Raw genomic sequence first — 72,089 nt, forward strand, 5'->3', positions numbered from 1 at the left:
AAAAAATTTGCTCCCATACCCTCTTCCTCCATACCCCCCCCCCCCAGAAATCCAATGGTTCTCCCCCTATCTGTTGCAGAGCCCGTGGCTAGCGCTGGTTGAGGAGAGATATTGTGGAGGCGACCATGCTTGCTGTGACGTCACCCAGTGCGTCTTGGCGGGAATACGAACAGATCCCCTGCCAGGTCGAACAGAAAATCGTCTTGTTCATCTGCTTTTTACCAGATGGGCCAATGTGCCTGTTCAGTGGGAATTGGCAAGTCTTACAAAGTGTCTTTTGGCGGACGGACATATTAATTGGAGATAAAAGATACGACTAAAACGGGCACGGAAAACCGCAGTCCCTTGGTGGGCTATTCAGCTCTGGGACTATTTGCCCCATAGACGAGTGTACAGAAGCGAGAGTGTTTCTCGCTTCTGAACACTCGTCTATGGGGCGAATAGTCCCAGAGCTGAATAGCCCACCAAGAGACTGTGCGGAAAGCCAGTCAAACGGATGCATGATTAGGGAAATGTCCCATGAGAGTAGACTGAGGGCGCTAATACGAAAACGGTGCACTGCAGAGAAAACCTGCTACGACGTGCTGCAATTACACAAATTTAGTAAACGAAATTGAATACAATGACATAAACGATTATGCCCTGGCAGGGTAAACCAGGATTGGAAAAGTGTGCATCATTGCTGTATTTTTGTAAATTTCACAAATACATGTTTAAATGTTACAATATTTAAGTTTTCTACTTTGTGGGAGGGGGCCGGCGGTTGGTCAAAACTTCTGTGTTAAAGAGGTAGGGGTCACTCAAATTTATCACTGATGAAAATAGTAAACTTAGAATGCATGCCAAAATAAAACATAATTTTAGATAAGAACTCTACTTAACACAGTTACAAGGTGAGAAAAGAAAATTACTCACCAAACTTCGATTAGCAATCATGATCTAGCAATTGAAAAAGGGAGACACACTGTTCCTAAAACCCCAATTACTGAAAGACACTGCAATCAGTGTAATACCAACAGTATTGAAGATGAAACCACTTTTTATTAGTTTATCAGAAATACAAAATCCAAAGAAAGAACTTTTTTCAGTAAATTCAATTTCCCACACGATACAACTGACAATCAGCTTATTTCTCTACTAACAAAACAGGATCGATCTTTTAATAAACAACTTGCAGATTATATTTTTACTTTATATAAACAAAGAAATACCTAGTTGTATTACTTTATCTTTATTGGAGAAAAAAATGAACCTTTTTTTTGTATCACACTTTTGTTGCCACAAATGTGATGTAAATCATATATTTACTAGCAAGCAATGAAATATTATTATTATAATTTATTATGATTGGCAGGGGTTACTCGAATTTCTGAATTTCCCTGAAATTCCTCCAATCCCCCCGTGCCGTAAATCATGACGGCTCCCTTTATTTGTCGGCACTTTTCGACTTTTTTTGAGTCGTCAAACTTGACATTCTCTGTCTCTCACACGGTAAGGCAATATCTGCAAAATCACACGTTAGCGGTACACCACGAATTATTGTTCTCAGCAGCAGAATGGGACTGCCACCTCGAGTATGGCCTGTTAGTCCAGTCAATTTAGGGTTTAACCTAGGACTAATTGCAACAGAAATTATTTCTTCACCATGACCTTTAGAAAGGTCTCACTAATGACATATTAAAAGTATAGGAAAATATAAGGGGTGCAAATTGGTTAAATTTGCATATATTCAAATTAGCTATATATCGCCTTTAAAATGACTGCTATACTCACATTTTGGGCATGTAAACTGAATTCAAGTGACTTTTTTCATTGCAACACAATTTAGTAAGGTTCAACAAGTTATTTTCTAAATGTCTTGAACAATAAAGATTATGCAAATTAAGTAATTTGCATATATTCGCAGTTTTTCCACTATTTCAGACAAAATGAATGTTTAAGCTCATATTAATTTTTTTTTTCTCTATGAAATTGTTAAGGTTTTGCAAGAATTACCTAAAACAAATGAGGTTGACCTAATTTGCATGCTAATTATTTTAATACAAAAGGCCTAATTTGCATAATTGACACAAACGGTCTTCTGAATACAATAAGCCTACAATAGCTTCCATTGACATTTTCTGGTTATTCAGAAATGCAATGAATAAAGAGAAGAGTTTCAGAGCATTACTGTTTAAATAAAAGGAATCAGAATTCTTTCTTTGGATATTCTTCTTTCTTTTACGACGATAAGGTTATTCATAAAAAATCATTGGACGTGTTCAAGTTTTTGACATCAATTGTCATTTTCAGTCATTTTCTCCTACAACATGTTCGATTGCAGTAAAATTTTTGAAGGAATATTTTATGCTTTTGGTCACTATCTTCAATGACGATGGAAATATTCAGTTACTAATAAATGGTTCACCACACTTAACAGTTGTGCCTGTGAATCATCTTTCTCATTATTGAACTGTTATTAGTATAAATACGAACATCATTTGAATCACCATGATGGTTGTGGTGATGGCAATTATTATGATGGTCATTATCATATCAAATTTCTTTCTCTTCCTCTCTGTTACATCTTCCTCTAGGTGGTTCATTTGTTTACTGCCAGAATCCTTTCGTTAACAACAGAAAGTCTAGATTTTGCTTTCTCTGGGGTTATTCATGCTGCTGCAGTTCATGGTAGAACCCATAAGTATGGGGAAGGGCAACTCAATGAAAAGATGTGAAGCATAGGATGATATAATTGTACTGCGTATCATATCAGATCTTAGATGTGCAAGTATCACTCATGGGGCTGTTATGTAATGGACTTCCAATTTGCAGATTATTAGACTTTTGTATTATTACCAATAAGATCGATCACTCAAGGAATTGAGAGTCTGGCCAATCTGAGGTGAGACTTCCATAAGGTTCAAAATACAGGATAACCAACTTTATGATAATTTGATGTCAAAATTTGATATCCTAATTGATAAACTCGTTAACGGCAGCTTCTGTGATGCAAATCCCTTCACATTTTGGTTTTCTTGTTTCACGGTCATGAAAATTTGAAAGAGCAGCTAGACCATGTCACATTATGAAAAGTATCTAGATTTGCCTTTACCAGTGATTTAGATTATCATGATTCAGTCAACAGATTTTTTTTCAGTTTTTCCTCAAATGCTATGGCTGTGTACTGTAAGATTAAACAGGAAATCTCTCTTCAGTCCATTATATGACTTTATATTAATTTTCAATTGTTGTCTTCAAGAAGTTTCAAAATTTTGAGAAATGCAGTGTCCTTTGATTAATGTCTTTCAGCTGATAAAGGAACAGCTTTCCTTATCCATATTTCATGATAATTGGCAGTATAGTATAACAATTGTACCTCTATATCATCATGATCATTATAATTTATTTATCATTATTATCATAAATTTCTGTACGTGGCATTAACAGGCAAGTTGCACACAGTCAAAAGTATATCTGATTTACCAGTGACCACATAACCTGGTCTTTAATTACATTTTACCAACACTTTATCTATATTAGTAATACTGGTAAGGGTGAAAATAGAAGAAATTGTTAGAGCTGAAACACAAATTTTCTTCAGCCTCGCTTAGTACAAAGTGTTGGTTATTTGGCCAAGCATTTTGGTATGCATTAAGAAAATCCAAATCTTCCAGTAAGTTCCCAATGTTATTGACATTATGCAAATTCTCTAGATAATTGAAATGAACTATACGAATCAATCATTGTTTATTTTTACAGGGCTTTTCATTCTGTAGGCCCTATTAGTATATAATCATTACAATGAGTTAAAATACACAGAAAATAAATAACCATGTCAATTTCTTTGTACTGAGCAAAATGTTCATTCAAGTTATAAAATGGACATCTTTCGATAGGAAGAATTTAAAGTATTAAATAACTTAAACAAGTAAAGTCTCTTAATGTAACTTCTCATTTTACTGATAACATAATTAATTAAAATAAGTTGACGTCAATTTGAAAAATTAAAGAAAATTATTTTAATGGTCATCATATAGGATTTATGCACATGAGGAATCGCTCAAAATTAGGTAAAATATATTTAGCAATGTTAGTAAAAACTTCCAATCTCTCTTTACAATATTGTACATTTCAAGTTTCAATTATTACATTTAATACAGTGTAGGCATTCCTATAAAATCTTTTAAAATTAGCCCTCTGCACAATGTAGATTGTATTAGACTTTGAATATACTTTCTTGGACCTTTTAAGTATTTAAGGTGAAGAAATAATTCATGTTCCAATTAGAAAAAGGAAGTGACATGGTTGACTTATTGGACAAATGCAAATAAGAATTGTTTTTATCGCTACAAGATATATTTGAAACATTCCCTGAACTAAAAACAAAAAAAATGATGTTACCTAGTCATTACAATGTCAGCTTATCTCTTAAATTACTTTCGTAAATAGATTATCAGCACCAGGTTTGCATAGCATCTATGACCCATTTAGCATTTGGGTAAATTAGCTGTCTTATGCACAACTTCATTAAATGCACAATGCACTTTTCGAGATCCCTGGGATCGCCTTTGTTCTAGTCTGTAAGAGAATGATTGAGGTGTAATAGCCTTTTGTTTTCCATTGAAATTGTAATCTGGTGGGTAAATTTTCTGATGAGGAAATCTGGTGGCAACACAGGCCTTTAAACTTGCGATATGTAACATAACCCTACTAAAATTTAGTTCTAATGATATCCGTTGTTTTTAACATTATATATAGTCATTTATACTATAGGTCAAAAAAGGGAAAAGTAAAGTGGTAGGAGGGGCACATTGCAGTTATGTAAAATGAGGAATCTTAAATGATTTTATGCATTGCCTACAAACACAAAAAGTACATTAAATAATCAAATTGCTTGAATTAAATATCAATTTGCTGAATATATTTTTAAGAAATCTATTAACAGCAACGATTTTGTTCCCTTTTCTAAGTTTTATATTTATTCAAATTATGCACTGTCTCCCCTCTTAATAGTCATTTTGTTTGTCATTCTATACATTCAATACAGATTGGAAACAAAAACTACTTTTTGTGTAGATTAAATATAATTTTTAAGTGAAATGCAGTGGCAGCCATACTTAATTTAGCTAAATTAGGAATATTTCTCGGGCGATAAAATGTATTCAAAATATTGCCTAGCCAAAAATTAAGATAAATGCATACATTACTTGAAGATAATGCATTACTTGAAGATAATGTCGCATTTTTCTCAATTCAATATGCATATTTCTTTTATCAGTGAATGTATTGCTCCCATTATTCGTTTATATCTATACAAATTAGGTAATGTTATACCTCTTAGATTGTATTGGACTTTTAGTATGTCATTCTAGGACCTCTCTAAAATACACAAAGAAAATTAATTCTATTGCTGTCAGAAGTAGCTTAAATAGTTATTAATTAGGGACATACAAAGAAAAGCGAAGTGTTGTGGCGGCCATATTGGATTTATGCAAATGAGGAATATTTCTATGACGACAAAATATTTTAATCAACATTGCCTGAACCAAAAACAAGGCAAATAAGCCCAAAACCCGCATATATCATGTTTAGCCGAATATTTTTAGTAGCAACATTCTATTAGCACCTAGTTTGTAACCATAATCTTTTTACATATATGCAAATTAGGCATTGTTTACATTTCTAGATTGTACCAGGCTTTTAGTATGTCATTGTAGGACTTCTCTGAAATACACAGTGGATAAATAATTCTATTGCTGTCAGAAGTAGCATAATAATAGTTATTAATTGGGAAAAATACAAAGAAAAGTGAAGGTTGTGGCGGCCATATTGGATTTATGCAAATTAGGAATATTTCTATGACGACTAGATATTTCCATCAACATTACCTAAACCAAAAACAAGGCAAATAAGCCAAAAACCTGCATAACATATCATGTTTAGCCAATTATTTTTAGCAGAAACATTCTATCAGCACTAAGTTTGTACCCATAATCTTTTTACATCTATGCAAATTAGGCACTCTTTACAATTCTATATTGTACTAGGCTTTTAGTATGTTATTCTAGGACTTGTCTATATTACAATGTGAAAAAATTATTCTATTGCTGTCAGTAGTAGCTTAAAAATAGTTATTAATTCGAGAAAAACTAAGAAAAGTGAAGTGTTTTGGCGGCCATATTGGATTTATGCAAATGAGGAATATTTCTATGACGACAAAATATTTTCAACAACATTGCCTAGACCAAAAAGGAGGCAAATAAGCCAAAAAAAAACTGTATAAAAATCATGTTTAGGCACATATTTTAAGTAGAAACCATCTATCAGCGACAATTTTATACCCGTGAGCCCCCTTTACATTTATGCAAATTAGGCACTGTTGCACCCCTTAGATTTTATTATACTTTTAGTATGTTATTTCTAGGACCTTTCCTAAATGCATGGTGAATAAATAATTTCTGTTGCAATTAGTCCTAGGTTGACCCCTTTTTTGGCTTAGATTGACTGGACTATGTGGTCGTATGTCTTTCCCAACCGAGGGCGCTGTTTCAAGAGTAACCACACCAACTTAGGGGGCCTCTTTTGTTATTGCGGAAGTAGATTAAAATGCTCTGTTCGTTCTGCGCTGCGGTATATACACTACGCAAAGGCAAAAACGTCTGAGAATACGCTAACATTTTCGTTCGTGTGAAAGGATACCAGATGTCCTATATGATGAATTCAAGCTACCCTAATTGCAAGTGACATGAAAGGCGGCCGTTCAAGTACGTTCTTGGTTTTGTTCCTGTCCATCGCCGTGTTTTGTCCGGTCCTAACATCGCGCGGTCTGATAGCCGGGCACGAAGATGGGGATGCACACACGGCTAGAATTGAACGGCTCGATAGCGATTCTGGTCACGAATTCAACACAACGTACCATGGAAACGTGAGCCGGGGAAATGAAGTTAAGTACGTCTTTACAGTGAAAGACGGAATGAAAAAGGTTAGTTGTAAACTACCGTCTGCTCTGTATCCTTCAGAGAAACGTATGAATTGTTGCATCACTGGAAATTCGTATGCTGAAATGCGAAAGCGAAACTTCCAAAGTTGTACTTAAAAAACTAGCAGTTCAAAATGCGAACATGGTATGCGTAGGAGCCCAATTGATTTTTATTAGTCGTATGAAACCTGCACAGTTTGACCATGAAGATAGCACTGCTACCTCCATGGTTTGACCTTGTCCGTAATGTCACTTACGGATCACATGGTCTACTGTTTATCTCTAATTCATTGTCACATGACACAGCGACAACCTGGGTCTCTCCAGCTTAGCTGCTACTACCTCCATGGGTAAATCATCTAAACCGCTGACGGTGTGCAGTTCGTATTATATTACACACTGTCAAGTGATGCTTTTTGTATGGAGGTACGAGGTAACGAGCAAGGGACTGTTTGTGTCCGACGTGTGACGGACGGTCCACAGGATGTTGAGTCAGCTGATTGTGTCAGGGTATCGTGATGACGTAATAATTCAGTGGGAGTGACTTTATCGTAAGGTAAATTTAAACCAGAGCGGTGATAAGGTTCCTTTCTACCTTCTTGGTCGAAGGACTGTGGTTTAACCGTCAGTACGTGCACCTGTCTGGGAAAGTTATTATACCTGGAATATAAAGTCTTTGTTCCACTTTTTAAGGTAGTATGTGCTTAAAGAGTGAAAGATGTAAAGTTTTGCTCAAACTTTCAACCATGGTCTTGCCAACTCAAGAATGAAAATCAGGGGTCACCGTGCAAAGTTTGGTACAAGAGAAACAAATTACTTTACAATTACCAAAATTTCAAAATCAAAATGGCATCCATCCCTGTGTTAACTCTACCGGAGCCAATAAAATTTTCTATTTTAATAAAACTAAGACTTCAAGGAATTTTCTTACAAAACTGCATGTACTCCAAATTAACCCTTTTCCTTCCAGACAGTATCGCTTCCCCATCAGCCAAGTCAGTAAAGAGCGGTATTGAGCCAAAACATGGCATAGTTTCACCAACTTGGCTTGGTCTGTTTTAGCATCTTTAGTCCAAAATCAAGTTTACAGTATTTTTGTTTTCAACAGCTTTCAAATGTACAGTATTGTGTTAAAATACACCATATGGAATATGTTGTCTTTCATTAATTTTAACCATCTTGACCTGATGGTGAAATATTGACTTGGCAGGAAAAGGGTTAAAGGCATTGAAATGAGCCCCCTCCCTAAACGGTAGACCTGAAAAGTATTGGAAAACATTGAGTGCCTGAATGTTTGTTTCTGATACACATTCTACCTTATTATGAGAAGTAATACAGTAAATATCCACATATAAATGTTTAACTGGTTTTGCTTTGTTAGTTCCTGGTATGAAATGGTTGTTTTCCTCTACAGTACTGTAATACACCACAGGAACATACAGATATCGGCAGAGCCACAATACTAACGGTAACCGTGCACATATGGTCATTAGTACATTTACCAGTGCAGACTACACTGTATTATTGATTGAAAGTCTGATGAAAATATTGTCGTCTTGATTTTTGTACTGCGTGTGCTTGAGGCACACCAGGAGGCCGATGTCATCACTCTATCAGTCTAGTGTGTGTCAGTCTGTCTATCAGTCTGTCTGTCTGTCTGTAGACTGAACCTGTGGAACTGATTTTGTATCAAATAAGACAGCGTTAGTTTGTGGAATGTTTGGGTGATTATCTAGAACTCAGTAGAATCTCATAAATATAGCTTGCATAAAAAATTATAAATAAATGAATAAGTAAATAAACGAATAATAAATATATAAATAAATAAAGCAACTAGATAGAGAGGAAAATGTAGCTGTACAGAAGAATAGCGATATTACAAAGATCTATTCTTTTATTGCTCTGTGCTAGGATTAAGTACCGGTACATGTAGCTTTAATGGGTCATAGAAATTTTGCATCATACTTGTAATTAACGTAGAGAGAGAAACATTTCATTATCACAGTGACATATGGGGTTACAAACTTTCTTTTAAGATCATGAATTGCTGGCGTGTCAAGGAAAAAACACTGGTTTTGAGATGAAGGGTAGCATTACATCCTTCCATAATCCAATGTGTAAGTAGGTAAGGCAGCGTTTAAATGTTTTAAATAATCAAATTTTAAGCTAAATTTTGCTTTTTGTGCGTCTCATTGGTGAGATCGTCAACCTCACATTTACTGTAATTTTTATGAGAAAAAGAGGGCAAACAAAAGCAATAAAACTGGCTTTGCCTTTTAAACTGTCACTATGAGGAATATGTATACACTGCAAGGAAACCATTGCAGGGCTTATAATAATCATGAACCCCTCACCGAAAGAACTGCGGATAAAAATGTTTAATTAATGCATAAATTTCACAGTGTCGTTAGTGCGTTTGTAAAGAAAATACCAGTGTGTCCTTGTCATTAGAGAAATTGTTTCAATGTACAAAATGTAGGTCAACAGGTGTTGACCCATGTCCTGCTGAGTTGGCGGAAATTGCATCATTTATAATGGGCACCCAGAGGTTGGCTTTCAGGGGTTATTATTCTGCCGATTCAATGCAATGTAGTTTTGTGGACACGCAAAGTATCAGCCAGCCAAGTAGGTCCAGTGACACGCATTGTGTTCGCTTGATTGTAAGGGGACTAGCTCAAACTCCCAAGTGGATTTACACTATTGTTTTTTAAAAAATGCAAAGTCGGTAAAAAAATATGGTGTTGTTTTAAACGTATTTTTATATGACTTAGTGGAATGGCAGGTGATGGACCGGGCTGGGTATGAGTTATCAATTTTGTTGATCCTTGCATCTCTTTGCATCCAAAACAAGCATACCGGTACTATGAGATACGAGATACTACCTACATTGTTTGGCATGTCAGCAATTACATGTACCGGCACGTCCCAAGATACCGGTACTGAATGAATGGGTGACCATACATATATTCGACCCCTGTTTTATACACGATACATGAAACTATATCGTGAAAATGAATTTTCCATTAATTCATTTTCACAATGGTTTCATATATCGTGTCTAAAACCGGGTCGAATATATGCATGGTCACCCATTCATTCAGTATCTTTCAACATGTCAAACAATATAATTAGTATCTTTCATCAAACAAAATTCATGAAAAAACGGCCGACTTTGTCCCTTTAAAGTGAAGCAGGACACTCTGTAAAACTTACGGCCCCAGTTGTTATAGTGGACACATAAGGCTATTAATCATAGAATTCTATTGCTACATTGTATTATTGTTGTCATTCGCAATTTGAATGAAGACGTTTTCCGTGACATCAATCAGCAAATTACACTGTTACGTGCAGAGAAAACGAACAAAAGGGTGAACTCAGCAAATAACGTTTAAACAGAATTTATTACAAAAATAAAACTAATTGCTAAGTCAGGGATAGAGTACAAGCTTTAAAAGTGTACAGACTACTTATCTCAGCTGGGACGGCAAAGCTCCAGCTCCAGTCTCAGCAGTCGTTCAGAGTTGTAACAGTCAGTCGGATGAATGAACAGTCCTTTGGCTTGCAGGCTTGAAGCTGCACAAAGTCCACAGTATAAATCCAGCGTTGGCAGTGAAGGTCTTGAAAAGTCTTGAGAATGACTACTGCTGGAGTTTAGTAACACACAAGAGACACGATCCCAAAAGTCTGACTGGAAGCTGAGCACGTCCCTTTTATAAAGGCATATAAGAACAATCTAGAACTTTTATTGACATGCTAATTACTGTTCTAAAATTATCTCCCTTACACAACTAATCAACTTTCCAGAACATTCCAAACATGACTAATTGAATTCAAGGTTGTTAGGTCATCAAGGGCAGTGACCTTGAGAATGTTCTAGACTAATTGAACTCAGGTCATGATGAGTGTGGGGTAAATGACCTACATAACACACCCCCTCTTCAAAAAAAGAAAATTTTTCAAGAAAAATCTTTCTTTTACAAATGTAATCTTGAAAAAGGATTTAAGTACTCACACTTTGTTTTACTCTAAAGTAAAATTTCTTGAAAGTGAACAACAATAAACTGTAAATACGAGAGAGACAGTCTGCAATTAAATTGTCTCTGCCTTTGATATGTCTAATGTCAAGATTAAACTCCTGTAACATTAAACTCCATCTTAGCAATCTCTGATTTTTGCCTTTAAATTTCTGCAGAAAAACAAGAGGGTTGTGATCAATATAAACTACTATTGGCTGATTTGAAGAAGTAACATAAACTTCAAAATGCTGTAAAGCTAATATCAAAGATAAACACTCTTTTTCAATGGTAGAGTAGTTTCTCTGGGATTTGTTAAATTTGTGTGGAAAATAGCAAACAGGATGATCTGTCCCATGACTATCCTCTTGCAATTTGGTATTGGAAAACTTGAAATGGCACTGAATTTGGCATAAAGTATGCATGGCAAAGTCCGGTTATTTTTATTGAGTTCGATAAAGTCATTGTTCGGCAAATACTTGGCTTCCTCCTGGAGATATTCCGCTTTCGCAGGATTCAGTCCGTCTGGATGTTGTTCCACTGGATTACTGTCGCAGACATCTTCGTTGTGATAGATGATGTTTGTCCTCGTTGGAACATCTTGGAACAAATGTTCATGGATTGGTTCTTTCAGCTGTTGTTGTTGTTCTGGCTGGAGGTGTGCCAACTTTGTAGACTCCAGCTTCTCCAGGATCTCTGAGTTCTGAAGCTTGACCGAGCCCAGCTTTGAGTTTAGAGTATTTTCACTCAAGTCAGTTTCAGTATCACTATCTTCATAATGGTTTGAACTGACTGCACTGACAGGCTGAGTTATAGTAGGATTATCCCTATCAAAATATGGCTTAAGCATATTTATGTGACATAGCTGTTTTTGTTTTCGCCTGTCAGGTGTTATTATGATGAAATTTAAATCACTCAATTTCTTATCAATTAGATATGGCCCAAAGTAACGAGCATGGAGTGGTTTGCCAGGAACCGGAAGCAGAACAAGAACTTTTTGACCTGGTTCAAACTTCCGTTTTGAGGTGTTTTTATCGTATTTGGTTTTCATTGACTGCTGAGATGACTCAAGATTTTCTCTGGCTAATTCACATGCTTTAGAGAGTTTCGTACGAAAATCTGACACATATTGCAAAATATTCAGACAATCATCATCGTCTGATAGGAATTTCTCTTTAACGAGCTTAAGTGGCCACGGACTGTATGTCCAAATACAAGCTCAAATGGGCTAAAACCAAGAGACTCCTGAATTGACTCTCTAACAGCAAAGAGCAAAAATGAATTCCTTCATCCCACTGCTTCTCTGTGTCAAAACAGTAGGTCCTAATCATGTTTTTCAAAGTTTGATGAAATCGCTCAAGAGCACCCTGACTTTCTGGATGATAGGCGGAGGACCTATACTGTTTAATGCGTAGCTGATCCATTACTTGTTGAAAAATTCCAGACATAAAGTTGGAGCCTTGATCAGACTGGACACATTTAGGGAGGCCGAATAAAGTGAAAAATTTGACTAAAGCTCTCACTATAGTCTTTGTCTTTATATTTCTCAGTGGTATGGCTTCGGGGAACCGAGTTGATGTACACATAATTGTCAACATTACTCATTTCCTGATCTTGTTTTTGGTAGGGGCCCAACACAGTCTATTAGTATCCTACTAAATGGTTCTTGAAATGCAGGAATTGGCTGTAAAGGGGCCTTTGGAATGGTCTGATTTGGCTTTCCTACCATTTGACATGTGTGACAAGTTTTACAGAAATGTGCTACATCCTGCCTGAGATTAGGCCAATAAAAGTGACTGAGAATTTTATGATAAGTTTTCCTGACTCCTAAGTGACCAGCCCAGGGGGTTTCATGGGCTAGGCGCAATATTTCAGCATGGTAGGGCTTTGGAACCACAATTTGATGTTTTATAGCCCAATCGTCATCAACCAAAACATCTGGAGGTCTCCATTTACGCATGAGAATACCAGATTTGTATAATAGGAAACAGAGCTATCTGAAGTTTTACCTTCATCATCTACCCTGTCAAACAAAGACAAAATATCTGGGTCTTTGTGTTGTTCTGCAATGAGATTTGATCTAGAAAATGTCTGACTTTGGTCAGCAGAAGTTTTACTGGAAGTTTCAAATCCACGAGGGATAACGGAATGATCCGTGTCAAACACCTGACTGAGAAAGGTGTCATTTAAGTCAACATCTGTGACATTATTTTTGAGAGTATTTGATTCTCGGAAGTTTTCTTTGACATGGCTCGAGTAATGGCACATGAAGGAAATAAATCGGGTATCTCTTGTTCAATGGCTCTGGATCCTGATCTAAACTAGGATTATCAGTCACAAGTGGATTAGTAATGACCTTGTCCCCAGCAAGGTCGTTTCCAAGAAGAAGGTGAATCCCTTCAAAAGGCAAAAAAGGCCTAATACCTAAAGTCACAGGTCCAGAAACAAAGTCCGAAGACAAATAGACATTATGGAGAGGAACAGGAATGTAGTCATTACAATCTACCCCTTAATAAGAACTTTAGAACCTGAAAATGACTTTTCAGAAAACGGCAGGGTATCTGCCAACAAAAAGAGACAGGGAAGCCCCGGTATCTCTTAAAATTTTGACAGGGGTAGCAGAAGAGAAATCACTAGAAAGTGATATAAAACCATTATGAATAAATGGCTCGAAAATACCCATAATGCTATCTTGAGAAGAATTGACCTTGACCTCATTAATTGGGGATAAGAGGGGTTTAACCTCAGAAAATGTGTTGCACACATTATTAGACTCTAATTGAGTTGATGAAGAAATAAAGCCGGTGGGCTTAGATCCACTTTGACCTTCACGTTTTCTTTTCAATTTGAAACAATCTGACATTAAATGGCCGTCTTTCTTGCAATAATTACAAGAAAGTGTACCGAACTGTTTGTCAGAAGGAGATTGAGACTTGGGATCTGATGATGTGGAAGTGTTACTTGAATTTTGTGAACTGTTGTCATTTGATTTCCTACTGTCCTTTGAAAAATTCTTGGATGAAAAGGACGAGTTAAATTTACCTGCATGGTTTCTGTATGAAAAGGACTGGGATGGTTTGCTGAGAAATGAAGATTTGTGGGTCAATGAATAATCATCGGCCAAACGTGCAGCGACCTCCAATGTATCTGCCTTTTGTTCATTGATAAACGTCTTGATGTCACTCCGGATGCACCTTTTAAATTCCTCAATCAAAACAAGCTGTCGTAATTTGTCATAATTCTGACTGACCTTTTCAGAAGAGCACCAACGGTCAAACAGTTGTTCTTTTGTTCGAGCAAATTCAACATAAGTTTGATCCTTCACCTTCTCACAATCCCTAAATTTCTGACGGTAAGCTTCAGGCACCAACTCATAGCCCTTGAGAATTAATTCCTTCACAGAATCATAATCTGAAGCCTGCTCTACTGACAACTGAATGTAAATTTCTCTGGCTTTACCCACCAAAGCACTCTGCAAAAGCATAGACCAGGACTCCTTAGGCCAATTCAGGCTCTGAGCAATTTTCTCAAAATGAAGGAAATATTTATCAACATCCTTTTCTTGGAAAGGGGGAACTAACCTGAAATGCTTAGTGATGTCAAACTTGTCTGAAGGGAAGAATTTTCCTGACTGTCCAAGCTCTAAACGTTTTATTTCTACCTGTAATCGCTGTTCTTCTAATCGCAATTCTTTTCTTTCTGTCTTTCTTCCATTGCTAACTGCATCTGTATTTTTTCCTTTTCTAATGCCTGTCTCTCTTTTTCCATTTGTAATTCTTTTTCTTTCATTTGTAATTTTTCTTTCTTCTTTCTTCCTTTTCTTCATGTAATTCTTTCTCTCTCATTTGTAATTCTAGTTTCTTGATCTCCAAATTTGTCTGCATTTCTAATTCTAATTTTCTGAGTTCAGAGGTAGACTCGGGCTCATAATCTTTCAGGGTGGATTCCTCAAATTGGCCTAAATCAACTAGATGTTTGGCAATACGGTACTGTATTTCCTCTTGCGCATAGATCTTTTGACTTCTACTTTAAGGAAATTGGCCAGTGTTATGAGGTTGTCTTTCTGAGGGAATTAAATGTGTCCTGATCAAGGTCATCCATAAATTCGTCTGGTTTAAATTCCGCCATGATTAATTTCGCTGAGTTCACAGTATACAGTAGTTTTGAAAAGGCTGTCAAAATGTTGTCAAACGGCTCAAAATATTCGTCTCCCGGACGAGCCCCCAATTTGTTACGTGCAGAGAAAACGAACAAAAGGGTGAACTTAGCAAATAACGTTTAAACAGAAATTTATTACAAAAATAAAACTAATTGCTAAGTCAGGGATAGAGTACAAGCTTTAAAAGTGTACAGACTACTTATCTCAGCTGGGACGGCAAAGCTCCAGTCTCAGAGTTGTAACAGTCAGTCGGATGAATGAACAGTCCTTTGGCTTGCAGGCTTGAAGCTGCACAAAGTCCACAGTATAAATCCAGCGTTGGCAGTGAAGGTCTTGAAAAGTCTTGAGAATGACTACTGCTGGAGTTTAGTAACACACAAGAGACACGATCCCAAAGTCTGACTGGAAGCTGAGCACGTCCCTTTTATAAAGGCATATAAGAACAATCTAGAACTTTTATTGACATGCTAATTACTGTTCTAAAATTATCTCCCTTACACAACTAATCAACTTTCCAGAACATTCCAAACATGACTAATTGAATTCAAGGTTGTTAGGTCATCAAGGGCAGTGACCTTGAGAATGTTCTAGACTAATTGAACTCAGGTCATGATGAGTGTGGGGTAAATGACCTACATAACAACACGCATGTCCCAAGATTCTGATTAATGGCAAACTGTGAACTCAAAATGTCGGTCCCTGGAATGCCCTCATCACAGCTCAGACTGTGTGACCCAAAACTCGGGTAAATTGCAGAGTTATTCAGTTTCAGCTCATTAATTTCAGTGCTGAATGACTTCACGATTGGTATGTTAATTCATACTTGTAAGTGGCCCTTGAAATGATTTCTGATAGTTAGGATTCCTTAAGGTAGTATGCTACTCGAAAGTGAAAGACTTAAACTTTTGCTCAAACTCTACTGAATGAAACTTTTAACCATTCTCTTACAAAATAAACAATAAAAAACCGGGGTCACCGTGCAAAGTTTGGAACTAGCAAAACAAATTACCTAACATTTCACAATATTTGAAATTCAAAATGGCCGCCATTCCAGTGTTGACTATATGGGGGGAAAATAAAATTTTGGATTTTTGAAAAACTAAGACAGTGAAAGTCTTTCTTTCTCCAAGAGCTTTAAAATGAGCCCCCACAAGTGGTAGATCAGAAAAGAATTGTAGAAATTTGAGAGTACGACCATCTGTCCCCGAGGCGTGTTCTACCTTAACATTTATTACTGCACAGCTACACTTTATTACTGAGCCTAACTCTTGGTGCTACAGAGAGCACGACAGCTTGCCCATTAGACGGATGGGACATTGCAATTTTACTTTCAAATGGCTGAAAGTTTAATTGCAACAATAATAAGTGATTTCCAGTACTACCTTGTCAAAGACTGAGACCCATCATCAAACAGCTCCTAAGCAGGTCTTACAACACTGTACCAGTATGTCAAATGTACATGCTCACAGATAAAGGATAAGATAGATGTACATGTAAGATCAAAGGCATATTCACAAAGTACCATTACATGAAGATACTATTAAGGTACTGTAGAATGCGCCTCGGAGACAAATATTTTGAATCTCAAACTTTTTAATTTTCTTCTGATCAACCACTTGTGCGGGTTCATTCTTAGAATTTTTGGAAAGTAAACATTTATTTTCTCTCTACAGTTAACACAATGGTGGCGGCCATTTTGAATTTAAAAATCGGTAAATTTTGTGGGTAATTTGTTTCTTGGTCAAAACTTGCCACTGATGTTTATTTTTGATTTTGAAAGTGAATGGTTAAGGAAAATTTGAGCAAAAGTTTAAGTCAGACTTTTGAGGTGCATACTACCTGAGCATACAGTACACTGCTGTGGAGGGTGATTTTCATGGTGGCTGCCAGTTTTTGCCAAACTTCAACTTCAGTCACCAATAAATGCTAGAATTTCAGTTACATTTTCAGCAATTCAAGTAAATTTAAAAAATGTCCCAGCCATCTAAACAGCAAGTTGCAATAATTTCTGCAGCACCACACATGATATCTTTAGCTTCTGCAGTTTCAAAAAATTTCCCCTTTTACACATCAGCACAACTGCTGTCCTGAAAAATAGTCTGCAAATTTAAGTACATCACATATTGAAAGTAAACATACAATTACTTAATTGCGGAGATCTTTACTCATCAAAATTTCCACATCTGTTTTTTTTTTCAAAACAGAATTTCATTTACAATATTGGACAGGATGTCATTAGCAGTAATGAATTGTCACTCGCCCGAGAGACAGAAATGTGAATTATTTATATATGTGTGTGTGACTACAATTTAAATTAGATTCTGATTGGCTTGATAATTGATTGCCCCACAGAGAGCTGTTGGCCTAAGTGCATAGTGTACAAGGAAACTAATTCCCTGAAGTACCTTTGTGATAATTATTAATGTTAAAAAAAATAAAATAACGGAATATGCCAGTGTACCGGTATGTACATGTACCAGTTTGTGTACAACTTACATGTGTCATATACCGTACTGGTGTGTTTATATATATATATATATATATAATATATATATATATTATATATATATATATATATATATATATATATATATATATATATATATATATATATATATAATATATATATATATATATATATATATATATATATATAAACAATGTTGACAGCTTGGGTGTAATAAAGAATGCCACAAAATATACATGGAACTTGTTGTCTCTGTGTATGCAAATTAATTGTTTGTGTTTGCATGCAAAAAAATCTATAGTTGATTTCCCCTAATTTTGAAGACAGATTGTAAATAACAACAACAGAAAGCAGACAGAATGAAAAAGTACTTATCAAAGACGTTCAATGACCTCCGCCTTAAATTAACCATTGATATTTACACATGATACATACGGTATATATATATATATATATATATATATATATATATATATATATATATATATATATATATATATATATATATATATATATATATATATATTATATATATATATATATATATATATATATATATATATATATATATATATATATATATATATATATAATATATATATATATATATATATATATATATATATATATATTGAGTCTGTGTTTGTGCCTCCTTGTCATGATATGGCAAACTATTGCACAAACATGAGGGCGTTTCATCCCATACCAACATGTACAAAGGTCTAAGCCTCAAGGTGTAGGATAAAGACTCCACTCTTACTGAGTCTTAGCTTCATAATTAACAAACCCGATAACAATTTTTACTCATATGGTTTGCTACACAGTATCTGATCCCGAATTGCCCTAAGCACTGAGCACAGTGAAGCCGTCAGATTAGTCGTAATGAATGAAACTTGGCTAACCATGTCCTGCTGATGTGCAGCCTGCTCGGAAGTTATATCAGATTGGTCGATTGTCACTTTGCACAGCAACTTAGGGTGTCAATTTGTATTATTCAAATGTAACGGTAAGATTCAGCCACCCCATTGGATAACAGCTTCCGAGATGCTGCACATTAGCCAGCCATGTCTGCTGCCGGTTCCCAGCACTGTGTTAATTATCAACCGCCAAAGGATGGCCACAGTGCACAACCCATGATGGTGCTGTTTAACCTAAAATAGAATTTGTCCCATCAAACTACGTGATATTTAATATCCAAATGCATTGTGGGTAAAAAGGTAATTTATCACACAGATAGTGATCTTATAAATACTTATAACACAAATTCAAAACATTTTGTTTGATCGTGAAACTAAAACTCGTCAATACACGTCAAATCTTTTCACAACCTAAAACTTCTAACTACATAATCCTCTGTGTTTTTACCTGTAGAAATCTGCCATATTGAAAGTAATGTTGACCGCCTGAGACTTTTACGACTCAGTTAGGTAGTAAAATTGTACGTAGGTTACTGAGAATTATGCAAAAAAAAAACACCAGGGCAAGAGGGTGAAAGTAAGAACTTTAAAAAATTTCTGTTTAATCTTGTCAGTTTATTTTAAATCAAGCATGTTGCATTATGTCATGCAAATACAAATTTTTTCAAATAATGAAAACAATATCGACAGAGAGGGTCCTTTTATATTAAGAAATTTTCTGTTAATATTTCTCTGAATGCACTTCCAGAACGCTATGTAATTGTTATCGCTTTCCAAGATACAGCGATGGCAAGGTGATAAATGCAAGGCCATTGTACCGTGTGACAGTATATCTCCCAAGGGCTTTGCAGACTGAATTGACAGACATAGATATTTACAACACTTGGGTATCGGACATTCACAGCTGAATGGATCCCATGAAACACGATTCTTATCGAGTATTTGGTTGCAAAAAAAGAAAGGCTGAAAATTTATCAACATGACAACTTGTCTCTTGGACAACTTACCTCAGGGGAAGGTACAATGTAAATAATTTGATGCTCAAAAAGATTCAGTATGCATGTGGTGTATGGTGTCAATAAGCTTGTGTCACTTTTCACTGTGGTTAATTTATACACGATACATGAAACCATCGCAAAAATGAATTAATGGTCATGACCATTAATTAATTTCCGCAATGGTTTCATTTAATTTGTCTAAAACCAGGGTCGAATATATGCATGGTCACCCATTCATTTAGTATTTTTCAACATGTCAAACAATATAAGAGAGTATCTTGCATCAAACAAAATTCATGAAAAATGGTTGACTTTGTCCCATTAAGGTAGCATGCTCCTTAAGATGAAAGACTTCAACTTTTGCTTGGACTTTCTGTTTGGAAACTTTAAAACATTCTCTTTTGAAACGAGTAATAAAAATCATCGATCATTGTGCATAATTTTTCATCAGAGAAAGAAATTACCCAGTAAATGTACATGTACTTACCAACGCATGAAATTAAAAATGGCTGCCGTCCCAGTGTTAATTCTACAGGGAAATATTAAAATTGCAATTTTTACTGAACTGCAGTGACGACTTTGTTAACTCACACTAATCTTTCCATGCCAAGAGCCCTTGAAAACATTACAAGCACAAAAAAACATACAATAACAAAACAGGACACTGTTACAAGACAATCAATGAAAAAAAAATCTGACACAGACAAAACCTTTCTCTCAAAATGTCTCTTAAAAATGTTACATGTATGTAGGTCTTGCAGTGAAGAGTATGTGTTCACATTTCTTCTATAGAATAGCTCCGTAAAAATTAATTAAAAAGTGACAATATTTCTGATAAAACAAGATGAATATAATAATAGTGAGAATAATAATTATAAAAATATCTCGGTATTTTGTAGTGTAGCGTACCGGTATGTACGGTAATTAAAAAAATATAGTGTAAGTTAATTAAATGGCATCTCTTGTTAGTCAGCAGAAAAATGGGAGTTTAATTTTGTTGAGAAATTAACAGCTCCAAAGATGAATACTCTCCAAACTTGCTGTTAGAAAACAAGATACTATAAATAGTACCAAAATTTGGTGGTGAAGTCATCAATCAAAGCAAATCCTGTCATGGCATTGTTTTGGGACACAAGCACACACGAAAATATTTTATTGTGGCCTGAATGGGCATTTCTGAAAGCAGGAAATTCTGATTCAGTTGTCCATGTCAAAAATGATCTCGTATGAATATAAACAGCTCACATGTACATGTTTTAGCCCTGTTTACCACAATGGTTTGACCCAATCCTATTGTTTTCTGTTGAAACGTTGGACCTTTACACAGGGACGTGGGAGGTGACATGGTAAAAAGGAAGGGTGTTGATGAGGGCATACCTGATGACCACTTCCCTTCTAGTGCTCAACCTTAATCTAATACGATATATGATGAGACAGAGTCTTTAAAAGATATATCATATCCATCTGATAATATTTTGTGTTTTCATTGCAGTCGTCAGCAATCCGAGTCCACGTCAACAGCAGCAATGCCCAGGGAATGTATCCAGTACTGTTTGTGGTCAGACAGCAACGTGGCATCATGTCATGGCCGATACCCATGTACATATTGTCCCTGTAAGTATCAACAAAGTACAGACTGGGTTATTGACAAAACACAGCCATGTACATGTACAGGGTTTGTGAGATACACTTATATGTGTGTGTGTGAAGTTAGACACCTGTGTTTATTAGAAATTTCGTTCAAAGTAACTGACGAACAGCATTCTCATACATGCATTGCACACGGATTGTATGGTATAGGTGAGGCAGAAAGTGTAGACATTTTGGATTTGTCCTTGAACATGGCTGTATCTGTTTATAACCCTGAATGTAGCTCCAATTATTGAATGTTCACCTAGCACTTTCCCAGAGTCTGAGGGGTGAATGCAGTGTAAACTTTCCATTTCACAGCTGTTTATCACTTTGGTTTCAACAGAGAACTGAAATTGAAATTGCCACAGAGTGCTTTGTACTTTCACATTAAAGAGTCATGTGAGAGTATCAGACACCCACTGATGTGTTTTGTTTTATTGTTACGTGTTCAAGTACGGTACTCCAGGGAAGGAGAAGGAAAATGTGTGTGATTTTCCATGAACTCCAGAACTTTCTGTCTACTGTGGTAAACATGGATGTGTAAATACAAAACTGGTTGAAGAACATAACAGCCCCCACAATACAATAATTTAGAGATCAACATACCTGTAATCCTACTGGTTCCATATCTATTAGCTCTGCTGTTAATAATGTGAAGCTTACTAGGGTGATTGGTTGGTATGTAGTTATCTGACTTTGGGGTACAATTTTCTGCTGACTTTTGGTTTGCAGAAGAATTTGTCACAGACTTTGTCCAACACTTTTGGTGTATGCACAAACTTCTGCCAGAATATTGTAAATCAGCATTGTCAAAATTAACATAAAATTTGCCTATACATTACATACCCTGGTAAATACATGTATGTCAATTTTATAGAATTGTTTTCCCCATTTTTCCTCAAAAAACTCAGGGAGGAAATCCCATAAGTCGGACAGCTTCACTGTATCTGCATATTCATATTTGCATATTCTCAAACTTGAATTCGTTCAGAGCTGTTCCAATAATGAAGAATTGTGCATATGCCACCTTTCTTTTGGTGTCAATTTTCATTTTGTTTTTCTGAGATCAATTTTGTTGAGGAATCATCAGTAATCTGTGTCAATAGTCTCCCTACATGTACCGTATTTGTTTTACAATACTATTCACAGATTATTTTTTTTTCTGGATGACATATTCATTGTTACACTTCTGCCGTACGTTCACTTTCAAACTGCTGATGTGCAGCATGTGAATAAGGTTATCTCTGATTGGTCCATTGTCACTATTCACAGCGACTTAGGGAGTCTATTTGTATTGTTTTAATTATATTGGTAAGGTTAAGCTACCTAATTGGATTATTCACTGTTGCACATTAGCCCCTTTCAAATGCTTGATAGTTAGAGTGTTCTGTAAATCACTGAATAACCAATTAAATAAATTTGCGTAGCTGTCTTCTTCGACACACAGCAGCAGAGCTACATGTACATGTATGTCAGCAGTTGGGCCATGCGTGGATTTTGGGAGGACCCCAAGTAAACCTTATTGTTTTTGCTGGGAAGAGCCCAGTGTTTTTCACGTCTACCAAAAGATACAACTACAGCACACATTTCTTCACCCATCACGCTGGTTTATCATATTTCTTTTGTAGTATCACTTCTTGTACCTACATGTATGTAGCTTTCAATTTTCCTATTCTGTATTTCAGATACGAATATGATGCAGTCGCCAGGACACTGTGCCCGATGGATTTTGGTGACATTTCTGTCAACGACGTCTTCATTGACGTTTCATGCTCGTCGCCCAATGCTACATACTTCAGTCTCATCGTAACTGTTGTCCATGATTTTGAAATGAAGTGAGTGATTTTATTGTTTTCTCGCTTACGGTACACATACCAGTAGGATGCGCCTCAAAAGTGACAGACTTTTTGTCCAACTTTCCTAAGGAAGCTGAACACCATAACATTACCTAACCAAATCAAGAATGAAAATCATAGGTCACCGTTGAAATATCGGTAGCAGATAAACAAATTAACCAACATTTACTGATATAATTATAATCCAAACTGGCCACAGTCCTGTGTTGACACAGTGTTGAAAAAAAACATTGATTTTCACAAAACTGAGATGATGAATATTTTTCTTACTCCAAGAGCTGCAAAATGAGCCCCCATAAGTGGTAGGTCAGAAAAGCATGAGAAATTTGAGATTCCAAATATCTCTCCCCAAAGTGCATTCTGGCCTAAAGCTCTGATACAGTGTGTCAGTTTATAGTTTTCACTATTCCTACCACTCACTTGTCATCCAGCATAGTTGTGAAACAGGCACTGTAGCCAAAACCTACTTTTACCTTCTTGGAAGGGCTCACTCATAAAGAATGTACAATGGTTTTGCTGAGTTCAGCAGTTTGTACCCCTTGAAAAAATCCATGTGAGCATGTTGTGTGTCAGATAAGAACCTGGCTGGCATTTACACATGACTGTTAGGAGGATGACCACCCCCCCCCCCCCCACCCACCCACCCACCCCCCCTGCCCAACCTCATCCTCCATCCCTGAATGCCAGCTCCCAGGCATCCAGAAAATCACTGCAATGTCCACTGACTCCGCAGGGTTAGGGTCACTCCTCCCATCACCTCCAAAACTGGTCACTTCCGTAATTTGGTGTGACAAGTGTCATACCCATTACAATGGCAGCTGCACTGTACATGTAGTTGCAAGCAATCAGAACATCTTCTGACAATCATGATGTGAATAAAAAACAGCACATAAATCCATGCAGAGTGGGACAACAGGTCAGGAGTTATTTCACCATTAGTCCAGTGTATGTACCGGTACATGTATGTGCATGTATGTACCGGTATGTCTACCAATCCATGACTAGCTATATATTGTGTCACAAGGCCTCTGACTCAGTCCGTTTGTCTCTTCATGAGATCTAATCTATGCTAATGGATGTCTTACAGACATGTTAACAAGCTACTTAAAAGCATAGCAATGAACAACGTCAGACGTCATTGGCTCATTCACTGCATACGTTACGCAGTTCGTAAAGTACACATGCACTCACTAATTCACTGACAAAGTACAGAGTGACCTGGAATACAATTCAGACTTTGAAAATTGGCTGGTTGTTGTGTGTGATGCCAATTAAATATTGATAAACCATGACAGGATAATTGTATGACTGTAATGACCAAAACATTTTCACTATACCTTGTGTAACATCTCTCTTGCTGAGATGGACTGGAGGTTTGTTTGGGATTGGGAAGGCATTTCGGAGAGTTCAAGGTATACATGTACTAGTAATTTACCAACAACTCATGCAATCAATATTACAGCACCACCATGTTATAACCGGGCCTGCTTGAAACTACCTTATCATATACTATTGTGCCGTAACTGAATCGGGAATCTGCAATAAAATATTTGTGTATTTGAATTTGGAAATAAAATGTTCACACCATACAAAGTGCAACACCTTTGTTCCTGTGTTTGCATGCATCTGAAATTATTTATTAGTCAGACTGAATTTGCTGACAAATTGTTGTGTAGAGACTTTGTTTAATATTCATGAAGTACGTTTTTTCAAAAGGTGAAGGAAGCTTCAAACTGATGTTGTCAGATTGTGCATAGTTATTTTCACTATACCGGTAGTATGCGGTGTAAAATTTTACCTTCGTGTCAGTACTCTCTCCTTTTTCTGTTGTCTTTGCTTACATGCTGTTGTCTGCTACAGGGTATACCGGTATGTAGATGTCCAAAACATGTACATACTAAATATTTCATTATTTTTTATTTCAGAATGTTATCGCCGCTGGCATTGACAGTGTCTCCGTCAAGGCCAAAGGTATGTCTTACGTTAGAAAGTAGTTTGTGAATTCTGCAGTGTTCAGATAATTTTCAGTTCTGAAGTCTTATTAGACAAGGAGCTGTGAAATTTATTAACAATGTAGATTTCACTTTTTTCCGTCACCCTCTGTTGAATGTCATAGAGGTGAATCCAAGGGTGTTGTCTATGTGTACTTATTAGTTGAAGTACGAGAGAATGCTTTCAAAAGTTTGGAGAGCGTTCAAGCTGTTTCAAAAAGTACACGTAGCCTTGCCTGCGTCAATGTGTGGCTAGATGTACCGAGCGAACTTTGTACCTTCATTCTTTTTATTAGCACAGTTTTCATGTTGCCCTGTTTGTCACATCAATCATGGTCAATTTCGTCCTCTCAGTTAGGATTCCAACTTAGTCCCCCCCTCCCTCCCAGTACAATGCAATATTTTGCATTTATTGAACATGATACAATTTATTGGCATCCTTCTGAAAGGCACTCCGAGCACTTGGTTCAGGTTTTTGCATAAATTTACTGTAGTACACAAATATGTCACCAGTCTTAGTTTTCTTCATAACATTATTTTTTTACGGATACGTTTTATCATGAAATGTACAGTCATTGTACTTCTTATTTTGTTTTGTTCATCTATTACTGCTGTATTGGTTATGAGAATCCACTATCCTTTGTAGCCATAGGTCTTTATCTCATTTGGAGCATTTTAGACCCACGAATCCACACAGTTACAAAAACTATAAACTGTGCTGAATTTCCCCTCTCATAAGACAATGTATTTTATCATTATCATAAAAATAACCCATATAGCTATGGAAAAATACTTAGGATTGGTTCATCTACCATTAGGTTTTGAATAATCTAGTTTAGTTTGTTTTGCAAGCAGAGCTTTTTCTAGATGTGTGCATTACATTGGTTTCATACAAATGAATTAACAGTTGTCGACCAATCCATGTGTGGCTTTGCAATTTCATGTTCAGATACATGAATAATTTCAGATACATGAATAATTTCAGATGCATGAATAATTAAACAGTGAATTCCATCTCATATTACATGTCACAGTGTTCTCCCTGAATAAGGTAACAGGGGCGTGGCGCCCTCTTGTGAATTCCGAGCGCCCCCTTGCCAGAAATGAAAAGAGTTTTTTTTTTTGGAAAAATAAACAATAAAATGTACGAGATAAAAAGTTGACGGTGATTTACAAGCAAAATGCAAGCGTGAGCGTCGATCCTGCAGGCTGCAAACGTAATTCTCATCAATCTTGCAAATCTCGCGAGTTTGTGATGTCATCCGAGATCATAGGCCCAAGTGCAACTCATCGATGGCAGCCATATTTGCATCGCTCAGGCCGTAACGTTATCCACGGTCCCTCCATAGGGACCGTGCATTAGGTAACCAACTCAGCTGAGTAAACATGCCAAGGAGCTTGAGGGTAACCAAGGACAGCAGAGTACACTGAAGTTTTTATGGGAGGTTAGAATTTCGCTTGTGTATTCCTTCCCATAGCAAAACGACCTATTTTTAGGCTCGGTCGGGATGTGTATCAGGCTGAGAATACGTGAGTGTTATGGTGATAATTTTGACATCGATGAATATGTCTGTCGCTACTGTTTTCGTTTTCAAAAAATGTAATCTTCATTGAAATCAGTGAACTGCAATAAAAGTTATCGAACACTGTCCCAGATCTCTTTTCCTTTTGAGTTTTTTATACGAAAAAATCGGAAAAAATACACCCAAGTGCCACCAAATAACACCATTTTAATCTCTGTTTTTCAAAGCTCCAACGGCAGGAGGGGGGACACCCCCCTCCTGACCTCCCCCCGCTTATGCGGTCGCTTGTGGTGCTTCGCACCACGTCTTCGCCCTCTTGTCAAAATATCCTGGGGAGAACACTGTGTCATGCGTTGTCAGAAATGTTGAATGAACGTTGTACTCTGGGGACCGAATTTCATTTGCACATTTTGAGTATTGAAAGCTTTCACCCATATATCGTGTCTTCAGTCCAACTTGGCAGCAGAGAACAATGGGCCTCACTGAAGCTCAGTGGTAGACGGTCAAACTGCACTGCGGTCCGGACTGTGTTAGTTTAACCCTTTCACCACCATGGTTTGTCCCAAATCCATTGTGTTCTATGGTAAAGTTGGACCTGTACACAGGGAACTGGGGGTGAAAGGGTTAAAGGGCTGATAGCTTTAACATTTTAAGATATTTTCGTTATTTTTTGTTTTAATGTCAACCCACAGTTTCAAAGCATATTGAGATAGGCAGTATCGGGTTGTTGCCTCAGCCTGTACAAGTGTAAACTGCATTGGGAATGAATTCTAATCCGGACTAGAATTCAAACATAAGCAATAACAGATCATATCACATAATAAACATTGTTTCAACAGACTAAATAGCTGGTGCGTCAGCATGCTTGGGGAAAAGACTACTTACTTATTATTGTCATACAGAACAAAAATATTGAAAAAAAAAATCATTAAAAAGAACATGTAGAGTTGAGATACAAACAAAAACAGTGAAAAGGTCATCAAAGCTAATAGCTAAATGGCTTTTTAATTCCCATTATCAGCAAAAATGTTCCTCTGGATGGAGAAGAATTTGTCATTGGCATGATTAATGGGGAGTACTACATTGATTAAAATACCAATTAATATGGCATAGTAATATTAATAATCATTTTCTGCTCAAGTAACCCTCTGCACTGTAATTTTTTCCAAGCAAAATTTTAGTGCAACATTTTACCAATTTTTATGAATTTTTCTACAATTTTTTTTGATAATTTTGGACCAAATGGACATCACATTTCGTTGGCTAAAGCTTTTTATCAAAATTTTGGCAGAAATCTGAAAAAATTGACAGGGGTATATTTTATAAAGACGATGAAAATTGACTTTGGTGCTCAAAGGGTTAATCGTGTTCAGATATGTAGGAAAACACATCAGTCTCTCTTGATCATATTTGTCATTCCTGTCTCTGTTGCAGTACTACTACTTCAAGTTTCCAGATGATGTTGAGGCCGTACAGGTCAAAGGTCATGCCAACGATGGAATCTGCGCTACCATTTCAGTGCAAGAAACGGCAGTAAGTGAACAGATTTTACCTTTTTGTAGCAAATTTTTGTTTTGCAAGCATCTGCAAATATGCAAACAGTAAAATTCTAGAAAATTTAATAAAACATTTTACTGTGTATGGTCTCAGACTACCATTGGAAGTCACAGTTGATTGATTTTCAAAGCTATGAAACAATTAATTTATGATATGAATTATTCACTTTCAGAAAAAATACACCAAGATGTCAAAAACTGCTACTTTCCCTTATATTCTCATTTACGGTTTGTTCATTTGCATTTCAGTGTCCTGTCTTTGACTTGAACCGTAACGTGGAGTTCACTGGCATCTATCAGACACAGACAACACAATCATCCATCACGGTTCAGGTATGTGCCAGGGGTTACATGTACCTGTGCTTTGCAACTAGAGTTTACATGTAGCTTCAAGATTTGTTTTTATCAGTGTGTCCACTGAGTCCAACCTTCCATACTTCTGAACTCTGTGAGCCGATCTGAAATTCATCTGAGTTAGCCATATACCAGTACACGCAACATGTGTAGCATTAGGAAGTTTGTAGCCATTCGGTTTCTGAATATCATTGGCTTCTGAATCATTGGATACTTTCAAGCAGCCAATCAGCTCCACCATAGCCGCAGTTTTGGACTCCTCAAGTAGCTGTAAATAATTAAAAACCACCGGTGGGCTCCAATTGTTAGAGCTGTTGCATGTAGGCCTTGAAAGTTTTGTGAATCAAAGATACTTTTACCTAGTCGGTTCTAGTCAAAGATTCTGAAAAACTGCATTGTAGGAAAAGCATAGAAAGTCTTGTTAGTTACAACATGTGCACATTTTATGAGCCCATTAACACTTTTACACTGCACCCTTGGTATTCACTCACTGTCATTGGATAGCCTGATCTACTACTGGTACCTAGTAAAGAGGGTTTGGGTTTTGACAGGTTGCAGCCCATCAATTTATCACACCAGTCTGTATGGCGATCTCTGTGGTGTAATATTTGAAGTTTTCAGTAATCTGAGATGGTCTGGAAGAAAACATGAATTATGACAAGATCAGTTGTATACCGCTTTGCCCAACTTTACATAATAATTAGGAGAGACTGATATCTGTTTTGAACATTCATCACACAACACTGTGAGTGGAAACAACAATTTTAATGAACATTAACATTAAACATCAATACAATATGGCTATATCCATGCCAGTACGCCTCCTTCCAACAATCACTCTACAACACTAACCTGTCTCCAAAAAACTAGTCTAAATACCGTACTACAAACGCACCAAGCAAAGATCAAACAATACATGTGACTTAAGGTCACATGATAGCACCCTCTTTGTTGTGTGACTACAAATTCTGTCCACTCGGTTAAAAATTGATCAGAAGTACATCATTAATATTTTTATTGTCTTCTTTATTTACAGGATAATGATTTTACAACAAAAGAGTTCTTTATCGTGGTGGTTGTACACCCTGATGACTCTGACTGTAATGGATTGACTAAACTTACACCAGCCTTACCTAGTAATAACCTCATGAATATTCATGATCTAGATGGTAAGGTCATATTTTTTGTGCAATTAGATTCTGACCTACGGGTATTGCGATTTAACCCTTTCACCCCCAGTTCCCTGTATACAGGTCCAACTTTACCATAGAAAACAATGGATTTGGGACAAACCATGATGGTGAAAGGATTAAAGCAGCACATTAAGAATATGCACCGATCTTTTTGACTTCAAAATTGCCTTTTAAATATAGCATCTTTGAAACATGATCTTCTATTACCAACAGTTAATATTCGGCATTGCACTTACCAGTGGCTGCAGATCTCACAGCATTGATACAACTCTAATAACCGTTTTGGTGAAGTTAAATGCAGCATTTAAGTCATCCAGTACATTTGAATTCCTTAGACAGAATTTATTCATTTAGGCTAGGTTATACCAACAAGTTGTACACACTGATAGTGTACAGCAGGGTAGTGGCACACGCCTTGCTCCTTGTGAACTCCTCTGAGTTGTATCAGTCAGTGTGCCATTAACGTTACCCTTTGAGCGCTGTAATTTTCTCCCTCCAAAATTTTAGCGCAAAATTTTACCAATTTTTATGAATTTTTCTGTAATGTTTTGATAATTTTAGACCAAATGGACATCACATTTCGTGTGCTTCAGTTTTTCTCAAAATGTTGGCAAAAATCTGAGAAAAATTGACCGGGGTTTATTTTATAAAGGGGACAATAACATAGACTTTGGCGCTCAAAGGGTTAAAGACTGTTGTATGGTGTCAACTCAAAATTTGAAACAGTTATCAGATGTTTGATTCTGATGGTCCTGCCTTGAAACCATTTTTCCATCTCTATTTCTCATAATGTGACCATATTTGAAGGGATACACACTGACTGTCAGCATGAAAAACATGGTGTATAAATAAGTTTTGCAAAAGGACAGTGCCGTTTAGATGTCATCATTAATGAGTTGTTCTTTCCACTGTCTTTCCATCATCTTTCATAATCAAAAATTAAAACAGGGGGTTGGCAAACAATGTTTGAGATGAACATTTATACTGCCAAGTTCATATACCTGCATGGGGTCAAGTTGAGGCATAACATACCGGTACATCTCCTATTGTAGTTTTTAATAGACGAGAATATTTTAAGGGACCCAAACACAGAAATACTGTAAAAATGATTTTTACTACCTAAACCTGCAATAACATGTCATGTACCAAGTCAAGTGGGTGAATATAGAGATACATTTTGGCTCAATAACACTTCTTGCTGCTTTGGCAGATGGGAAAGTGAAACTGACAGGATGTGGGTTAAACTGTCCAAGTTTAAATTTACATAAAAAATTATGTGACTTACGCAGTTTCCATGTGATTGCAAGTTGTTATCTTTGGAATCTAAATACCTTTCCTATGTAGCTCTCATAAAAAAGTCTGATGATTGTCAAGCTCTTGCACAAGTGACCAATATACCGGTAGAGCAATCTGTGACATGATTATACATGTACTTAGAAGTAATTTTGAAGTGTGCTGTGTTGGTGTTGTAAAAAAATATGTCAGTTTTGACCAACACCCACAAGCATGCAATGTCTATCTGTTTTGTTATGACAGTAAAGTAATGTTCATATACTGTGGCAGCATGCTTCGGTCCAAATGTAAATTGCAGAATATACCGCTACTTGTGTGTACAGTAAATGTAGATCTTCATTTGTCATGTTCATTGCATGGTATAACTGTGTGAACTGATTTGAATATGTTTATGTATCGTACATGTAGCTGTTGTTTTGAAACAATTCAGGGGAATCACAGCTGACTATTGGACAACCCATCAATAAAAAACTGTTACTAAAATGGATTTGATATCTGAATGAAGTGGACTTGATTCCTAGCACACTGCAATGTACTGGTGTCAGTGCTCAGCACTTCCATCAATATCAGTGGTGAAGGCACTGTGACAAATACTTTCAATTGATGCATGATTTGATATTTAAATTTCAGTAGTGGTTGATAATTTTTGTCAATGAGAAACACGTTTTCAGCTCTGATTCCTTTAATTTCAGGTTCAGTTCCGTAAATGCCATTTTGTCTTGTCTTATCTATAGGTTCTTCAAGTCTTGAGTCACCTTTAAACAGGATTAAAAACATCACCATTACAATACAGCCAACGATATCAAGTAAGTGAGAGGAATATATTGATATTGTCAAAGACAACCATAACAAAATGATGCCTCAAGCCAGTGAGAAATCATCTCAGCTATGAATTGAAATTAATCCTGTTTCTCCCAAGTGGTATTTATTTCTGTGGTTTGTCTATGGAGCCTGGTAGAAAGAGGATAAGTAAGAAAGGAAACAAAAATTTGGAAAAGTTGCCCTTTCCAAAATAAGAGGTACCATGTCTTGCCAATAGCATCAATATTATGCGAAGTGTCAATGAGATGGATTCAGTCATGCGAAAAGGGTATTATCCTGTATTTTCGATAAATATTTCATATACATGTAGAAAAGAGGATATTAACATCAGTAGTATTACATACTGTACATGTATCATCAGTGATAGTGTTTATTTCTTTGTAGTGCATTTATTTCTGAACAGTTCACATCAGTAAAATGTATGGCGATGACGAGATGTTGAGTTGGTTAATTCATCTGTCACCAGGTGTTATGTGTGCTGCATTCAAATCAACATCTCTTTCTGTCCAATTGCAGAGAACCAGTACTGGAGGGCCATCTTGAGTGTCGTGGCTTTCTTTCTTTCGTTTTATCTCGTCTGTCTGACAGTCGTCATCATACAGTGGTACAGGTACAGTAGTAGTCTTTGTGTTTAATTACTGTAGTATTCATATTGGTATGCTTTGTTCAAGAGCAACTTGCTGTAAATTTTGATCATTATTTCGCTATTTTTGTTTTGTATGTTAACTGCAAGTTCTTGTTCTACACCCCCGAGCATACAACATGAACTATCTAGCCAGTCAAGAAGTTTCTGCAGCAGTGGCTGTGAAGTCCAGTGACATTGGTGTACTGTCCAATAACCATAGAAAATATTGGATGCTTTTTTAGATGAAATTAGGGAAATATTTTGAAGTTTGAAATAGTAAAATAATTACAATTTGCTATTCTTTATTCTGTAAAATTACAATGTACCGGTATGTCGCTTTCAATAGATTCACCGTCTACAAGAGTTTCCTTTCTGTGTCATCTTTACAGGAACAGAGAGAAAGCTGATGATGATGTGGAGAATAGCCGGGGAGAAACTGGTAATGTAGACTGAAACTGACACAGTTATACTTTGTATTGTGTTAAAGAGCAGTGAATGTGTCATTGTATCAAGACTCATTATCCAACCATTGCCTGTGTAAATTCAAAATAATATCCTCATAAAAAAGCGAGTGTTATTTAAGATTATAAGGCTAGCAAAATGAGAGAATTTTCTGGAAATTATTTATGGGTAGTGAATTATAGAATTTTTATCACATAATTTGTAAGCCAAAATATTTCTAAAATAATTATTGTAGAAAACCTGAAGTCCAAAAATAATCTCTTTCTTCAATCTACAGCAAGACTTGGATTTGGTCTAAATTACAGTAATCTAAGCATACATGCCATTGAACTTGAAACCATTTCACAATTGCTAACTTTTAGTATCTATATAAAGTCCAATACAGTTATAACATACCAACTCAGTCCTACATGTATATCAAAAGTTTTGACAGGCCAGTGTTCTTACAAATTCAAAAAAAGTCAGTTCATTTTCCAATGCTGTTGGAAAACTTACCATAAACTTTCTCTTGAAACTGACAGAGGGCATACTCCATTTTCAACTCTGTTACTGCCATGACTGTCCTCTTTCATATCAAAATATAACTCTTTTCAACCTTCAAAGTGTTGGACTCAGAAAGAAAAAAACCCAAAGTTTCTGACACTTGAAATTCAAAGTGACTGCCATGTTCTGTGCTCAAATAAAGTCAATTTATATACACGTTAAATGTGCATTTTTCACCAAAAAAAGATGGTGAAAACATTCACAAATTTTCGTCTAAATTTAAAATCAATCTGCCATCGAATGAAACAAATTTATTCATTTGGGAGGAGTGTTGATATCAGTCCTAACTTGCATTTGGACATAACTAATAAATAGGTCACTTTCATAAATACACATGTACCGGTACATTTAGAGATTCAGCCACTCTCCAATGCCCAAACCTCTTCTCTATGTCTTGCCAGAGAAACTCAAACAACTATCAGAAACATCCACATTCACAATTACTCTTGTACGACAAAATACAAATCTTTCAATTATGGATGTTCAGGATGAATTTAGTGCGATTTCTGTCCTTTGGAATGATATGCCAGCCAAATTTTACTCCCTGATGTATCTAGATTGGCCAGTCAGCTCATTGGAAATACACTTTCCTGACAAAATTTCAAAAGTTGGTCAATTATACCATTCCTCGACTTCGATACTGCGACCAAATGTTTTGTCCCATTGTGTTGATATGATCGATTTAATGTTGACTTTTTCTTTCGTATTCAGATTTTTATTGATAATTTGAAATACACTGAGTTTTTGTAATATTATAATTTTGTTATTTGTAAAGTGTGTTATATTATGTTTACTGACCGATTGCTGATGCAATGTATGATACGATTTCTGTTACTTTCAGATCACCGTTTGTGTTTACAATCACAAAGTAGTTCATTCGTAGTGCCTGTGGCTATCATACTTTCTACTAATTATTTTCTTTGTTCTTTTTTTTCTTTTCTTTTTTTATTTACCGATTGTTAACTCTTGTATGCCGGCATGTTTAATTATGGTCTACGACACAGAACCACTTCTAGGTACAGTACACAGACACTTGTCACTGTCAATACTCTTTCAGCTCTCAACTGAAAATATTGATTTGCCCTTGAAGAAAAAAGTGCCGAACATTACACTGTGCTCTAGCAAAACAAATTTGCTTGTAATATTTTTAGCATCCCAAATTCACTTAATGTTGCTTACTGCTGAAAAGTACATGTAATTATAGATAAAATTAAAATGTTCAGTTGTTGTTTCTGACTCGTGATCCCGACAAACAAAAAAACCCCAGAAAAGTGTGGTTAATTTTGGTAATTGATCACTTGCTGGCACAGAGGTGATGCCCTATCACCTTGTCCCACCAGAATTAGTTCTCACTGCTTGCACAACCAGATTGTGCTAAAAAATGTAGAGCAAAGAAGATTAACAGTGACAGGTACAAGCTATAGTTGTGTGATTGGCTGTCATCAAAGTAGTGCAATATGGCCTGCAACTTTTTCCAGACATTTACAGATTTTTTAGAGGCGCTGTAAAAAATGTTGTGTGGACACATCTCAACAATAGTCATATACCTAAAATATAAAAAGTGACTGTCCCTTTTTCAACAAAAGATATTGTGTAAAAGGAGAAACTTAAAATATCAAACGTATTATGATATGATTGTACAGTGGCAGATGTATCATCATCAGAGCCAGAGGGCTCTGGAGAGCGCCCTCTAGAACTGTTGATTATATTCATATGCTTTGTACAAGTATGCTATTTATAAACAGTCTACAAAAACTAATTAAAATCAATGGAGTCACAGAGTAGAGACTGTACCAACAGCCTGTTAAATCACTGTACATGAGAAAGTTTGATTTCCAATTTTAGGGGACAATCGAAAATATATTTCAGGTTTTAATCTTTGACTTTGACTGGCTTTGTATCAACTACCTATTACGAGGGAGCCAAAGTTCATCAGCCTCTCCATACACTGTACTTTGGTTATAAGGTGTTTGTTCTCCAACCTCATAACAGCTAGTGCTAATGTATTGGTGTTCAATGTTGATTGTGCTCTAAAGTGGGGTAGTTATAACGGTGTAACTGACAATCCTGCAATGATAATGTTAGTCGAACAATAAAAGTATAATAGTAGTACTTCCATTACTAAAAGTGTTCACGTATTTAGTAGTGTCACCTTAAATGGTCTCTTAGGGCTAAATTGGGGTTTATTGGTGGTGGAAAATAGTTCTTCTGTACTTTCGTATCCCCTGGACTAACAACTATAAATGCTCTCACAAATCTTCCTTCCCTAGGGAATGTACTAAATATGCATGTTCTTGATGTGAAAGTCTTTTCCTATGATTAACCAAGATATTGAGGGTGAATATTCTATCAAGACCTACATACTTTAGACCTAGCATAAATAAACTACTTTACAAGTTCTAAATGCCAGATTTATTATGGGTTATAAAGGTGATGGTGTAAGATTTGGAATCAAATATACTCAAAGAAATCCTGTCTTTTAAGGTAGTTCGCGCCTCGAAAGTGAAAGACTTAAACTTTTGCTCAAACTTTCCTTGAAGAATCTTTCCACCATTCTCTTTCAAAATCAAGAATAAAAATTTGGGATCACAGTGCAAATTTTGGTACTAGGGAAACAAATAACTCACTACCGATATTTAAAATTCAAAATGGCCGCCATCCCTATGTTAACTCTATGGAGAAAAATAAAAGTTTCAAATTTTGAAAAACTAAGTTGCTGAAAAGTTTTCTTACATCAAGAGCTGTCGATGAAACCCCACAAGTGGTATATCAGAAAAGAATTGTAAAAGTTTGAGAGGCAAAATTTGTGTCCCCGCGGCGCGTTCTACCTTAAAGAGTACTGTGATATTTTTTCCCAGCCGCTATTATGAATTTACCACGTATCCAGTGAAAATACTGGTCACACTGTTTGGAGTTAAAAAGGAAAGAGATAAAAGGCTGTGAATAATCAGATTATGTGATAAGTTTTTTCTGAACTGTGTGCACAACAAAGTGTACTGTAGCAATTACCATCTTGAATAAAAATTAAAACAAAAATGAAAGATCTCGTAAAGGATGTTGATCCTAACATTAACATGGTTGATGTGCAGAATATATTTGGGGTAATAGTAGGGTTATGGCTGAAACCCACATTTGACCAATGGTATGGTCCTTCTGGATCATTTTTTTAATGATGAAGTTGGACCTGCATTCATAGCAATAGGGTGAGAAGTTTGGTCTTGTTAAAGGGACAAAGTCGGCCATTTTTCATGAATTTTGTTTGATACGAGATACTACTTATATCGTTTGACATGTTGAAAGATACTGAATAAATGGGTGACCATGCATATATTCGACCCCGGTTTTAGACACGATTAATGAACATGAGAGAAAATGCCGAGAGAGTTTGACCGGTTGACCTCGCTGTTAATTTTATGCAGAAAATTACAATAACAATGCTTGGTCGAATGACGCAGTGCCTTGAGGGTGGGATCACCAGTGGTATATGGGGAGGAGTACCTTCCCGATGGTGATAAGTGGTGCAGATTACCGTCGCCTAGGTGACTGGCGTATACGCGTGCCAAAAGACACCTATGGTTGATTTCCTGTTGACCAGTCGGATGGCAGAGTTGCAAATACCTGGACTGAACCATTTGGTTTTTTGTGGGTGTCGGTGGTACTTTGACAATATAAGTAAAAATGCACATATATTGAGTTTATTGTCTTGTTTATGAGCGGCCAGTATTTCCAACAGCATAAATTATGTGCATTTGCCCTTGAAGGAATAAATAATTTTCGAATAAAACATCGCGAATGTAACTACATTCCTTAAGCTCGACGTACACTTAAGTGCCCCAAAGAACCATGAAATCGCCCGACTTTCGATTGAAGAGATGAGTTTTGCCAAACCGCGTATACAGAAAAAGTGGCAGATGACTTTATTTTTAGAATCATAGACAGTATAGCGAGATGTAAAAAATGAGAAACAGGCTCCCCACCTAACTATCCTAAATGTTTTTGTGTCGAGTTTGTGTTTGATTCATTTCGAAAATGTGTTCCTACATTCTTATCCGATTGTTTGTGTTAATGAAATGTTTGTTTCGCTTTGGATATTTGTAGAGAAGTTTGGATTAGTGTGTACGGTAATGTTTTGTTTGTGTGGGGAAAGCTTATGGCGAGACGCAGCCGGACCTATGTTGTTACAAAAGTTGATAGAGTCGCCCTTTGACGCTTGCGTTTCGAAACCCGAGTGTGGTTTCTCATCAGTCGCAGTGTAGATTCTTTCCTTTTTTGTGTTTGTGAAAATTTATTTTAATGCATTTTAGTGGTCTTGCTTTCCGATTAGCGAGGCAAGTATATTAATTTTGGTCACGTTGTGAGTCCGTTTGGTGGTTCGGTTTGTTTGTTCTATATTTCTTTACTTCGGTAATTTTTGTTTTGACTAGTGTGTGTCTTTTAGATTTTTGCGGAGGTTTGTGAATTTTTAGGCAATAAGTACCACTGTGGGGTACGGATTTTATGTTTATTGGATCAAGATACTTACAAGTGTCCTGGTTGATGTGCTTGTTCTCGTACATTTTAATTAATAGTTCATTTACTTTGTTTACTGTTTGTTCTGGCTTGTTGTGTATAATACTGAGTGTTACGTAATTGCCTTCGCATTCGAGTACGTAATCGTTTGTGTTGACAATAACGAAAAACCGACCCCTTGTCGAAGGGTTATTTTCCCAAAATTTGTCCAATGTTTGCAAGCTGGTTTATCGCGATCTTTTGGCACGCGACATGTTTTGTTTCCTTGTTTGAAAGGGTATCTCTAGAAGTGCGAGTTTAGCAGCTTCAGATAGCTTTCAAGCTTTTGTTTTTCTGTTGTTCGTGGAGTCCAATTTGACTTTTCTTTAAATTGGTGTTGTTGCGATTGTTTGTGTCTCACGATGTAGCGTAGTCACATTATACGACTTTATTTGTTGAAATCCTGAGGTGGTTTTATTCTGTTTGGTTTTGTTGGTGTCCGAATGAATTTTAAGGCTTTTGCCTAGTACTATTTTTCGGAGTTTCATAGTTTGACCGATGATAGGTTGTTGTTGAATTTCATGTTGTTGTCGGCTTTTCTTTGGAAATAGCTGATTTATTCCACGGCCATGTTTTCTGTTACGTTACTGTGATTGTTTATTTTGTATTTAATGTTGTGTTTCAGTGTTTGTTATGTGTACGATTTTTGTTATTTCTTTTAAGTGTTTGTGTGTTCTATGTCATCTTATCGTATTTTTTGGTAGTTCCCTTTTTGGAGTATCTGGTGGCCCTGAAAAGGGCCGCTTGGTATGGGTTTTTGTTAGCGCTTGGCGCGTTTGTTTTGGCGATAAGCCTAGCTTTTTTATGCTTCTTTTCGCCGATTCGATGTGCTTGGTGAGTAGGTGTTTGCCGCCTTCTTGTCACTGTGTGTGCGTACATGGACAGTCTGCATAGCCCTTGAATGTGGTCTCGATTTTGATCAAACTTACAATTTAGGAGTATATATCAAAACTGATAAATGATTTATGTGATTACTGTAGCTATAGATAGGCTACATTCAGGACGGGCAGCGACAGGCAGTAATTAGTAGGCAAAACAGGTGGTTTTCACCGTGGGCAGAACTCGGTGCAATGATACTGAATAAGCCTGTCACCTTGAAGGTAATGCTGTAGGTGAAACAAGGACACACGATGGTACAAACAACACCACAAGTGAAACGTACACACAGAAATACACGCGTTCCTACGTTGTGCCCACCCGGGCCACGCGATTAAAATATGACTGATACTGCTGGATAGTGTTAATTGGGTCGGTAAACAGTCAATTAATAGTTTAATTGACTACCTGGGTGATTGGCAGGTCGTGTCCAACGACGCATATGCAAAGCAGGCCAAAAGACAAAAGCCCCCAAAGTTATTGACAGCTGGCCAGGGGTCACCATGAATACGTAATGAAGCTTCACTACGCAGAAACTGCGTAGTCAAGCCCTTCTTAACCGGTCAAACTCTCTCGGCATTTTCCGGCATGAAACAACACTAGAAGGAATTAATGGTCATGACCATTTATTCCTTCTCGTGTTGGTTTCATTTAATGTGTCTAAAACTAGGGTCAAATATATGCATGGTCACCCATTTATTCAGTATCTTTCAACATGTCAAACAATATAAGTAGTATCTCGTATCAAACAAAATTCATGAAAAATGGCCGACTTTGTCCCTTTAATTTAACATAACACTGAAGTTAAAGTTGAAGGTAGCAATAACAGAATGATGTCAAGGTTATAGGACTTCACAGTTCTTGAATCAAAGATGCCCACAGCTGTCGCAGGATTGAATTTCTCATCACAATTTCTCTTTTTTTTCTCCTTGCAGCTGGTGACAGCACGGAAGACCCGTCAGCGCCCATTGGGACTTCACATCAACCGAGCTATGGCTCTGCGGAGATGAGACACGCCAGTGAGCTATCCCGTAGTGAGTCTCTCATCAAAGGACACTTTGGAAATTTTCACCATGCCTGCTTACTCTCCTCCATGCCTCTCCTCAGCAACTAACTTTCAGTTATAAAAAAAAAGTTGCTTAGTCATCACAGTGTATCTCTTTTTTTGAGCTTCTAACGGCGGAAGTTTTCATAATGCAATTGATAATTCAGATATTTTGTATTGACAATGGGAGTTATTTTCTTTAGAGCTCTTTAACAAGTTGATTCACTGTGATTTTGGCTTTCCTAAAACCCGAATTGACAAAACAGTGTGGCTTGCATGTCTTGTCTCTCCCCTTGACTTGTAGTGTGCTCCAACAAAGTTGTAAGTTCAAAACCTTGTCACTTCCTCAATGTTGGTATTACAGCTTATACGAGACATTCAGGTCCAGTTTAAAGTATGCCAGTCACGTATTTCAGACAGTCATCTGCTAATTGCAGTAGTTGTTGTAGTATTCTTTAACTCACAAAAAAATGAAATAACAACGTTTTGAAATGAAACAGAATTTGTGGATTTTTGGCATCTTTCAATTTTAGTCGAATTCGATTCAGGTTAATGTGATCACATGGTCCTGGTGAAATAAACATACTCTGTCACATGATCAATACAACACTTTTATCCCACTGCTTATCAATATGCATGTAAACGTGTCATGACATAATTTTGGTCCACACCGAAAATTGTTATTGTATTGATGAAATACTTATTGGCCATGTCGGGGATGCAAGTATAGTCAGTGACTTGGCATATTTCAAACACCAACATGAATTATCACACTGAACAGAAATTAACTGAAACAGAGCTGGAGAGAGCTGCTCTGTCATTTTAGCGAAGTGAAGTCGACGACAAAAATGGAAATGCTTCATTTCAAGAATCAGAGGAGTTGACAAGTAGTCGCATGTGAATATTTTCAAAGTAGAGAGTCTCACTCTTATCATTTACTTCCTTACATGTATTTCCCCCCTTGCTTTCATATAAGTAGTCAATTGCAGTATTATTTCCGTACTAACCCTTTGAGCACCAAAGTCAATTTTTGTTGTCTTTACAGAATATATCTCAGTCAAATTTTTTGAGATTTTTGCCAAAATTTTGATAAAGAACTGTAGCCAAGGAAATGTGATTTCCATTTGGTCCAAAATTATCAAAAAAATAACAGAAAAATTCATAAAAATTTGGTAAATGTAAAATTTTAGTCGGAAAAATTACAGCACTCAAACTGTTAAAGCAGATTAAATCACATTCAAGCAATAACATAGAAGAATGCAACCAATGTAGATTAATTCACTCTTAGAGTGCTGTACTTATTCCACCAATGTTGTAATGCAACATTATTTTTTGTGAATTTGTTGTTTTTTTTGGATAATTTTGAATCAAGTGGACATGATTTTCATTGACTACAGTTTTTTAATCAAAGTGTGGCAAGAACCTGAAAAAAAAATTGTCTTGATCTTAAAAAATTGTCTGCATGATATGGTATGAAGACAACAAACATTAACCCTTTGAGCACCAAAGTCAATTTTTGTGGCCCTTAAAAAAATTTATCTCAGTCAATTTTTGTCAGATTTTTGCCAAATTTTGATAAAAAATTGTGGCCAATAAACAACTTTGAATGACCAGTGGGTATTACCCCAATATGTGATAATCATTTCAATATGTAATATTGTTAATATATACAGTGTAATATCAAGATTATTGTATATTAGCAGTACATATTGGATAAATAAAATCATATTAGGGTAACACACAGTTGGCTCATTTGTACAAAGTTAGGTATTTTCCATTGTTTTTATCTTATCATCGGTGTATGTGATATGATACTACTGATGTTATTGTAGGAAAGTGCCGACGTCAATTCAAGTTACTTAAAGTGCCTTTCACAAGTTCCATTTCATGTGATAAGTCATTCATTTGGAATTCACAAAAAAACTCTGAGTACAGATGTTTGATTTCTAGAATATCAAAATTACACTTTACAGTGATTGTTAAAAATCCTTAAAGTAAATTCGTTCTACATACATGTATCTTCAGAATTGTCAAAGCCAGAAAGCAAAGACTCTGAGTGTGATATAAAGCATAGAGGAACAGAAGCAAAATCAGCTACACCAGAATACCATGTACTTTGTTGTGGAATACATTTTTTTCCCAAAAAATCATCTCAGAACAAACTTTTCAAGATCTTGAACATGATTTTTTTTTTCTCAGATACAGAGACCATACCAGCCAATGGTGACAAACTCACCCAGCATAGAGAGCATCAACACTACGCCAGACGTCGACGCCATTCTAGTGACAGTTCAGCTGACAATATTTCCCTGGACGATAGTGATATAGATATGCTGAATGATATAGAAGAAGAAAAAGATATATATCGGACCAAGGTATGCGATTAATAAGTGGAAAGATAAGTGCAAATTGCAAGACCAATATCCTGTGTTTGTTTTTTGTGCTGGACTAAGACGGTCTGAAAATAGTATGTGCCTCGAAAGTTAAAGATTTAAACTGTAGCTCAAACTTTTCTCAGTGAACCTTTCAACCATTCTCCTACCCAATGAAGAATACAAATCAGGGGTCACGGTACAAAGTTTGGTACTAAAACAAATTACTTAACATTTACTGATATTTGAAATCCAAAATGCCTGCCATCCCTGTGTTAATTAAATCATTAAAGAGGAAAAAAAAGATTTTTGATTTTCAAAAACTAAGATGATGATTTTGTTCACATCAAGAGCTTAATAACGAGCCCTCACATGTGGTAGATCAGATAATATTTGTACAATTTCAAGAGTCGGATTATCTTTCCTTAAGGCGAGTTCAACCTTGAACCTGTATTTTGCAAGGTGTTGATACTAGCATTGATACACTTCCTCCTCCGTTGCAGACATTCCTCTATGTGAGTGATCTCTCCAGGAAAGATCGGAAGACTCTGAGGAAGAAGTATAAACTCTACCACTGGAACTTGCTTCCCATTGCTGTGTTCTACGCCTTGCCGGTTATACAGCTTGTCATCACATACCAAACAGTAAGTTTTCCTATAGCTGTGTTCTACGCATTGCCAGTGATACAGCTTGTCATCACATACCAAACTGTAAGTTTTCCCTATAGCTGTGTTCTACGCATTGCCAGTGATACAGCTTGTCATCACATACCAAACAGTAAGTTTTCCTATAGCTGTGTTCTATGCCTTGCTGGTGATACAGCTTGTCATCACATACCAAACAGTAAGTTTTCCTATAGCTGTGTTCTACGCATTGCCAGTGATACAGCTTGTCATCACATACCAAACAGTAAGTTTTCCCATCGCTGTGTTCTACGCATTGCCGGTTATACAGCTTGTCATCACATACCAAACTGTAAGTTTTCCTATAGCTGTGTTCTACGCATTGCCAGTGATACAGCTTGTCATCACATACCAAACTGTAAGTTTTCAAGTCGTCGGCAATTAGAGTTTGTGTGATTTAAAAAGATATTGCTGCTTAACCAATTTCCATAATTCTATGTTCAGAAATTGAATATCAAAGGCTAAAAACTTTGATACGAAAGACTTGAATGAGAAATCACTTGTCCAGGGCTTTCACCACAGGCTTCACCAACAAACACAAAGGATAAAAACAAACAAAAACTTCAATGCCATATTCTTTGTAGTAACAAACCTATAGTGATTGAGCCATATCGTTATTTATTGGAACACAAGTCAGAAATCATATTCCTTTTAGTTTTGTTACTGTGATCTGGTGTCCGATGAGAGAATGCAATGCATAGCACAGCTTCATTTGGCTGAAGATAACCTCTCTGCATGTTCATTTGAAATTATCCATTCCAAGACGCTGCTACAGCCTGGAGAAAATGTCTGACCTCTGAAAATGGGATTCATTGAGAGCAGAGAACGAGTGAAAAATGCTGGAATAAACTCAAAATTGAACTTGTTGAAAGCAATCTCTTTGTCATTTTGTGATTGCCACAATAAGTTGTTTCCCTCTGTTGTGTATTTTTGCAGATATTTAACAAAAGTGGCAATGAAGATATCTGTTATTATAATTTCCTGTGTGCAAATCCTCTTGGTGTCATAAGGTAGGTAACAGTGCACAATTCTGTGCCGCAATTTATGCCTTGTGACTGTGTATATGCATTTATCAACTTTTGACCAATCAAAAACACCCACCTTAGCAAGTAAAATAAAATTACAAAAACTGAACCAATGATGCTTCACATTTTGAAACTACACTTTTCTCTTTCTGGATCAATTAATATTCTGAAGCAAAACGGTTTTCAAAATTCAGAGTTCTTTTACATCCAGTGTTTTCTCAGGGCTGACTCCCTTCAGGTGTGAATGGCTCTGTCTGCTTGATTGCAGTGGTGGGTGGGGGTGGGGGATGGGGTGAAGATTTGGTTGTGATTGAAGGGGGCCGTAATCTGTTATGAAAATTTAAGTTTTGCTAATTAAGGTTTTCCAAGGTTTTAGCAAATTAAGGGAAAATTTATCCCCGGGATGGAGTTTGTTCTTGTCTGTAAGAGGATTATGCAGGTGTCATAGCTTTTTGTTTTCCATTGAAATTGTAATCTAGTAAGTAGATTTCCCTGCAAGACTTGCTGACGCCGACACAGGCCTTTAAAGTCAAGTATCAAATTAGAGACAGTCTCCTATTTCTTGTTCTTATCTGTGTACACATTGTTGATTGTATTTGAAGCTTACTGGTATCATTCACAGTTCATTCATACCAGTTCAAACACAGTTATGTAATCTTGGGACAAAGTCTGCATGATAGATTTATTGTCTTTCAGCTGAAGGACATCTTTCTGCAGATAGGAAGCTAGTTATCTCACTTTTAGCAAGTCTGTACAGATACAGAAAGTTAAATCTAAATATTACATCAGGGCCAGTGATCATGTGCAGAATACTGCTATCAATAAACTTTGCATATCAATGTCTCAACATCTCATTGTTGAGTAGGGACATGGCAAGCATTTCGTGCATTTAGGTTTTTTTAACCCTCTCAGGCCTGACTTTATGATAACTTACCCGAGCTATCCCTGAATAAAGTGCTTTAAGCCTGAATTTTAGTGCAACATTTTACCAGTTTTTATGAATTTTTCAGTAATTTTTTTGATAATTTTGGACCAAACGGGTTTCACATTTCATTAACTACAGTTTGTCATCAAAATTTTGGTAAAATTCTGAAAAAATTTGACCGGGGTACATTTTATAAAGGTGAGAAAAATTGACTTTGGCGCTCAAAGGGTTAAATAGGCAGGGATTCAAAAGGTGAATTGCCAAGACAAGCATCAACATGAATATATATCAGAAATTTCTCCAATGTTAATGTTATGAAATAAAGAGATTGTTTTCTTGATATTCCTTTGACAGTGCTTTCAACAACATCTTTAGTAACATTGGATACATTCTACTGGGTGTACTGTTTCTTTTTGTGATTTGGAGAGAAGATCTTATGCATAAACAAGAACTTGAGAGAAACCATGGAAACGAAAAGGTAGGGGATCAGGGAAATTTCGATTTTTATAATTTAATCAAATTTGAGGTGTGAGAGATAAGTTAATAATGGGGATAAAGAAAATTTTTCTGTCAGAAAGTTTTTATAATGCTTACAATATCATCACAAACACATTCTGGTTTGAAATCACTGTTATCTGTGTAGGATATCAGAGCAACTAATCTCCAAAGATGGTATTATTGACGGGTCTGAGTGGAAAAAAGTGGCACTGACAATAGTAATTGTTTCAAAGTAGTAGTAAGTAGAGTTTTTCATTCAGGCTGTCAGACCGTACAAATGAAAAACACTAACATGTGGAGCACTGAAGCTAACATAGCAGGGTAAAACTGAAATTTGTACTCAAAACACAAAAACCTCCAGTGATAGAAAAATATTTGACATATACACTCATTCAGTATTTAATAGATTATCTTTTTCATTTCAGATGACTGGTATTCCAAAACATTTTGGTTTATTTTATGCCATTGGAATGGCACTGGTCATGGAAGGTATTCTTAGTGGTTGCTATCATGTTTGTCCCACCTATTCTAATTTCCAGTTCGGTAAGTTAGGCCTTGGGATGTAGAGGGCGCTGTTTCCCATCTGACACTTGGAATATGGGAGTACTTTCTACAAAGTCTTCTCTGTGAGAAATGACCATAAGGCAATGACTCACATTTGCAGAGATGTGAACTTTTTTGTGAACTTCAATATCATAGGCTTAAATGTGTCAATATAAATGAATATTAAAGTATATATGACAGTTTAAATTAATATTCTTTGAAAATCGCACTTCATGAAAATATTACAAAGATTTCTCTTCCCTTGGTGGAAAATGAATCAATGGTCATGACCATTAATTCATTTTTGCGATGGTTTCATGTAATGTGTCTTAAACTGGGGTTGAAGGTATGCATGGTCACCCATTCATTCAGTATCTTTCAACATGTCAAACAATATAAATTGTGTCTCATATCAAACAAAATTCATGAAAAATGGCCGATTCTGTCCCTTTAATTGACTCAGAGGTGGTCAAGAAGAGTAAATATATGATCAGTATACATTGAGTCCATTCCTTCTATGAAAAATTGTTTGATGCATATAATTCACATTTACATAATCGCATTTTGTACCGCAGACACATCCTTCATGTACATCATAGCAGGGCTTGGTATGTTAAAGCTGTACCAAACTAGACACCCAGACATCAACGCCAATGCTTACATCGCATATGCCTGTTTTGCCCTGGTCATCTTCCTAGCTGTCCTTGGAGTGGTAAGTACCATACATGTATTATTGTTTCAACAATTTAACCAACCCACCCCTATTTTCAACTATAGAGGTCCAATTTTCCAGTGGAATCTATTAGGTTGTATCAAAGCTATTTGGTTGCGGAGGGATCATGGCACTAGCGTCTACAAAAGCACTGAACACCTCAGATGAAAATTGAAATTTCTGTTTGCATCGTAAGCAGTGTTCCCTCTAAGGTTTCGAGAGGGTGCACAACTTGAGATACGCCTGATTGCCTCACAGCTGGGTCCGTTGATGTATATGCTAATCAATTGAGGTACGTCACAACGTACAATGAACGTTGGTGGCAACTGCGCCGCCAACGGGCGTAAACTCGAAACGTGGAAGTAAAATCTATGCTGAGATCGCACATTTCGCCCTGAGTTATCGTTTCCAAAACAAATACCGATTGAAATGACTGAAATGAGACTAAGTTGCACAAAACATGAAATTTCACTGCGAGAGCAGTGGGAGACACTGCACATTAGCGCGCAAATAAGCCTTAGCGGGAACACTGATCGTAAGTGCAATCAGTTCAAATGCTTGTAACCCTGATAGTGTTTATCATTATTCATTGGAAATTCCTACCATCATGCAAGTACAAAGCCCCCTTTGCACAGTTGTTTTTATCAGCATATGTTTTGATTAAAACTTGGACTTTAAGAAGGCAGCTATTTATTTCTAATTATCAGAAAAACTCATTGTTATTATAGTAGAGCATGATGTGCGTGTACACACACACATACACACACAGCGGCAACTAACAGTTTTATACACAAACAGAGACTATAGTTTGTCATTATTCCTGGTATATGTTCAAGATTCTGTGCAGGAACCATCATTTAGAAGTGGCCATGCACTTCTAAACCGATCAAATTGTCCTCAATTGAGGCGTATCTGTAATAAGTAGGGCATGATGTCTGACGTGATGTTAAACCAACAAGAGTGGAATGTGACTTTCCTGCAGACGGGAACATGCATTTGGTGACTGCAGCTACATGTAAGATGACTCATCCAGGCATGAGAATACTAAGATATTACTAAATCTCTACATGTTTCGTACTCTATGCATACATTCTCGCTGATCCAGTAAAATGGATTAAATTGACATGCTTCGGCATATACACATGCATTTTAAATTACTGTATACATGAATCTTACATGTACATGATGATTTTCAGAAATATTAAAGCAGCTACTTTTACAAAATCTGCTACACCCTATGCACACTGTTCAGATGTGTGTGGTGTCATGGGTCACCAGGGGTCAGAATTCAAAGGGTTAGCTGAGGTAGACATCATGGGTCACCAAGGGTCAGGGTTCAAAGGGTACATGGAGGCTCAGGTCATGGGTCACCAGGGGTCAAGGTGAAAGGTTGTATGGAGGTTTAGTGATTCCACTATCCTCTTCTTGAAGCCCACTGAGAATAGTTACAGAAGAAATCGCCTTTAGTCGTTAATCATGTGATATTTTTAGGCAGAAAGTAGACGTTTTCAAAGTTGAATTCATTCTGTGCATTTGAATGCGGTGGTGTAGTGCTGCGCTTTGGTATGTTGTCGTCACAGCTTTGTGGGCGCTTCCGAAAACTGTCAAGAGTGTTGGTATTATTACCGTCAGTCAGATCCATCTGCTGAGTCATCGGGATGTTCTCTGAGATGTTCACGGGACTCAGCATCGGCCGCTGTGGTGTTTCTGGTGGAGTGGTTATGTTGTACGAGAATTCGTTGATGTTGTGTCTACGGACAGTCTTGAACGGAATTCTGTACCTTCGGTTCTTCCTCCATTGTCTGAATTGGATACAGAAGATGACCAGGAGGAACAAGAACACTGTCCCTGCCAAGATGTACAGGGCAGTCTTCAAGTCGATGGTGGTCAGCGCCTCACTCGCAGTGGTCACCTCAATACACTGATCGCGCATCACCGCGCACCGCGTTGGTATTCTGTTCTCTGTGGTCGCACAGACACAAACTGTATACTGGTTGTTTGATAGCAGGTCCCTAACAGTGAAGATATTTACTGTCTGGTGCAGAATCATGCTGTGCTTTATGTCATCATGGCCGAATCTGTAATATTGGACAACAAATCCAGTGATTTGCGAACCTTTCTGCAGTGGATGCTGCCACGTCACGGTGATAGAGTGCTCCGTCGTGTAATGTGCTGTCACATTCCTTGGGAATGGCTGCAACTTGTCGCATGTCACGCCGGTGTAGATTGGCGCACAGGTGCATTTGATCGTCTGTCCGCTCCTTTCGACGCATGTACCACCGTTTTGGCATGGATGGCCAGAACAGGAAATCAGATCACCAGATGTCTGCGATGTCGTTCGTGCAGTGAGTTTTGTAGTTATCAAAGGTGGTGTGTCAACTTTCGCTTTGTTTGGTTTTGGCGTTGACCGCATGCTGCTGGTAACCATAGTGACTCTCTCCGCTGTTGTTGATGGATGATGGCCAGGTAGTATTTTCGTGGTCTTTTGTGTGAAGGATGTCCCAGTTGGGATTGGAGTCCGAGTCACAGAGTTCAAAACATGACTTTCGTTGGACATGTGTCGCTCAGCCGCTGTCGCAGTGACATACCGTGGTGGCTGCATTGTGGATGTCAAGGGCACTGCTGCATCAGTGTCGGTAACGTCTACCTTTGTCGTCACACTGTTTCCATGTAGACCAGTGTCTACCTGTTTGCTACTCAAGTATGTTCTCTTGGTAGAGATTGTCTTCATTCAACAAATTTGGTACTGTTGTCATCAGTCTGGTTTTAAACGGATCATCTCTCATCGTTACGTAATTTTCATGATGTGCGGTGCTTGTATATTCTGTTGTTCTAGGTGATTGAATATTGTGTAAGACACTGCTGTCTCTATCGGCAGTAGTATAAACCTCATAATTTTGGCTCACAGTTTTAATCACGCTAGATATTTCCCTCTTGCTCGATGCTACTCTGGTAGACGTTTTCTCATCCGATTCTACCTTTCCAGTGAGCGCAGGATCTGGACGGTGCAACATGGTCTGTCGTCTGATATGTGGGGTTTTTATCCCGTGATCCTGTTTCATTGTTGTTGACGATGTGCTGTTCTCTAGCAGATGATGTGTTTCTTTCACATAGCGGTATGTGTAAGCCATAGTGGTATCAGGCTTAGTGGTATCAGGCTTAGTGGTATCAGGCTTAGTGGTATCAGGCTTAGTGGTATCAGGCTTAGTGGTATCAGGCTTAGTGGTATCAGGCTTAGTGGTATCAGGCTTAGTGGTACCAGGCTTAGTGGTATCAGGCTTAGTAGTATCAGGCTTAGTGGTACCAGGCTTAGTGGTATCAGGCTTAGTAGTATCAGGCTTAGTAGTATCAGGCTTAGTGGTATCAGGCTTAGTGGTATCAGGCTTAGTGGTATCAGGCTTAGTGGTATCAGGCTTAGTGGTATCAGGCTCCATGGAGACAGAGGCACTATGGTCACTGATCAGTGCTTGTGTATCATCAACTTGTATCATCTTTGAGTTGTTAAACATTTTTGCTTCAGTATATGCTGAGTCAGCATTTGTGTGCGTCATCCCTGTCTCTGTCAAGTTCAAATTTGATAAACCTGGCCCATCATCTGTTTGTGTTTGATGTGTTCTCATCAATGTCGCATCAGGAGATGATGGACGTGAAGTAAGGTTGTATTTCTGACTTATCAATCCTCGATTTGTTTCTTGATACGTTTTAGCAGTAGTGTCAGGATTTGGCATCATCGTCCTCATCAGTCTCCCAGTTTGTGACTTTGTCTTTGCATATTTGCCGTATTTTCCAGCCTGATCAAAAGACCTGACCTCAGTGGTTATGGAATCAATCCGTGTCCTGTCATTTGATACGGTTGCAATTTCCGGCGTCATGACACTTCTCCTCAGAAAAGAGGTCAGTTGTGTTTTGTTGTCAGTAATTGCTGTCACTGACACACTGGGAGCAAATTTGGATTTATCAGCTGGCTCTGTCTTTGAACTGACATTCAAGATGTTGCCATGTGTGCTTGCCTCATCAGGCTTGTCTCCGGAACTCATTTTTTCCGTCATTTTGGTGAACAGCTGATTGACAATGTCCTTTTCCATGGAACTTACACGTGGCTTTTCTGTCAAATTTGATTTCATTGTCGCCAAGGATTTTTCTTTTGTAATGAGTTTCTCTTGTGAATCAAATATTTTTATTGGCTGAACAGTCCAGGCAGAATAATTACTGGTATTTTCAATATTCTTCAAGATGACTGAATAATTATGGTTTTTCAGTGTGAGCAGACTTTTTGTAGAAATGAGGTTTTTAACTGAGATGTGTCTTTCAGTGGTACCACTCATCCCGGTTGAAATGTTGAGCTCCTCTCTGGATTCACTGTTCACCGTAGAATTGCCAAGGCTTGTGAAATTACGATTTCCGTTAGAATGAAGCTGTTCTTCAAGATGAAGTCCTGCTGTTGAATTTAGAGTTTCAGTTGAAGTGAAGTTCACCAGGGGATGGGGACTCAATTCAAAATTATCATCCTGTGTCCAATTATCATCGATTTCAGTATTGAGGTTGACTGTACGATTTGCCAACGTGGTATATGTACGGCTTTCAGTTGAGTGGCGATTCTCACCGGTGCGTTCGCTAGATGTCAAGCCCCCTGTGGGAGAGAAGCTCCCTGTTAAATTGAAAATCTCGGTAGAGTTCAGAATTTTCACAGAAGTGACATTGTCAGCTTGCACTGATGGCCGACTAAGACTGTCAAAATTGGACAGACCTTGTGTTGAGATCTCAGCATCAGAAATGGCAGATTTCATTACCTTGTCAATCACAGTGATCATCTTCTCCTCTGACACGTGTCCCTGTAGCTGAGATGTCTCATCAGTTTTTGTCTCATTGACTAGTTTTCCCATGCCAAGAATCTGCCCTGCACTCAGTGCAAATGTTCCCAAGGTCAAGAGCTGGCAAAATACCGTAATCTCCATGGCAACTGTTATCAAACAACCCAGTCACGGTTCCACCCGAGATATCCTACAGTCCAATCACATATTCAAAACAAATATCAGCACGGTGTGAACTTCAGTACACAGATTCCATTGAAGACATTGCATTTACTATAAGTGTGTGTACACACACAGCAGAATTGTGCAGCCTGTCAGAGTGTAGCCCTATCAGTTATAACACTCTTTCCATCCAGCAGTTTGTATGTATGTACCAGTACACATGCACCTGTACATCTCATGTTACACACAATTAGCTGTAAATAAAATCAGACAGGAAACACTGTTACAAGCATGGCCTACTGTGATTAGGGAAATCTGTAGTCATGAGGATGTTCCCACCCAGCTCTCAGCTGTTTGATTTTCTTGATCATCTTATTCATGTATTGCAATATAAGTATCAGCCTTGCCCACACAACACAACAATAACATACAGTATGGTATTATGCAGTGAGACTGTACAAAAGAATTTTTGTCTTTTTCTATGAATCAACTACAATTATTTGCTCGTAATACATATACTACAGGCTATCTTGACAACTTTAACTTTGTGAACAGTTTGATATGATAGTCGATGTATAATCTGGAAGTACATTTTCAGAACTGAAATACTAGAAAAATTCATCAAAAGTATGTTTGAGCTACTGAGAAGCTTTAATGCATGAACATCAAATGGAAATTGTTTGACGGCAGCCAATGACAATCTTCAAACGTTAACTTTTACTCCAAAGTGCGTTTGTTGCACTATAATGCTTTGGCAGATCTAAGCATTGCATAGAAATGATAGGGCTCAAACAGATTACAACAGTCAAGGGCCAAGATAATTCAACAAGACTAAAGACCAGTTGACAGAGAAATTTTGTGTTAATTGTTCGTAACCTAGGGAGTCCACTCATACCATCACATATTATTTCAAACCCCTGAGAAAATCCGTTCCAGTTCGCAACCAAAGGAGTGTCCAGTAATCTCCAGTCATACTGATGAATCCCCCACCTTGCTATATTTGAAAGGAAAACTGAAAGTGGTGAAACTTGCATCAGGCAGATTGTTTTGGTAAAACAATGTGAAAAGTACCGGTATTTCAGTAGATTTGCATCACGCTTGACCCAGTATCAGGTGATATATCCCACTGGCATTTCTCTAAGCAGAGAAATTCACCTGAACCTGTTCATCCCTATTTCTTGTGAATAGGTCCGCACCCACCATTGATAACAATGGATATGGGCTATACCATGTCAGTGTATGGGTTAGCAAGACAGGATACAATTTATCATCCATGATACTTCCAGGACAGTTCTGATGACCCACTTTCATTTCCCCTGACAACGCCTGGTCCAGTGTGATTAGATAAAACATTTACCGTACCCCAGAGTTTTTTATTTGGCTTCATGACACTAACATTTGACAGCATGTTGACAGGAAATTTAGAATGCATTAGAACGCAGAAAGTTGGAATTGTGCAGTGTGAGCTATTTGAAATCCTACAACCAGACCATCAAACACAAATCCAGTCTGGGTATATGAAATAAAAAATAGGGGAATGTAAATGTCATCTTTTACTTCTTCACAGGAAAAGTTTCTTTTGTTGTTTGTACTATGTGGCATTCCCTGGGAGGAACAGCTTGATCAAACATTCATCCATTCATTCATTTATTATACCCATTCATTCATTCAGTCAGTGTCTGTCATCTTATCATTTCATTCATTCATTCATTCATTCATTCATTCATTCATTCATTTATCCATTCATTCAATCATTCATTCCACATTCCTCTATAAATCTTTCATACAGTGTATGGCACAGACAAAACTGACAAAACTGCATTATCTGATATTTCTACAGATATTTGGCACCCTGTATTTCTGGATAGTCTTTGCCGTGCTTCACATCGTAACATGTTGCATACTGACTGCCCAGCTGTACTACATGGGCAGATGGAAATTGGTGAGTAAGGACCCACCTGTACTTTACTTCTTGAACCTAACTCCTTTCAATCAGCCAGTACATGGTTCATTTGAGTGGTTGACAATAAATGAAGACTCCCTAAGTAACCTTTCTTAAGCCACATGTCACAGAGAAACTCACTTTTTGCTCAATAAAGGAGAGGACATATTACGTTGTAATCACCATGGTTAATGCTTGCTCTTCAGTAAATCAGTAATCCCTAGCTCTCATCTCTGTACGGTGCAAAGCCTCCTTACATATTATTTTAAAGCCTCTGAATCCTGATTTGCTATAAACCACTGCATGATTTCACAGGTCACATGGGTCAGGGTTAAGAGGTCGGCTTCAAAGATTTACATGTACCACTCATTCAAGGAGACTATTAAACTTTGTAATAATAATAGTAATTTTTTTTTTTTCCATCAATAAAATATCGAACCACTTTTAAATTACAATATACGGTACATAGATCATAAAAATACAATGAAAAAGTATAAGTACAGTAAAAATATTGTAAAAGTACAGTAACAAAAATGTACTGATACAATGGCAAACTTGACAATGCAACATGATGAAATAATTTTTAAAAAATAATGTAAGAACAACGAAACTTAGGTCATCATACCCACTTTAAAAAGGCAGAAATTTCCCCATCTGGTCTGAAATTGTAATATTCATCGTCTAAGAAATCTGTATGACAGAAGATAATAAACACTTCTCTACAGTGCTCACTGAACACTCCCGCAGGCACATACCGGTACTTCTAAAAGTGAATTTTCAGCCCAAAAATAAGGAATGATATGCCCCATGGATTCCTTCTGCCTTTGCAAATGTGGTGAATAAAATGTAGGTCCCAATGATTTGAGTCAGTGTCAACACATCTTAATGATCATGAGAGCAAAATTTGTACTTCAAATTTCTTTTCTCTGTATCTGTAATATGGTCAGCATTGAATGCTATATGATGATCATTGTTCATGCTTTATATATTGTGATCTTCCGCAGATCTTGGTCTCTTCAAAAGAGTTTACTTGGTTTTAAAAACAGACTGTTTGAAGTGCGCCAGGCCCATGTACACAGTAAGTAGAAAGCCAGCTTGTTTGACTGAAATAGTGAACTCACACAAGACTTTATTGCGTCGGTTACAATTTTGGCAAATGTTCTCATTTCTTCAGTTTAGAAGAAAAATTGAGTGGTAACATCCAATGCCAAAAAGCTTTCAACAAAACTTTTGACTTTGTTTAAAATTATTCAGCTTACCAGGGTATATGATATTTTGTATTAAGTAAAACTGCTGTACAATTTGCCATTGGTGCAAGTTTTAGTCTGATTAAACTCTCAAGCTAGGGTCTACTGGTGTCTGGCTAAACCTCGGATTCTTTACTTTAGATGCAACTGTTCCAGTGTAGTGGTTTCTAAGTGCTCATTTTGTGTCCAAACACATGATTGCAACAAACTCCTTTCTGTAATTCTGAACCTACAGCATGACAAATACTGGTTCATAATGTGTCATTTCGAGCTCTAAGTCAGTTCCTAAAAGCTGTAACGTGTGTCAATGAACTTGACCAAAATTGTTTGTTATGTTGACAGGATAGAATGATACTACTCATCTGTGGAAACGCCATTAATTGGTCTCTGTAAGTACAAAAGATACATTTACCCAATGCAATACTAAAATGCTTGTTCAATTCCTATCATATTTGTAGATCATCTAATTCACACTGTTTCAAGTTCATTAGGGAAAGACTGCATTAACTTGCATGTTACCTGAAACCCGGGTCCGTGCCTGACCAACTCGGGTGACAAACAGAAGACTTTTAATTCCCTGAGGTGTTAATGTTCCATTGTTACATTTATCTTATCGAGCTTGTGCCATTGTAGGAAAGGCAGGTCTGTGAAATTAATCCTCTGATAACAAAGTAGGGAAGTAGGGTATTTACTAATACTAAGTTAATGGAGATTTCCCGTAATGTAATGCTGTTGATATTAATATTTTTTAAATGGTACAAAAGGGTTTGTTTTGACGTCAAATTTAGCAGAAGAGTAAAAATTATCTATTGCTCATCTTATTCCTTTTTTTCATTTTCTCCAATTGATATTGAATTTGTATTCACAAGAAAGATAACACCATGATATCTATTTGTTGATGCCTATGAGACAACTAAATAGCTGAAGAAGTAAAGAACACACACTCTCTCTCAGTGTGCATAAATACTTTGCTGATATTAGAGGTTCCGTCTCTCTATTTTTCTGTTTCAGTGCAATATACGGTGTCATCACACAGCCCCATGACTTTGCGTCTTATCTGCTGGCAATATTCATCCTGAACTCCATGTTGTATCTAGCGTTCTACATCATAATGAAGGTATTGCCGGATTTGTTTTGAATTTTCCTACACATCTTGCACAATCTAATACTGAACTGACCCTAGTGATGTTGACATGAAGACAATCATCATGTTGGTTGTGTTGTTATTGTTGCCAATACCGACAATAAAGAAACAATATTGGAAGAGACAACTTAAGACAATAACCCAAGTGAGATGAAGGCTGTGAATGGCTTGCTATTAAACTAGATAAAATATCAAATGCAGAAGAGTAAGATTTTGATCTGACTTTTGATTCTTGTTCATTCTTCTTCATTTAATTGCATCTGCATATGCCATTAACCCTTTGAATGATGTAATTTTTCCCACCAAAATTTAAATGCAACGTTTTGCCAATATTTATGAACTTTTGTGAAATTTTTTTGATAATTTTGGACCAAATAAACATCCCATTTCATTGGCTACATATTTTTATCAAAATTTAGGCAAAAACTTTAAAAATTTGACTGGGATATATTTTATAAGGGTGACCGAAATTGACTTTGGCGCTCAGAGGGTTAATGAAGAATCATGTGTTTAGAGAGCTACATTTACTGTTATACATCAGGTTTCACAGAGCAATGTAATAAACTCATTTTGAGTCTGGCAAATGTAGATATAATCACAGGTTGTGAACTACTGGCCAACATGTTGCAAATGAGGAGACGACACCTATTGTACTTCACAGAGATGTGTTATTTTTCTTTGAAAAATGTCAAAACATGATGACAAAGTCTGTTACAAATAATATATAGCTTGTGCAGTATGCTCAAATTCGAGGAGAACAAATTCGAGGTTACAGTGTCAATCATAAAATTTGCTACAGTGTTTAGCTCATGTAATGAAGAAGTCAACGTCCTAATAACCATGCCTCTCTTTTTTTTCAGCTGCGATTCGGTGAGAGAATCGTATTGAGGGCGTTTGTTTTTATTTATTTACTGTTGGGTTGTGGGCAGCAGCTTTGTTTTTCTTTCTACAAGGATTGGCACAGTGGGATGTAAGTATATGTTGCTATGGAGACAACTTTGAAAGGAGTACTTCAGTTTAATTCATCTTTATCGTCAGCTACATCAACTCACACTGCTACTCCAGAATCACACAAAGATGACGGACCCTCCAAAACGAGGCTAAGTGCCTCCCCTAGTCCTGAAACAGAGGGCACCACTCATTATCCATACTAATGATTACATAAATGAAAGTGGTGCACCTCATTAGAGAAATATTTTTCAACCTTTCCGAACATCTTGATATCGTTGAAGTTTTTTTCTTTCTTATGGGTTCACCCATTTCAACAGATTTGATGAGTTTTCAGTTTTGGCAATAAACAAAGTTGATCATCATTTGTGATGTAGTGTAGAGGTTACTATATGCAAATCAAACCCAAGTTCAGAATAGCCCCAAGATTTCCCAAATCCACACACAGGAATTTGCACTGACTGCTTGTAGCTTCAGGTGTATTCCCAGCTTCAGCTGCTCTGATTATATTTTGTTAAACAATATAGTAAGGTCTACTGTGTATATTTTAGCAATAAAGCACACACAGTGACGGTATAACCACAAGATTTTGACCAGTTCACGACATATATGCACAGCAATAGCGAGTGCATATATGAAGTGAACTGGTCAAAATCGAGTGTGGGTGCTGGGTGAGATTTATTGCTATTACATCATAACAGTGTATTGAAATTCTGGCGTTGAACGTCAAAAACGGATTTTTGCTCAAGCTGAGAGATCGCGCATATGCCAGCCGTTGTATATTGCCAATATACCACAGTTCTAAACCAATGAGATCGCTGTATTTGCGCCATCAATATACTGGTATGATATAATTGTCAATACAACATGTACACATAGCCAGCAGACAAATCCCCCAACATACCGGTACTGAATGAATGTTTGTGAAGATACTGCTAAATCTTTTGAGTCGTATTTACTTCTTTTCAGATCTACTTTTGCAATTTAGGAACTTGTGAAAGTCAAATAAAAAAAATTCCGTTCCTGGTCAGAGCAAGCACAATATTTCTCTGTTCATATTAAGGACTATTGACAATTGTCTTTCTGCATTAGTACTTTTATTTGCCATCCACACTGTCAAATTCAAGTGTATGTGTTGTTTTGCTCTGTTTTTATTTACATCAACTAACATTCATTTCAACAGCAAAGGCGGGTGCAGTTGGCGATTATTGTATGAAACAAATTTCTTAAAACTTGACTAAAACTAGGGGTTAAAGTTCGAAATTGATAAGAAGTTATGAAACAGCTTACAGATTATAGTACGTGCCTGAGTTATTGCAAGTCCTGTAAACAGTCTGTGAATGAAACCAGTTGAACCTCTTAGTCAAGACTGACAGTCTGTCTATACATCAAAATCACTTTCTGACTAATGGTTCAAGTGAAGTTCAATTCAGGTCTCACAAATTCAAATTTCATTGCTAAAAATAAACTACTCCTTGCTTCAATATTCTATTGCAATCTTCTGATGTGATCATCAAGGGACAATGACTCATGGTCACCTGGGTTTCTCCATTCTCTAACAGTTTTAATCTCTCTCTGCAGAAAACGCCGGCTGTCTCACGTGAGGGTAATCGTGACTGTATATTGTTTGATTTCTACGACCACCATGATATCTGGCATTTCCTGTCAGCCTGTGCTATGTTCTTCTCCTTTATGGTGAGTAAATGCTCATGAATGCACGGTAGATTGCACAAGATGGACAGATATTCAAATTAATTTTTTTTTCATTACTTTGCTGCTTGTGTGGATTCATTTGAAACTTACGGCATTAATGAACTTGAAAAGTGAAAACATTTTCTTGGCAAGCTTGAAGAGTCCTCACAAGTAGCAAATCAGAAAAAGTAATGAAAATGCGTCTCTCCAAAAACTCCTCATTCAGAATGTAAACAGCTACAACATTATTTGGTGCAAGAAGGATACAATTGACCATCTTTTATTTTTGTGTTTGGATAAAAAGGATAATTAGCTGAAATACGACACGAATCTTGCAAGAAGTAAACTATTCTTCTTTTTCATTTTCAGACATTACTCACTCTTGATGATGATCTTGATGAGAAGCCAAGGACCAAGATTCCTGTGTTCTAGTTTTCCATTGGCTAATTGCTATGTACCGAGGCATTTTATTGGTCGACGCTATGTTTCGTACGAGTACTATTTGAGTGTTGAGCGCTGTCAACTCTTCGCATGCCTAATCACCACGCTGGTCTTCTCATGACTCAGTGGCCATTTCAAGACGATTTTTGAGATCTGATTGGTGACTTACCAGGTGTTAGGAATCATAACAACCAAACAATGACAGTTAGAATCTTGAAATACTTGAAACAATATATTCCTTCCGGCTGTATTTTCTGATTTATGCAAGTGTTTGTCAGACGGACTATCAGGAAATGTTACCTTTTCGGTCACTTCTGCTTCCTGTCAAGAATTACCAGCAAATGTCCAGTTTACTCCAAAAATGCGTAAATGTTGTTTTTTGTTCAGATTCAGGTATAATGGAAGTTTTCAACTTTTCCGATTCAAAAGAAAAAAAAAACTTGATTAATTAATAATTTCTTTAATGTGTGAGAATGTTGTAAATAATATGGCTGTACATATGAATTCAGAACTTAGCAAACTGAAATATTTTATAATGAAAAGAAATTTGATGCACAAAAAAATTAAAATCTACCAGTTCTTGCTGAGCATTCTTCAACTTTCTGCATGGTGTTACATCAGTATACGTCCAGAGTAGATACTTTTTTATCTCCAATGTAGTCAGTACATTACATGCTTCACATATAGCATATAGAAGTTACATGTAGTATAGATATTTGGAAAATACAAGACAAAAAACTTAGACCTACGTAAGGCTCTCATGTTTTCAGATACGACTAGTCAATATTTACTTATTATAAAAACCTGTTTTCTGTAGCATTTTCACTCGCATTTTACATTTACCGAAATTTTCTCACAAAAACCAGGCTATAGCACTACACAGATGAGTAGATGAAAATTACATTGGGCTCATCAAAGAACCGGTACTTCATTTGTCTGTGGTGCCATGCTTCCCTGCAGCAAAGTGAAGTGTACCAACTTGACACATCAGTGACTACATTATTTGAGTTTGAATTGAATACTAAAATTCACTTTTTGCAAATAATCTTATCAAGAGCATGACTAATTTTTCAGAAGTGAAATATCATGATTGTTAAAAGACCTACACTACTTAGGTTGCCAACACAGAATATTCATTACTGAATGCACTATCTACTCGAAAAATTGCTTCCTTTATCACTCTCAGTGGCATCCACGTTTTGGACCCTGTGGTTACTGCTACACAACTTTACTGTACATGCAGAACGTGACAAATGAGAGACAAAGTGGGAGACACTCAATACCTATAACTTTTGTTAATAGACAGGTTTAGCTACATGTTTTACGTGAATGTGAATGCGTAGAATGCGTGCAAAAATCCGATTGGCTACGCGTTATGCCACCCGTTTGCGTGGCACGTGCAAGGAATTATTCGGCTCGGCTTGGGTCTCCGTAGTCTGTTTCGGCATCACAGGGATAATGCTACGGTTATCCGGTATGCCCCGAATCAACGAAGAAATTTCACACAAAAATGATGAAAATGAATATCTTTGAGGATGTCACTATCATATATCCAACTAACAATGTGCATGATACCTAAAGTTGAGAACAAATCTACATGTTTACAAATTACGTGAAAACAGCTGTCTCCACGTAAATACACGGCGTCTGCTCCATGTACATTTAGAAGGTATGCACAAGTCGATGACATCTTCACAGAAATTCTTGCCGTTACGCGTTCACGTTCACATAAAATGTGTAGCCAACCCTGTCTATTATCTACATTAGTTTTCATCGTTTTTCATCATCAGTTATCATTATAGGAGTAGAACAAGGAATTATAGTTACAAACCAAGTTAAAACAAATGTATGAGAATTAATTGTCAATTTTTATAAGCCATTATTAATTTTGGCCTCTGTATCAACTACATTGGGGCGTATAAGAATGAGAAATTGCCTGGTGTTTGCGACTTAAAAAATTTGTCAGCAATGAGTGCGCCAACATGAAGAATGTAGTATGCACTGAGTGTTAAGTTCCTGGTAATTTTGACTTGCATCCGAGAATATGCATGAGATTTAAAAGTCAGGAACAGGTTAAACGCAAATAATTACATTAAATCGTGCGAATTTTGTTAGAAATCTAGCTCATTGTACTCAGGTTTTAACGTCTTTCTTTTTATATTTGGTTGTACCAGGTGGTTCCACAGAAAGTGCAAAGATACGTAAATGCTAATTGTCTTTCTCAGATCCAATTCTGTCTCTCCTGTTTATACTGAATAATGTAGAGTTACAATTTATTCAAGGAAGTCTTTCTGCCAGCTAAACCTTGTTTGCTGTGATACATACTTTTATCAAAGATTTTGATCATTTGACATTTACTTATTGCGGATAGAGAAATTTCCAATATTTACGGCATTATTTGTAACAACAAAAATTATTACAACTTGCTGTTTTAATGACTAAGACATTTGAAATCACCATGACTACCAGTGACATCCAGCCATATTGAAATTCACAGCCTCCATTAAAATTCACTTCCTGTACACTCGGGTCATACCTCCATGTATTGCTTGTACTAACACTGGCCATAGCTGGTTCAGTTCAACTTAAGTCTACAGTTTCCAATCATAAGCTGGTTTCTCTATGCTATGAATATGTTTGAGAAGAGTACCTTTAATGGGATGACACTGCTTCGGGTGTAGAATACTTACCCTTCAGCTATCACTTTGAAGTAGTAGGTCTGTACACGATCTGGAATTTTTAAAGGTATACTGTCAGCTGTTCCAATTTGCCACAGTGACCATGGAAAGAGAAAATCTAACCTATCACAGATTTTAAGCGGGTGGCTGCTTTTTAAAAACAGCGCCCTCACATTAGCATTTTGAATACCAAGGAACGCCCTTTGACCATGTATAGGCATATTTAGATTACAGGTGACTGTATACCTTTAAAAAATGATTGCTAAAGTTTGCCCCGCTTTCAATTTTGTCAGCATCTACAATCTTTACTGCCCCAATATAAGTTTTGCAGGCCAAAAGTGTATGACAGAATTGCAAGCGCATGCAAAGGCCTGTATGCCGCACAAATGAGGTACGAAAACTCGTATCAGGGTCGGAAAAGATTTTATCATATACCTTATGTACTGTGAGTGTGAATAATATGTAGTTTAAATATTCTGTAAAGTTCTGGAGATAAAATACCAGTGATATAAACAACTTGTGACAGCCTTTTTTGTGCAAAAGCAGAAGGCTGCACCTAATGTACATTTAAGGTAGTATACGCCTCGAAAGCGAAAGACTTAAATTTTTGTTCAAGCTTTCCTCAAGAGACCTTGAAACGTTCATTTTCAAAATCAAGAATACAAATCGGGGTCACCATATAAACTAGAGAAACAAATCACTGAACATTTACCGATATTTGATATTCAAGATGGCCGCCATCAATTTTCAACCACGCAGCTCCTTCCAAATCATGAATAAAAATCGGCGTCACTAACATTTTCTGATTAAGTTCAAATGGACACAATTGCTGAGTTAACTCTATGAAGAAAGTTTTCCGATTTTCGTAAAACTATTGACAAGGAAAATGTTTCTCACTCAAAAAGCTTTAAAATGAGCCCCAACAAGTGGTATAGTGGGAAAGAATTGTAAAAATGATATAGTCAGAATATCTGTCCCTGAGGTGCTTACTGGAAAACCCGACCCGACCCCCCTAAGTCAATAATAGTAAGTCCAATTTCGATAATCTAGTCCCCTGACCCATTTCTACCCCTGGATGTGCCCCCCCCCAAAAAAAAACCCACAAAAACAACAACACAAAACCCAGGACCAGTATGGGATATTGCTGTCATTGGTCAATAGTAAGAGGGCAGTGATTGGATTGACTGACTACCACCACCTCTTCTATGCGATAAGCACGCCACAGACTGACCAGCCCAGAGTAGTATGCAGTACTGCATTTGCGCTTGTAGTTTGCTTTTTGAAATTTAAATTTGTCATCGTCTATATGTTCCTTGGACCTGGTAAATTTCATAGTTTACCTTGAATGATAACGATTATTGGACCTGATTTGATGTCTATTGACATGCACTATTTGTGTGATACAATCTTTTGTATAATATTGCAATGGACTGAACTCTCTTTAGTATTTTTTTTAAATGTGGGACCATGAGGGCGAAAGAGAGGTACAGATCATCACCATAAGTGGCCTCTGGTCTGCTTGTCTCCCCAGCAGGTCTCGGGTCGGGTTTTTGGTATACCCGTCCCTGAGGCGCATTTTACCTTTAGAGTGCCACAGGGTTGAGTAGCCTATTTTTCCCCAGAAACAGAAATAAAATCTTTGTGGGAATGGCACCTTCCATACCAGTTTAATCTGTCTACAGTTGTTTTCAAACTCAATATTAATCATCTACAACATAATTATTGGCTTACTGCCACTGCTTTAGTGACTAGTCTTTTGGAGTGACAGGTCGGTGATAAAACTTCATGGTTCCTAATACATAGAATACTGTGTACTTACTGTTACCCTGGCACTGATCTTGCATGTCACTGTGCAGATGTAATACTTGCTGCAAAAAGCAATGTGATATCGAGCGAAACGTATGGGTGAAATTCCAGGGTTCTGAGTATAAGTAGGCTATTCTTTCAGTGCTATCAGATCTACACAATATTCAAAAGTATCACTTTGATTTACTTTCGATTGTGCCCGTAAATGTCATATTATGTTCTGATGTTTTTTTGGGTTTTTTTGAGTTGGATGAGGCGCTCAAGGGGTTTTCCAAGTTGGCTTTCTCCGGTGTCTTTCCGGTACAGGGCATTAATCATTAGCGCATACAAATGAATAATTACTAAGAGACCTTGAAAGCTAGATTATTTTGTAAAATATATCAAACTTTATTCCAAAGGGTTTAGATGTACATTGGCATATTTTTAGTTACTGTTAGTTAATGCGTAAAAGCGTAAAAATATTTCAAACTATGTATCTAAAGTGCCGTTTCATCAGGGTGTGTGTTACATTAATTAATATTATTACATTAATAATTATATATGTGTATATAGTGTATGTATAGAGAATCGAGAGGGAGAGACGGAGAGAAACAGAGGTACAGAGAACGTATGTCAGTCTTGATAAGATTGTCTCTCTTTCTCGTCGCTGCATTTTGTTTCGTGTTATCAATGACGACTGATTTCCTGCCTGGACAATAAGTAGTTGTATAAGGGTAAATTCTGTTCATGGGCTAATTTTCGAACACTCAAATTTCCCCAATCCTCATCGGTAGGCTTGTGATATGCTTGTTTCGCTTCATTTCGTTTCGTTTAGGGAGCGTTCAGTTTTTACGGCCTGGGGGGGGGGGGGCGCGGCAAAATCTTGTCGTCGGTGTTCAAAAAATATAGACCCCCTACATTTTTCGTGAAAAAAAGATGACCCCCCTTTGTCAGACGAAAAAATTTGATGACCCCCCCCCCCCCCGCCCCCGCTGAAAAATAACCAAAACCCATATGTCAAATTGACCCGCACGGTTTGGATTTGAATTCCGGTACGCGGCACACTTTATTCGTGTAGCAGAGATGCCAGTGCACAAACTTCTCAGCCACATCCATTGAAACGTCTGTTAATTAGGACGACTGTAAGGCAATTTTTAACTTCATTTCCATAGACAACTTATGTCCATGGACACTGTATAAAGTGAACTTTATTGGAGTGGTTCGCCAAAGGCAGCCCTCCGGTTAAGAGGGTCATGGGCCATTACGTGAAGTCAACTTTATTATAGTGGGCCATCAAAGGTGGCCAGCCGGTAAAGAGGGTCGATCATGGCCATTGCACAAAGCAAACTTTACTGGACAGGGCTGCTGAAGGCGTGCGGCCATTAAGATTGCCGTGGGGTATTACATAAAGTCAATTTATTGTAGGGGCCCGCCGCAGGCGGCCCGCCGGTGAAGAGTGTCAATCATGGCCATCGCATGAAGTAAACCTAATTGGAGTGGGCCGCCAAAGGCGTCTGCCCGTTAAGAGGGTCATGGGTAATACATAATGTATATTTATTGTAGTGGGCCGCCGAAGGCGGCCCGCCGTAAAGAGGGTCGATCATGGCCATGGCATAAAGTGAACTTTATTGTTGGTATTATGTTTTTGAAAATGTGGTGACCCCCCTTTCCTACCAGTGAAAAAGCGATGACCCCCCCCCTTTGTGGATTCCAAAATTACGATGACCCCCCCCCCCTGGATTTTGCTGCCCCCCGGCCGTAAAAACTGAACGGTCCCTTAGTTGTAACCGTACATCTTGTTTCTGTGCAAACCAAAAATCTACAGCTAATTTGTCCTAATTGAGTAAATCCAGGGTGTAGTAACCCATTGTAAGAAGATCGAAGTGCGATTCTTAATGGCGGGCTTGCAACGTGAACACTAAGAGTATTACCTGACAGTGAATTATCGCCAGGATTCGGCATGTATCGGTTAAAAGTTAAATGCAGTTAGGCTGCGTTCACAAATAACGATTTAGGGGGAGGGTGGAGGAATCGCGATTGAAATCTTATCAGATCCCCCTCAGTTCCCTAAAAATGTTCAAATCCCCCCTGTATGATCAAAACTTTTCAAGTCCCCCGAAAAACTATCGCAAGCCCGCATACTTGTAAAGGATGTACGTGCAGAAAAAATAAATACATATTGCGCCGTTCCGCTCGCAGGTGTTCAACACTACCTGTTTTTAACAGTCTGTAAAGTAATATTCCCGTGGCAAGTTCTTGAATTGATTCATTTTTAAACGCATCGGTGAAGTTTTTGGATTTATTGGTCCAAGCCAACTTGAGTTACCGGTAATCCAACTCTGGCCAGGTCAATCGCTCCTGCAGGCGAAGAGCGCACAAAATGGCGATCGTGAGAGAGTAGGCAAATTGTGAATTCTGGCTAATTGCCATATTGTAAAAAACTAAGCACAGTGACCTGCCAAAAATTTGTTTCTAAAGTACAAGACATATATGAATTAGATGCTACTCAAAATTGACAATACTGGAAGGTTAAAATATTCCATTAGATAAATGTTTTAATCCCTGAAATTTTGGGTGTAATAATGGCAACTTTAGTCACATATTTTTTCATTTAGGTTTTACTATTGAAAGTTTTAATTTGTATTATTTTATGACGAGAATCCCCATCTTTTTTCTTTAATATTTGATTATTCTCATATGCCAGAATTCAAAAATTCCTGATAATTTTTCAAGTCTCCTTGTCTTCCATGTGTTACTCTCTGGCCTGATCTTGTGTACAAGTATGTTTCACTGTCATGAGCGTCATTTGACCCAAACTCTTTCTTCAACTACCAAGTACATCAGGGTCAGAGCTATCTCTATCACTGCTAAGGTATGCAGTGACAGTGACACTGCAGTAGCAGGGCGGTACCTAATAGTGACAATGCCCGTAGGGTGAAGCTGTATTTACTTTGATAGTTTTGGCAATATTTTTTTCCATTTTCTGCAACTGTGTTCTACTCCCTACAGGATGTTGAACTGTTCAGTATTCTGCTTGCTATCACAGCCTGTGTGTACCATGCATTTGTATCACTGACAACTGACTGTCAGTCTGGACTCTAATTAAATTATCACCTAAGACATATTTAAACATAGGCTTTGTCGACAAACTGAACATTGTGTGTTTGAGCATGCTGTAGGGAGACAGCAAGAAACTGTAGTTGATAAATTGCATAGAAAAATTGCAAAAATCATCAACAGTTGCAGCTTCTGCCCTGTTACTACCCACAAGTTTGTTTTTTCAACAAATCACACATGGTTAGATTTTTTCAAGATAAAAGTAAAAGAAATGTAGCTGAATGGTCCTAGATTTTTAAAATTATAACTAACATTACAACAATTTGATGACATAAAAATGGTATTCATTTTTCCTTGAATTACCTACAAAAACTTGGAATTGGAAAATGTAAAACAAAAAAGGGAACCAAAAATTTTCAAGTCCCCCCTACAGGTAGAGCAAAATTTTCAAGTCCCCCTCTACTACCCCAAACATTGTCGAATCCCGCCTGAATTCCTCCAGCCCCCCCACCCAACCATTTTTTGTGAACGCTGGCAGAGTAAAGATTTGAACTTTTGAAGGTATTTCGGACGGGTACAAGTGATTTTGTGGATCAATATGTGATTTCGTTGTTCACTTTAGACTTCTTGTCGATTTTGCATGTTGGACCTTCCTTAAATGTGACAATCAAGGATCTGCCTTCCGCCTCACACCTCATCACCACTGCACCTACAGTCTTCGATCGACTTTGCAACACTGCACAGTCACCTGTGGTCTATTCCGCTCTGCGTCTATGCTCCCCATAGACGTGTGTACATATGCCTGAAAAGAACCATATATACACACGTCTATGGGACGCAGAGCGAATAGACCATAGTCAGTGGGCTAGAGGGGGTCTACGTGCACCCCTCCCACAGGATAACAAATCTGTATTTTTCAGAAGCCTTGGGATCCCTAGAATACGAAATGGAATTTTAACAGAAAAATATAGGGATGGAATAGCTGTTATGGTCATGTTTTGAAGGGTACCGCAAAATCACGATTTTCCAAGCCAAATGCATTTTCGTCAAATCTGTCTTCTTGTAAGTCATGTGCTGAGCTTATTTTTTAGCATAACCTCACTTGTTTGGTATCATTAGAAAGGCAATTTATTCGTCTTTAAGATGACATATTGCAACATGCAATATATTCTACAGTTTTTTTGAAATATGACCAAAACTTACCCCATACCCCAAATAAAAGTTTAACATTGCAAATTACAGTAAATCTCAAATTCTAACAATTTTTAGCTAGGCATAATAAAAAATGCAATGCTTTGTATGAAATTGGTTTTATTTGGTACAGGGACATGTCAGAAATATTAAATAGACTTTTAACAGAAAAATCTTGGGACTCTACAGCTGTAACAGTCATATTTTGAAGGGTACCGCAATATCACAGTGTTGCAGATTTGCATGCATTTTTGTTAAAGCTGTCTTCCTATCAGTCATCTGCTGAGCTTGTTTTTGTATATAATCTAACTTGTTAGGTACCATTGGAAAGGTAATTTATTCTTCTTTAAGATAACATATTGTAACATGCAATATCTTGTACAGTATTCATGAAATAGGACCAAAACTTACCCCATACCCCAAAGTTTACATTGAAAATTGCCATCATAGCTAAAATCAAATTCTACCAATTTTTTCGCTAGACACAAAAAATCTGGCCATTTTTGCTATTAAATCTGTTTTATTTAGTACAGGGACATGTCAGAAATATGAAATAAACTTTTAACAGAAAAAAATATTGGGTCTCTACAGCTGTAACAGTCTAAATTGCCTTTCTAATGATATCAAACAAGTGAGATTATGTTAAAAAATAAGCTCATCAGATGACTTACAAGAAGACAGATTTGACGAAAATGCATTTGGGTTGCAAAATTGTGATTTTGCGGTACCCTTCAAAACATGATCATAACAGCTATTCCATCCCTATATTTTTTCTGTTAAAATTCCATTTCGTATTCTAGGGATCCCAAGGCTTCTGAAAAATACAGGTTTGTTATCCTGTGGGAGGGGTGCACGTAGACCCCTGTTACAACCGATAACGTAGTAACTAACCGATAACGTATCAAACCCGATAACGTAGTAAAAATTTACCGATAACGTAGTAAATCAAGCGATAACGTAGTAACGAACCGATAACGTAGTAATTTTTCCTAACCGATAACGTAGAAAAATGTACCAATAACGTGGTAATTTTTCATAACCGATAAAGTATCAACAAATTTACCAATAATGTATCAAATCAACTGATAATGTATTTGATCAAGTTATTCATGGGAATAGATTCATAGGGATAGATCTATCCTCGATCGATCGATCAATCCATTGATCAATCGATAGATCGACTGATTGATCGATCGATGCACTGATCTATCAATCGATCAATATTTCTATCGATTGAATGATTGAATGAATTGATCGATTGCTCGACTAATAGAACGATTGATATATCTATATATATATATATATATATATATATATATATATATATATATTTCGATGGATAGATAGATCGATCGACGGATAGATAAATAGAGGGATAGTGTATCAAATCAACCCATAATGTAGCCAAGTGAACAATAACGTATCAAATCAACCGATGACGTATCAAATCAACCAATTATGTATCAAATCAACCATTGACCTAGTTAAGTCAAAGAGTAAAGATTCCAATCAACTGATAATGCATCAAGTCAACAAATAAATTATCAATCGACCAATAAAGTATTAATAAATGGAAATTAACTGAACATAAATGAGTGTTTTATTTTTCGTTACACCTTCAGAGTTACATATACTTTGAGTATACTGTTTCCGTGATATTACTCAGGCATCACGAATCGAATTTCATCAATTTTGGAAATACGAACTAATTAATAAATATTCCTGGAGGATTAATTAAAGATACAACACACATGTGAGTGTCTTTATCGACACACTTTCAAGTCGGGAGGACCTGGAAAAACGTTTACGACATGACCGATTATAAAATTCCGTTACTTAAAACGTCACTAATATCAAAATGGCAATATGTCTTTACAATGTAACTCTCATTCTGGGACTGAATTGCAGGTAAATCTGGACTCATTGTTCAATTGAATTCCTTATAATCAAAATTCATTAATTTTGCAAGTTACTCCTGTAAGCAAGCCAACAGATTTTGTAGACAACATATTTCTTTTTCTTTCCTTTTTATCCTTTCTGTCGTGATTCACGTCAAGTCACATCTTATTTGAAGTAGGATTACGGAGGCATCGCAAAATTATTGAGTAGTCGTATATAGTGCTGATAGAAAAGAAAAAGCTTAGGCCAAGAAAATAAAAGTTTGTTTCTCATCCTCGCGCGCGTCAATTCAGACCCACCGCGTCAACCATTTTTCTGCTCATGAGGAAAAAAATGAAAACAAACAAAAATACGCAACGATAGTGCATAACACAGTGCTGTGTAAAACAGAATTGTAAACAAATAACTGACACTAAAAAATTTAAAAAATTCATTCAGAACAGTACACATATGTCAGTGTAATATTAATCTGTCAAAACTGTGCATTGCTGCACTAAAAGTCAAACCACAGAACTGTTGCTATACAAAAATACTAAAGCAACACTGCTGTGCATTTATCTCTGCGCATTCCTATGTCGTTTTCATGTTTTGCGCGTTTTTTTTGGTTGAAAAATAAAAAAAATAATTGAGAAGAAAAAACCCCCGCGTCACCGCATCATTTTTGTAATATGTCTAGGATGAGAAACAAACTTTTTATTTTTCTTGTCCTGAACTCATACATTTATATTACGTTCCTGCATATCAATCACTGATATGCCTACCCTTTTCAAATACAGCCGATGGAGATTTTCAATAACATGAAAAATCGTCAATTGTACGATAAAACGTTAATATTCTTTGGTTAATCACTAATCACGCAGTTATTTCTATTGGTGACGTATCCAATATGTGTGCGAAATTTGCGATGTTGGCTGTCGGTGATTGCGGTATTGCAATTGGTTAGATAGAGCCAAAAAAGTCCCAAAGGAAAAAAGGTCCTCTAGTCCGTTTTGCAGCTGGTCCGATTACTTTGTTAAAAAGATGTTTTGTGATAATCACATTTTCATGCGAAGCAAAGTATTTCCATGACTTGCCTGTATAACTTTTGTTGCAGCACGAACGACTAACTTGATCTAAATGTTGCTACACTACTGGAATGGGATTGGAAAGTTGTTTCTCATCTTGCTTTTACAACCATACTTTCTTTCTGAATTATAGCCGATACACATAATAGTTTTATTTCTCGGTAGGGTTCTCTGTGTAAACCAACAGCCTCTCATTCCCCTGCCCTTGTTTTATCAGTACTTATACTATCTCTTTGAATTTTACCCAACTAGAACTAAACTGTATAGCTACCTTAGCAAGACTAGAAACAACTTCCCAAACCCATTCCAGCAGTTTGACAACATTGACTTCAACTTAGTTGTTCGTACTATCATGAAAACAGTCGAAACACGGTTGATTTGCTGCAGAAATTTGTAACAATTTACGCTAAACGGAAAAAATAAATAGAAGAACAGAAAATTAAGTACGAGACAATGTGATATCAAATCGATCTATCGATCGACCTATCTATTGACCAATTTATCGAATCGATTGATCGATCTATCGATTGATTGATCTATCTTTCTATCGAAATGATAGATCCTTCGTTCTATCGATCGATAAGACCATCAATTTATCTATCGATCAATTGATCGATCGATCGACCGACCATCTATCAACCATCGATGGATAGATATGTCGATCTGTCGATTGAGTGATCGATTTATCTATCGATACATTGATCGACCTATTTAGCTATCTATCTATCTATCTATCTATCTATCTATCTATCTATCTATCTATCTATCTATCTGTACCAGTTTATTTCGGACTATATTCGTCCATATAAATTACACAAAGGAAATACCGATACTGTGATACAAACATACAACTGGTGTTGGATATACTATCCATATATAATTCATTCACTAACCATGAAAGATCGACTTTCTCCACAGGTTACGCAAGTCAGAACTGTAAAACAGTACATCATTAACCATTCTTACAATTGTATTTTCACTGTAAGATATTCTTTTCATCAGACTATACATTTGCTTTCGTAAAAGAGCATCAAAACTATCAATCCTATTAGAAACAAACATAGAGCTTGCACTACTGCGTCTCTCATAGCCCAGAAAAATGCGAGCTGCATTATCGTAACCAACTTTCACTTTTTTCAAGACACCAGCAGTATAATTAACCCACAGATTACCACCATATAATTGATATTACACTTTACAGTCACAGAATATAAAGAAAATTTCCTCAAGAGCATATTTGCATATAATGCTTTCTTTTGACGCTCAATATCATCATTATCACTTGTTCCATCAACAAATACCAAAGATGCTTTTTCTTTGCTTTTTTCTTTGCTAAAAATATATTTTTCATACAATTAGGATAAACAGATGGAGTGTATACAATCTGAGTGCGTTTGGAATGACACACATGCATTGTGTTTTCTTCGTATTAAAAG

General features: G+C 37.0%; 1 protein-coding gene across 1 annotated transcript; it reads left to right on the forward strand.

Annotated features, from left to right (window-relative positions):
* Positions 1-6,567: 6,567 nt before the first annotated feature.
* On the forward strand, positions 6,568-59,126 carry LOC139126941 (SID1 transmembrane family member 1-like). The gene is made up of 25 exons (XM_070692861.1): positions 6,568-6,964; positions 21,008-21,129; positions 22,833-22,982; positions 24,929-24,974; positions 27,952-28,050; positions 28,323-28,406; positions 29,464-29,596; positions 31,648-31,719; positions 32,252-32,345; positions 32,750-32,799; positions 34,370-34,381; positions 39,725-39,823; positions 42,034-42,209; positions 42,710-42,850; positions 43,826-43,899; positions 45,194-45,317; positions 45,763-45,880; positions 46,456-46,592; positions 53,406-53,507; positions 54,502-54,585; positions 55,097-55,143; positions 55,766-55,871; positions 56,773-56,868; positions 58,428-58,541; positions 58,908-59,126. Exons 1-25 carry the CDS (start codon positions 6,728-6,730, stop codon positions 58,968-58,970), a joined length of 2,580 nt encoding a protein of 859 aa, XP_070548962.1. The 5' UTR covers positions 6,568-6,727; the 3' UTR covers positions 58,971-59,126.
* The last annotated feature ends 12,963 nt before the right edge of the window (positions 59,127-72,089 follow it).

The sequence above is a fragment of the Ptychodera flava genome, unplaced genomic scaffold (genome assembly GCF_041260155.1).
Source record: "Ptychodera flava strain L36383 unplaced genomic scaffold, AS_Pfla_20210202 Scaffold_28__1_contigs__length_4768798_pilon, whole genome shotgun sequence".
NCBI lineage: Eukaryota > Metazoa > Hemichordata > Enteropneusta > Ptychoderidae > Ptychodera > Ptychodera flava.

Coding starts and splice junctions, on each gene's coding strand:
- LOC139126941 (XM_070692861.1), top strand. CDS start 6,728: ATGAAAGGCGGCCGTTCAAGTACGTTCTTGGTTTTGTTCCTGTCCATC. Junction 55,144..55,765: donor AACGCCATTAATTGGTCTCT/GTAAGTACAAAA, acceptor TTTCTGTTTCAG/TGCAATATACGGTGTCATCA. Junction 58,542..58,907: donor CTATGTTCTTCTCCTTTATG/GTGAGTAAATGC, acceptor TTTCATTTTCAG/ACATTACTCACTCTTGATGA.